This window comes from Eubalaena glacialis, chromosome 10, assembly GCF_028564815.1.
Source record: "Eubalaena glacialis isolate mEubGla1 chromosome 10, mEubGla1.1.hap2.+ XY, whole genome shotgun sequence".
Classification (NCBI taxonomy): Eukaryota; Metazoa; Chordata; class Mammalia; order Artiodactyla; family Balaenidae; genus Eubalaena; species Eubalaena glacialis.
Window position 1 is genome coordinate 42,113,895 of NC_083725.1, and position 72,089 is coordinate 42,185,983.

The following is a 72,089-nucleotide window of genomic DNA, read 5'->3' on the forward strand; positions in this document are numbered from 1 at the left end:
ATCTGAATAGACATTTAGACATTTTTCCAAAGAAGATATACAAATGGCAAACAGGCATAGGAAAAGATGCTCAACATCACTCATTATTAGGAAATGCAAATCAAAACCAAAATGAAATATTAGCTCACATCTGTTAGAATGGCTATCATCAAAAAAAACAAGATATAACAGACGCTGGTGAGGATGTAGAGAAAAAGGAACACTTGTGCACTGTTGGTGGGATTGTAGACTGGTACAACCACTATGGAAAACAGTATGGAGGTTCCTCAAAAAATTAAAAATAGAACTATCATATGACTGAGGAATTTCACTTCTGGGAATGTAACCAAAGGAAACAAAAACACTATGTTGAAGAGATATCTGCATCCCCATGTTCATTAGCAGCATTATTTACAGTAGCCAAGACATGGAAATAACCTAAGTGACCACTAATGGGTGAATGGATAAAAAAGTTGTGGTGCACATATATACAATGGAATATTATTCAGCCATAAAAAGGAAATCCTGCCATTTTTAACAGCATAGCTGGACTTTGAGGACATTATGCTAAGTGAAATAAGTGGATAGAGAAAGACAAATAGTGAATATCTCACTTATATGTAGAATCTAAAAAACAAACAAAAATCTAAACTCATAGAGAGCAGATTTGTTTCCCAGAAGTGGGGTGTAGGGGGAGGGGGCAAATGGATAAAGGGGGTCAAAATGTACAAACCTCCAGTTATAAGATAAATATATACTGGGGATATAACATAAAACATGATGACTAACAGTTAACACTGCTGTATGATATGTAAGAGAGTTGAGAGAGTAAATCCTAAGAATTCTCATTACAAGGAAAAAAATTTTTTCTTTTGTATCTATATGAGATGGTGGATGTTAACTTATTGTGGTAATCATTTCACAGTGTATGTAAGTCAAATCATTGTGCTGTAAACCTTAAATTTATACAGTGGCAAATGTCAATTATATGTCAATAAAATTAAAAATGCATAAATCATAAATATACAGCACAATGAATTACCACAAAGTGAACAAACCTCTTTAACCCCCACCCAGGTCAAAGACTAACCAACACTTTAGAAGTCCCTCTCATGCCCCCTCCCAACCACACTTCTCTCCTTCTCCTCTGAGGTTAACAACTGCTTGACTTTTAAGGTCATAGATTAGTATTGCCTGTTTTAGAATTTCATGTGATGGAATCATGCTACTTTTGCATCTAGGTTTTTTCAGTCAACGTCTGGAGATTCATTCACATTATTGTAAGCAGTCACTAATTTATATTCATTGCTGTTTAGTATTCCATTGTGAGCATATCGATTTGTTCATCTCCTGCACATTTGGGTCTCCAGAATTTGGTTTACACAAATAACATGCATATGAACTAATTGTACATGGCCATTGATGCAAATCTGTAAGCATTTCTTTTGGGTATATACCTAGCACAGGAATTGCTGGGTCAGAGAACTTGTGAGTATAGCTGCAGTAGAAAATGCTAAACCATAAGAACCTGCTATATAAAAAATTAAATTAAATTAAAAAATTTTTTTAAAAGAACATAAAAAAAAAAAGCTAAACAGTTTGTCAAAGTGATTCAATCAGTTTGCACCCCCATGGTAGCCTGAGAGTTCTAGTTGTCTCATATCCTAATCTGCACTTGATTTATCTGTCCTGAATTCTAGTCATTCTGGCAGATGTGTGATGGTATCCCACTGTGGTGTACTTTACATTTCTCTGATAACTCTTGATACAAGGTTACACACTTTTTCATTTGTTTGTTGGCCATTTGGCTATACTCTTGGGAAGTGCCTGTTTGAATCTCTTGCCCATTTTTCTGATAGGTTTTCTGTCTTTTTGTTGATTTGTAATTTTCCATATATCCTTGATGTAAGTTTTCATCAGTAATATGTGTACAAATATATCTCTCCAAATCCATAGCTTACATTTAATAAATATAGGAAAATTAAATTTTTGTTCTATGCAAGGAACTAAGTGTAATTTTTATAGCATATGGTATATTTTCATTAAATATGTTTCTGGCAAAAGAAATGTTTATTATCCCTGCAAGTATTCTGTGTAAGAGTGCAGTGACTGACAATTTCCTAAGAAGTAATGCATAATAAAAAGAAACATTTGATAAGTATGAACATTTTATATCTACTCTGCTGTTGTGTGATTGCAGATTCACAGATTCATTAGTGAGTTTGTAATAAAGGGGAGAACACAATTTAATACATATCTCTGGATATAAATAGCTGATAACTAAGAAGAAAACTAGTTGGAGATCTGTAATTAAGTCCTAGAAAATTTCTACTGTGAATAGAAAGTACTCAGCTTCCTGCCCTTTTCCTGCAGCAGCACCACTACACCTACCTTCCCCCTACACACATCCATCCATCCTAACCCTCTTCCATTCCATTTCAGGAAGAGATAGATTTCTGCCCCAAAATATCTAGTTTTATCACCTCCCGACTACTCAAAAGCCTTGCTTAGTTTTATTAATAAAATACTATAATCATTATTTAATAATTTCTTAAGAACCAGTTAAAGTGCCACCTCTTTTTTTTTTTAATTTTTTTAAAGTGTGTTCATTGACTTCATAACCTTTTTTTTTTAATTTTTATTTATTTGTGGCTGCATTGGGTCTTCGTTTCTGCGCGAGGGCTTTCTTTTGTTGCGGCAAGTGGGGGCCACTCATCATCGCGGTGCGCGGACTTCTCACTATCGTGGCCTCTCTTGTTGTGGAGCACAGGCTCCAGACGCGCAGGCTCAGTAATTGTGGCTCACAGGCCCAGTTGCTCCGCGGCACGTGGGATCCTCCCAGACCAGGGCCCGAACCCATGTCCCCTGTATTGGCAGGCAGATTCTCAACCACTGCGCCACCAGGGAAGCCCGCCACCTCTTTTATGTATAACTTTTCCCATGCCCTCAAGCCTGCTCTTTTTCTTCTGTTCTGTGTTTTCTGCTATTGCTGCTGCTTCAAAGTGTTGACAGGAGGGCATGTAGCAAAAGGATTCTCAAAACATGTCCTGTCCTGCTGCTTTTGCTGTGGGATCAGGAAGGAAGTTTCTAGGAACTTCAAATGCTCTGCACCAAAGGATATTTAAAAAAAAAAAAAAAAAAAAATCAGCTGAGATGGAACACTTCCTAACTCATTCTGTGAAGCTAGCTAGCATTACCCTGATACCAAAGCCAGACAAACACACCACAAGATAACTACAAACCAATATCCCTTGTGAATATAAACGCAAAAATCCTCAACAAAATATTAGCAAACTGAATCCAACAACATATTAAAAAGATTATACACCCTGATCAAATGGGATTTATCCCAGGAATGCAGGGTGTTTCAACACAACAAAATCAATCAATGCAATATACCACATTAATAAACAAACGTGGAGGGGAATCATGTGATCATTTCAATGGAGAAAAAGTATTTGACAATAGCCAACATCTTTCATGATAACACTCAGAAAACTAGAAATGGAAGTGACTTCATCAACCTGACAAATGGCATTTATTAAAAAACAAAACAAAAACAGCTAACATACTCAATGGTAAAAGACTAAAAACTTTCCCACTAAGGAAGCCCACTTACATCACTGATGTTCAACATTGTGCTGAAAATTCTAGCCAAAGCAATTAGGTGAGAGAAAAATCTTCAAAACTGGAAAAGAAGTAAAACTATCTCTATTTGTAGATGGCATGATTCTAGACATAAAAATTCCCAATAAAACAGCAAGGAATATAGAGCTAATAAATTCACAAAGTTGCAGGGTACAAGATCAACACACAAAAATCAGTTGTGTCTCTATACACTAGCAATGAACAGTCCAAAAGGACATTAAGAAAACAACATTCAAAAGAATAAAACACCTAGGAGGAAATTTAACCAAGAAAGTGCAAGCCTTGTACACTGAAAACTACAAAACATTGCTGATATTAAATACTTAAATAATGGAAAAAATCCCCATGTTCATGGATGGGAAGATTTAATATTGTAAAGATGGCACTACTACCCAAGGCAATCCACAGATTCAATGCAGTCCCTATTGAAATTCCATCAGCTTTTTCCTCAAATTCATATGGAATTACAAGGGGCCCCCAAATAGCCGAAACAATCTTGAAAAATAAGAACTATGTTGGAGGATCACACTTCCCAATTTAAAAAGTTACTACAAGTCTACAGTAATTAAAACAGTGTGGTACTAGCACAGGATAGACATATAGACCAATGGAATTGAATTGAACATCAGGAATAAACCCATAATCTATGGCCAATTAAGATGTGTGTGTGTGCTGTACACTTGAGAGCAAGTGCCCATTTTAAATTTTATATTTTAAATAAAAAATATATTTACCATGTAATTTTTTTGTGATGAGAACGCCTGATTCTATTCTCGTAGCAAATTTACATTATTCAGCACAATATTATTAACTATAATAACTATAGTCATTATGCTGTACATTAGATCTCTATATTTATTCATCCAACATAACTGCAATTTTGTGCTCTTTGACCAATATCTTCCCATTTCCCCTACTTCCTTCTTCCCAACATCCACAGTTCTACTCTCTACTTCTAAATTTGACTTTTGTAGATTCCACGTACAAGTGAGATCATGCATTTATTTCTTTCTGTGTCTGGCTTATTTCACTTAGTCTAATGTCACCCAGGTTCATTCATGTTGTTGCAAATGGCAGGATCTCTTTCTTTTTCAAGGCTGAAATATGTATATTATGTATATAAAATCTCTCAATTTTTTAATCCATTCTTTGTTGAATGGACACTTAGGTTGTTTCCACATCTTGCCTGTTGTGAATAATGCCGCAATAAACATGAGAGAGCAGATATCTCTTCAAGGTACTGATTTCATTTTCTTTGTTTATATGCCCAGAAGAGGTATTGCAGGGTCATGATAGTTTTATTTGTAGTTTTTTGAGGAAACTCCATAGTGAGTATACAATTTACAATCCCGCCAAGTGTGTACAAGGTTCCCTTTTCTCCACTTTCTCACAAGCACTTATCTCATCTTTTTGATAGTAGCCATCCTAACAGGTGTTTGTTGCTATCTCATTGTGGCTTTGGTTTGCATTTCCCTGATGATTAGTCACATTAGAACCTTTTCGTTTACCTATTGGCCACTTGTATGTCTTCTTTGGAAAAATGTCTATTCAGTTCCTCTGTCCACTTTTTAAATTGAGTTGTTTTTCTGCTATTGAGTTGTACAAGTTGCTTACATATTTTGGACATTATCAGATATATGGTTTGCAAATATTTTTCCCTTTTAATTTTGTTGATTGTTTCCTTTGCTGTGCAGAAGCATTTTAGTTTGATGCAGTCCCACTTATTTATTTTTGCTTTTGTTGTCTCAATTTTAGATGTCATATACAAAAAATTATAGCCAAGACTAATGTCAAGGAGTTTTTTCCCTATTTTTTTTCCTTCAGAAGTTTTGTAGTTTCAGGTATTATGTTTAAGTCTTTGATCCATTTTGAGTTATTTTTGTGTATGGTGTATGATATGGGTCCAATTTTATTCTTTTGCATGTGGATATCGTTTTCCCTATACCTTTTATTGAAGAGACTATCCTTTTCCCATTGTGTATTCGTCACACCCTTGTCAAAAATTAGCTGACCATATATGCTTGGGTTTATTTCTAGGCCTTCTATTCTGTTCCATTGGTCTATGTGTCTGTTGTAATGCCAGTATCATACTCTTTTGATTACTATAGCTTTGAAATATAATTTGAAATCAGGAAATGTGATGCCCCCAACTCTATTCTTCTTTCTCAAGATGGCTCTAGCAAGTCAGAGGTTTGGGGGTTTTGTGTGTGTGTGTGTAGTTCCATACAAATTTTAGAATTTTTTTCTATTTCTGTGAAAAATGCCACTGGAATTTTGATAGGGATGCATTGAATCTATATATTGTTTTGGGTGGTATGGACATTTTAACAATATTAATTCTTCCAATTCATGTATACAAGGTATCTTTTCATTTATTTTTTTCTTTAAGTTTTTCCTTCAATGTTCAATTGATTTTTGACAAGGGTTCCAAGGCCATTCAATGGGGAAAGAATAGTCTCTTCAACAAATATCCTGTTGTCCCTGTTCAAAAATGCAAAAGAATGGAATTGGACCCTCACCTCACACCATATAGAAAAATTAATTCAAAATGGATCAACAATTTAAATATAAAAGCCAAACTATAAAATTCTTAAAACAGGGGTAAATCTTCATGACCCTGAATTTGGCAATGGATTCTTAAATATAACACCAAAATCATTAGCAACCAAAAAAAACTAGATAAATCAAACTTCATCAAAATTAAAAACCAAACTTTTTCACCCAGAATGCCTGCAGCATATAGCCGTGAGTTCGGGCAGTGGGAAGAATGATCTGGAAAAGATGAGCAGCATCCTGGAAGCTGTGCCGCAGGTTAAGTTTATTTGCCTGGATGTGGCCAATGGATACTCGGAACATTTTGTGGAATTCGTGAAGCTCGTCCGGGCCAGATTTCCAGAACACACCATTATGGTAGGTATGGTGGGACGACCTCCTCTGGATGGGGAAGCAGAGAAGACGTCTGTGGGGTGTCCGGGGAGCTGTGTTCTCTTCGGAGCTTTTGGTGCCTTCTTCTTAGCAGACTAGTTGAGAATCAGCAGGAAAAGGAGAGGCAGCAGCTATGAAGATCTGAAAACTGGCTCTGCTCTAAAAAATATATATATAAAATCCAGATCAGTGCCAAAAAAAAAAAAAAAAAAAAACCAAACTTTTGCATCAAGGACATTATCAAGAAAGTAAAAAGATAACCTATAGAATGCAAGAAAATATTTGCAATCATATTTCTAAAAAGGTTCTAGTATACAGCATATATAAAGAACTACTACAACTCAACAACAAAAAGACAAGCAACCCAATTGAAAAGTGGACAAAGAGCTGGAACAGACATTTCTCCGAAAATATACAAATGGTCAAAAAGCACATGAAAAGATGCTCAACATCATTAGCCATTAGGGAAATGCAAATGAAAATGATAATGAGAATCAATTTCATATCCACTAGGACATCTATAAAAAAGAGAGAGCAAGAAAAAAGAAAATACAAAGTGTTGCAGGGAATGTGGAGAAATGGGATCCCTTGTGGATTGCTGGTGGGAATGTAAAATGAATGGTGCAGCTGTTGTTGCAAACAGTCTGGCAGTTCCTAAATAACCCCATTCCAGGTATATAACCAAAAGAACTGAAAATAGGTACCCAAACAAATACTTGTAGAAGACCATTCATAGCAGCACTAATCACAGTAGCCAAAAGGTGGAAACTACACAAGTCCACCAATGGATGAATGGATAAATAAAACGGTATACACATTCAATGGAATATTACTCATCCATAAAAAGGAATGAAGTACTTATACATGCTACAATGTGATGAACCTCAAAAACACTATGCTAAGTGAAAAAAGCCAGACACAAAAAGCCACATATTGTTTGACTCCATTTATATAAAATATCCAAATTAAACAAACCCACAGACAAAAAGCAAATTGTTTGCCAGGGGCAATGGGGAAGAGGGCATGGGGACTGACTGCTTAAAGGGTACAGGATTCTCTTTTGGCTTTAGTCATCCACATAATCTACATCCCCTTCTCCATTTTTTGGCACAAATGATGTTTTTCAGTATTATTTATGGTGTTTGTTTATGAATTGAACTTCAAGTCCAACCAACTAGCCTTCCCAAACTCCTTTTATATAGAAATTCAATTCTGCCACTACATTATTCTGTATAACAGCTACAATCATATAACTCATCTACTGAAAAACCCAATAGTTCTTCTTTACCTTTAGAATGATGTCTAGACAGCAAAGCCCATAATCTGTAGTCCTTTTAAATCTGGTTCCCATCCTAACTTTCTAACCTTGTTTCCCTAAATACTTTCATTGACCCTACAACTACTCACTTTTTCCAAAAAGTACTTCATGCATTTTTCTCTTTCTCCATATTTTCCCCTCTGCCTGGAAAATACTTCCCAATACTTCTGTTCTCCAACTTTGTATACTCTAATCCTATTTAATCCTCAATAACCAATTGATTACTACCTTAGTTAAAATTCTTTTTAAAAATCCCCATAGCACTTTATCTGGACCTCTATTACAGCAATTATTTTCTACTTTGAATTAAAATATGTCTCTCAGAGCCTCAGTACCCCTATCTTATTCTTTTGCACCTCTGTGCCTTTACACATGCCAAATCTATCACCAGTCTCTATACCTGCCCCCATGCTTTTTCACCTTTTATATGTGTAAAGCATATCCTAATTATTCCAAATTACATTGTTCTATGAATTACTTTAGCAATCACAATAGCTTCAAAATGGATACGCTTCCTCAAAAGACAGTGAATTCTGGTGGAAACGGAGACTGTACATGCAATCATCTGAAATGTAATCATCTGAAATGTAATCATCTGAAATGTAATCATCTGAAATGCTATAGAGATTATATATACCAGATAAGGACAGAGAAAAATTTTTAGTTTCCTTGTAACTTTGAAACCAAGATTATGATTTCTATTTTCATAGAAAAATCATGGGGTATTTACCTACTGACATGGAAAAGTAAAGTTCTTCAAGGCATACTGTTGAGTGAAAAAGCAACCTAAAGAACATTCACATTTTCTTTTAATATTTATTTATTTATTTGGTTGCACTGGGTCTTAGTTGTGGCAGGCGGGCTGCTTAGTTGCGGCTTGCCAACTCCTTAGTTGTGGCATGCGAACTCTTAGTTGTGGCATGCATGTGGGATCTAGTTCCCTGACCAGGGATTGAACTCGGGCCCCCTGCATTGGGAGTGTGGAGTCTTAATCACTGCACCACCAGGGAAGTCCCAAGAACATTCATATTTTCTATGCACATGTATGTATACACAATCACACACATTAAATACATAGCAAATTTAATGATTAGCCCTGGGTGATTAAGCCCTGGGAAGGAGACTGAAAGTAGCAGTGGGGAGAAATTAAGGAGGACTTAAACAGTTTACTTTATATATCAATACTTTGAATCTTTTACAACAAGTATCTATTCAAGTTTTACCTGGCCTTTAAAAAACAAAGCACAACAAAAAAGACACTGAGTGGAACACAATGCTGTGACTCAGTTTATCCAGGTCTGACATCGAAGAAGATGCTTGCTACTTGGGGATGAGACCAATGACACTGTCATCAGCACTGCCCGCTAACAGAGAACACAGAAATTCTTATGTGCAGTCCCACATTAGACCCCACTATAACCTTATGAGGAATAAGTAAGGCAGAAATTGATCCCCAAAGAAAAGCCGAGGATCAAAGAGGGTTATAAAGGGCTTGCTAAAAGCCTTATTAAATGGTAGAACTGAGCTTAGAGACAAAGTCTTTGGATTTGAAATTCTGGGCTCTTTTCACAATACCACAATACACAGTCACTTGGCTTACAAGATAATTATCCACTACCTTTTATTGCCAGAGCTGCAAGGGATTAAAAGTGCCAAGGATTCACTGGTTAAAACCTGTCTGGACACCATTATACCAGAAATGTAACAGGACCTCGCATAATTATCAAATATTATCATGGTTTTTCTGCTTCCACTAAGCTAATCACGTATATCCCAACAGATCAACCAGGCAATACAATCTGTTTTGGGCTTGTGGGGCCCAATAAATAATACACCCCTCTTTTACCCAAGTGCAGAACCAATAAAGGGTAAAAGAAATGATCACACACATGGGACTTCCCTGGTGGCGCAGTGGTTAAGAATCCAACTGCCATTGCAGGGGACGCGGGGTTTTTTTGTTTTTTTTTTTTTTAAGTACAAATATTTACTAGTTTACATTTATTTTAAATATGCAAATAGAACAAGATTTGACAAAACACAGGTAATTTTCACTACTATTCTAACGTTCTCCATTTTTTTTCTTTTTTTCACACACACACACTGTATTTTATTTTTACAAGAGATAAATAGACTGACACCAAGCATTGTAAATGGATGACCACAACAAAAGGGGACGCGGGTTTGATCCTTGGTCTGGGAAGATCCCACATGCCGTGGAGCAACTAAGCCCGTGTGCCAAAACTACTGAGCCTACGCTCCAGAGCCCACGAGCCACAACTACTGAGCCTAGTGCCATATCTACTGAAGCCCACGTGCCTAGAGCCCGTACTCCACAACAAGAGAAGCCACCATAATGAGAAGCCCGCGCACCACAACGAAGAGTAGCCCCCGCTTGACGCAACTAGAGAAAGCCCGCGCACAGCAACGAAGACCCAACGCAACCAAAAATAAGTAAATATTTAGAAAAAAGAAATGATCACACATAGATTAAAATGGCATCTTTATTACTGATAAAGACTTTGAGGACAACACTTAGGTTTCCTAATACTGAATCCCAAAATGAAACTTTACTGCTCAGTTACTGGAAATACTGAAAAACCAAAGCAGGCCACTGTGATGCCAAAAATCACAAAATCTGCAGGCAGTCTGGCTGGCTCCCAAAGAGAAAAAAGAGGGAAGATGAGATTGAGCCACTAGGCATACGCAAGTTTCTCTCCAGAAGGCACCAAGAAGGTAATTGCAGGGGCAAAGAGAGCTCTTTCTATGCCAAAGGAAACCTCAAAGAAGAAGACTAAATGCTCTCCCTTAATACAGTTCTTTCTGGATTAATTTTTGTAAAGAATAAGACTTTATGGTTACCACACACCACTGGTTCTTAAAGGGTGGTTCATGGATCTCTGAGGGTTCCTGAAACTCTTTGGGGCTCTGGAAAATCAAAAACAATACTAAGATGTTATTTACCATTTTCACTGATGGTACAAATACAATGGTGGTAAAACTGTTGACCTTAGCATGAATCGAGGTAGTAGCAGCCATGTCTATTACTGCCACATATTCACAGTATAAAAAATTGCCAACTTGCATGTAAGAATATTTCCGATGAAGCAGTAAAATTATTTTTGTTAAGTATGACTCGAGCAGACATCATTTCAATACTGACAAATGGAAAAACACAAAGGCCTCATTCTACATACAAAAGTACAATTGTCTCAAGGAAAAACACTTGTGTGGTTGAATTGCAAGCTGAACTAGTTGCTTTTTTCATGGAATAGCATTTTTACTTAAAAGAATGACTGAAAAAATACTGACAGTCTTAAGTATTTGACAGTCATTCTCTTGAAGTGAATCTGAGAAAACAGCTGATAGTGTTGTAGCTAAATGATAAAAATCAAGATTTTAAGCAAAAATTAAAATTTTAGAAAATTTGTATCTACCTCTGTGAGCTTGAGAGCTTCCCAATACTTAGATTTGCCCTGATATTGGTGGTACTGGTGAGACTAATTCAAATGTGATTTGAATACTGAATAATGAAATGTGTCAACATTTGGGGATCTACATAATTCAGTAAACAAATATTTTCCAAATGATGAATACAAGATGGTACATGATGGAAAAAGATCCATTCAAAATGCAAGAGTCACCAATGGATCTTATATAAGAGAAAACAAAAAGACTACTGAACATTAAAAAGATTAGTGGTTGCCAGGGGTTAGCTCAGAGGGAGGGATGAATAGATGGAGCACAGAGATTTCAGGGCAGTTCCTATTGCTGAGCCTGACTGGGATCATAATAATGGAGGTATGCCGCTCCAGTATAGGAAGTGTATGATAGGAAACATTATAGGAAGTTTATCTTAGCGGGTCTTCGAAAGGGAGTACGCAGGCAAAAGAGCTTAAACAAAATTCAGGAGATACACCAAAAACCCGTCAGAGTTTCTAGAAAGAATTTATCAAACTTATAGGTGGTAAACTGATGCAGACCCTGAGGTCCCCGAAAATATGAGAATGGTAAACATGACCTTCACTGGGCAAATTACCCCAGATAGAAGAAAATTACAAAAGTTAGACGGTGCATTTGGAATGAACCCTTCTCAATTGGTAGATGTTGCTTTTAAAGCTTTCAACAACAGGAAACAGCGACAGAAGAGAATGCAAGACGGAATACAGCTTTTCTGATAGCAGCACTGGAGTCCCGGAAGGCAAGTAACCCGAAGAGAGGTAAGCCACCATTAGGGAGAGAACAATGCGCTTACTGTAAAGAGGAAGGGCATTGGAAAAAAGATTGCCCTGGGCTAAAGAATAAGAAAGAAGACAATAAAAGAGACGGGAGCCTCTCATATGGTAGAAAGTGAGGAGCACTCTGATGATGAAGAGGCCCGGGGCTCCCTTCGACTTGAGGCATCCAATTCCAATTTCCCCAGGAGCCCCAGGTAACTCTGACAGTGGGGAACAGGTTGATTGACTTTCTGATAGATACAGGTGCAACATATTCTGTGGTAAACACCAAGGTGGCACAGAAAACATCTCAATCCAACCCGGTCACGGGAGTTTCTGGAGAAGTACAAAATCGTTCTTTCTTACAATCTCTAAAATGGCAATTAGGGGACCTCACCCTGAAACACAGTTTCTTATATGTTCCAGCGTGTCCAATCCCTCTTCTGGGTTGAGATCTCCTTTGTATATTAAATGCTCAAATAACTTTTTCGCCAGGACAGCTTGACATCAGGGTCCCGCCAGAGCATGCTGTAAGCCTACAGATGGCACTCATGGACACCGCAGAAAAGGAGACACAGCCCTTTCCCCTCCGAGGTCTATGAAAAGGTAAGGCAGAAGTGTTGGGCTGATGGCACCCCAGGGAAAGCCAATACTAATCCCATTAAAAAGGGGACGCTGGGACACCTAATCTAGAACAATACCCTCTGAGGCAAGGGGCCCAAAAGGAATTCAGCCAATTCTTGAAAAGTTTTTGAAAACAGGACTGATTAAACCTTGCAGGTTCCCATATAACACCCCTATCCTCCTGGTCAAAAAGCCAAACTCAACAGAGTATCGCTTTGTCCAAGACTTGAGGGCCATTAATGAAATAGTCCAAGATTTGCACCCTGTGGTACCTAATCCATACACTCTGCTTACAACTATTCCAGTAGAATACAGCTGGCTCTCAGTTTTGGACTTGAAGGATGCTTTATCTGCATTCCTATTGCAGAAGAATCACAGCAGCTGTTTGCTTTTGAATGGCAGGACCCAGAAACACAGGTAGTCCAACAGTTATTATTGGACAGTCCTACCTCAAGGATTTAAGAATTCCCCTACCTTGTTTGGGGAAATGTTGGCTAGGGACCTTAGAAACTTAATATTGGATGAAAGAGTCTTACTCCAATATGTGGACAATTTGCTCATCGCAAGCCCTACATATGATAAGTGTCTACAAAATACCATAAGAACCCTGAACTATTTGGTCAATTGTGGATATAAGGTCTCCCAGAAAAAGGTCCAAGTATGTAAGCAACAAGTCACGTATCTGGGTTTTGTCATTTCCCAAGGAGAGTGGGGTCTTTTGTCTGATAGAAAACAGGCAATTGCAGGCTTTGGAACACCCAAGACTTGCAGACAACTGAGGGGGTTTCTGGGAATGGCAGGGTTCTGTCGGATCTGGATCCCAAACTATGGGCTCATAGTAAAGCCCCTCTATGAGGCTTTAAAGGGACATGATTTTGAGCCCCTTACTTGGACTATGGAATGCACAACAGCCTTTGAAACAATAAAAACAAAGTTAGTCTCAGCCCTGGCTTTAGGACTACCAGACTTACAAAAACCTTTCAAATTGTATGTCTATGAGAGACAAGGCTTAAGTCTTGGGGTGTAAATTCAAACTCTGGGAAATATCCCTCGACCCTTTGCCTACTTCTCAAAAATAACTAGAACAGACTGCTAAGGGATGGTCAACTTGCCTTCGAGCTGTAGCAGCTAATTGTGACATACTTCTGGAAGCTGGTAAGTTTATCTTGGGGCAACCCACCATGGTGTATGTTCCTCACCATGTCCTTTCTTTACTGGAACAAAAAGGGGGCTATTTGGCTAACTTCTGGGAGAATGGGAAAGTACCAAGCCATTCTCTTAGACAATCCCAATGCAAGACTCCAGGTCTCTTCAACCCTAAATCCAGCCACATCGCTTCCAATTGATGCTGCACAATCCCCAGAGCACAACTGCCTACATGTCATCGAGCTAGTGTACTCTAGCAGACCGGATTTAACGGACCAACCCTTGGCTGAGCCAGATATGGAACTGTTTACTGATGAAAGCAGCTTCATGGACCAAGGTAGGTGACGTGCTGGGTATGTGGTGGTAACCCTTAGATTGCTGAAGCAAAAGCTCTGCCCCCAGGGAGTTCAGCTCAGAAGGCAGAAATCATTGCTCTGACAAGAGCCTTACTACTCACTGAAGGCAAGTGAGTAAATATATACACAGACTCTCACTATGTATTCTCCATGGTGCATGCTCATAGGGCAATCTGGAAAGAAAGAGGACTCCTCACTTCAAACCATAAAGACATAAAACATGCTTCTGAAAACCTATCACTATTAGAAGCAGTCTATAAGCCCTCACAAGTGGTCGTAATGCACTGCCCAGGCCACCAAAAGGGCTAAACTCATATAATAAAGGGCAACCAGTTAGCTAACCGAGCTGCAAAGAAAGCAGCAAAGGAAGGGGATTATCAAGTCAGGATAGGGTCACTTCTCCCGCAGATTGACTTGTCAAAATACCAGCCAGTGTTTTCAGGAAAGGACAAAGAGAGGGCCAAAGAGTAGGGATTCCCTTCTTGATCACAACTCATCTGGCTGGAAATGTAGTGCACAAGGAGTTGTTTTGATTCCTGAGGCACTCTTGGACACTGTGCTGCAGCACATTCATAATAGTACCCATTACGGGAGAGATGCCACCTTATAATGGATTCAAAAATATATAATAGGTCCTAACTTACAAAGGGCCATCCAGTGAGTCACTCAAAATTGCATGCTTTGTGCTAAAAATAACCCAAAGACTGCTATCAGACTTCCCCAGATGGGGACTCAACACAGAGGATCCTACCTCACTGAGGACTGGCAAATAGACTTTACTCAAATGCCTCGAGCCACAGGAAATTTCAGACACCTGCTAGTATTTGTGGACACTTTCAGGATGGGTAGAGGCATATCCCACCAGGACAGAAAAAGCATCTGAAGTAGTTGAGTCCTCCTTAAGGAAATTATCTCCCGATTTGGACTGCCTAACTCCCTTCAAAGTGATAATGGGCCTGCTTTTGTCTCTAGCATAACCTAACAAGTGTCTAAAGCACTGCAAATTAATTGGAAGCTACATTCATCCTGGAGACCACAATCAATGGGAAAAGCTGAGAAAATGAATTATACATTAAAAAGGAGCATTGCTAAAATAAGTCGAGTCTAATTTAACTTGGGATAAGGCTTTGCCAGTTGCCCTGCTATGGATCAGAGTGGCTCCCAGAAGAGGCTTAAATTTAGCCCCTTTGAAATATTGTATGGTAGGCCATTCCAGGTGTCTGCCCAGGTGGGAGAATCTATTGATATAAATGCTCTGAAAGATCTAGCAGTTGCCAATTATGTTAAAACTCTGGGCACTATACTAACCTTTGTTCATGAGTTTGCTTCCAGCAGGTCTGGCTATCCAACTAAGGTAGCCTTATATCCTTTCTGGCCTAGAGACTGAGTTCTCCTTAAAACCTGTAGAGAGCAAGGGCCTGAACACCAGCTGACTGCAAGGTGTACAGGACCACATGTGACATTACTTACCACACACTCATCTGTCAAGTTAGCTGGAGTAAAGCCATGGATTCATCACACTTAGGTTAAAGCAGCACCACTGTCATCAGAAAATGACATAACTCCTGAGAGGCCTAGAGAGCAATGGGTTTGTGAACCCTTAGAAGGGTTAAGGTTGTTCTTCAAAAAGAATAAGTATTGAGGTGAAAATTTCATTGTAGAAGTAATTTCATCAGATTCAAATAGTTGTAGATAAAGAGAATTGTATTGGTTACTAAAAATTTTAAGGAGTATTCCCGACCCAAAGCTGATCAATTCCATTTCACGATCACTCCCTCATTGCCCCTGTTCAGCAGGAAGTAGCCAGAAAGTTCATTGCCTCCTTTCCCACAAGACTGTGGAATGGACATTGACAGTGGGTAATAGTAATACTGGCGGGGCAGGCATGAGCTGTAGCAGCCCTGTTCAGCCATTGGTTGGTGCCACAGTGGGCCTCTGCCCGAAGTGAGTGACCATCAATGAGCCACCGGTAGTGGTCCCACTCAGCCATTGATAGGCACCACAGTGGGCCCCTCCCCTAAGCAAGCAACTGTCAACGAGCAACCGCTAGTGGTCCTGCTCAGCCATTGGTCAATGCCACAGTGGGCCCTCCCCCTCCCCCTCTTCTGTATTAAAGGAGCCCTAATTCAGCCTGAGGTAAGATGGTTTTTTGAAGATGCTAGTCTGCCATCTTCTCAGTCTGCTAGCTTTCCGATCAAAATCGTTATTCCTTGTTCCAACAACTTGTCTCCTGATTTATTGGCCTGCCGTGTGGCGAGCAGAACGAGCTTGGGCCCAGTAACAATGGGAGTGAGGAGCTCCGCAACCAGGAATGCTCATGGAAGGAAGCCCAGAGCACCACAGAAACAAAGTGCCATTGTTGAGTGACGCGCAAAGGGTGAGGCCGCCATTGCAGCCTTTCTCCCCATGCACCAGCCCCTGCCTCCACAGGCACTAGGGAGGGCTCCTGCTGGAGTAGGCTCACACACCCCTGGCCATCACCTCCTCTACCCCCTCCCCACCTGGGCTGCCCACTTCCTCCGATTGCTGTCCCAGCACCCTCCCACCTGATGGACTTGCATGCTCTGGCAGCCTTGGGAGCAGATGCAGATGTGGGGTTGAAACCACAGCTGAGTCCCAGGGACTGTGTGACTAAGGAAGAAGAGCTGAAATCTCTCCTCGCAGATGAGCAAACTGAGGAGTTACACCTCCGCTGACGGCTTCATAAATTCAGTGCCTGCGGAACACCCGGACAACAAGTGCTCCTGCAGCTGAGATGGGTGTGGCTTTAGCAGCTGTGGGCTTTGTGGGTATGTACATGCAGGGGTTGGGCCAGTCCAGAGTCTGAGCTGCCTGCACAGCTCAGCTAAGAAACAGATCTGGGGACCTCTACTCCAACAACTAGGGAGCAGGCCCCGCCCCAGACAGGGCAGTGACAACCACAGAACAAAGGGAAGGCCTCACTCAATAACCAGTGCAGGCTCTGGTCACCACAACATCACTTACACCCCCTATCAAAGGGGTAATGGCCAGCATACACTGAGGAAGGAGGGTAAAAAAGTGAAGTGAAGTGAAGTGAAGTAAAAAGTAAAGTAAAATTAAATTAAATTAAATTTAAAAAAAAAAAACACCCACACAGGCTACACAGGGGCATTTGCACATAAAAATAGCCCTCCAAGACAGTCTGAGGGTCTGGCATTGGGAGGAAGAACCCCCAGAGCATTTAGCCTTGAAGGCCAGTGGGGCTTGAGTGCAGGAACCCCACAGGGCTGCGAGAAACAGAGACTCCACTCTCGGAGGGCCCACACAAGGTCTCACATGCACTGGGACCCAGCACAAAGCAGTCCTTCCATAGGAACCTGGGCTAGACCTACCAACAGGTCTTAGAGGGTCTCCTGGGGAGGTGGGGGTTGGTTGTAGCTCACTGTGGGGGCAAGAACACTGGTAGCAGAGGCCCCAGGGAATATTAATTGGCATGAGCTCTCCCAGAGGTCCCCATTTCAGCACCAAGACCCAGCCCCACCCAACAGCCTACAGGCTCCAGTGCTGGAACACCTCAAGCCAAACAACCAGCAAGACAGAAACACAGCCCCACCCATCAGCAGACAGGCTGCCTAAAGTTGTACTAAGCTCACAGCCACCCCAAAACACACTCCTTGACACGTCCCTGTCCACCAGAGGGACAAGACCCAGCTCCACCCACCAGAGGGCAGGCACCAGTCCCTCCCACCAGGAAGCCTGCACATGCCCCTGGACCAACCCCACCCACCAGGGGACAGACATCAGAAGCAAGAGGAACTACAATCCTGCAGCCTGCAGAAAGGAGACCACAAACACAGTAAGTTAGACAAAATGAGACAACAGAGAAGGAGCAAGATAAAAACTTACAAGAACAACTAAATGAAGAGGAGATAGGCAATCTACCTGAAAAAGAATTCAGAGTAATGATAGTAAAGATGATTCAAAATCTTGGGGGAAAAATGGAGGCATGGACCAAGAAGATATAAGAAATGTTTAACAAAGAGAAGATTTAAAGAACAAACAGAGATGAACAACACAATAATTGAAACAAAAATACATTAGAAGGAATCAATAGCAGAATAACTGAGGCAGAAGAATGAATAAGTGAGCTGGAAAACAGGGTGGTGGAAATCACTGCCACAGAACAGAATAAAGAAAAAAGAATGAAAAGAAATGAGGACAGTCTCAGAGACCTCTGGGACAGCATTAAACACACCAACATTCATATTATAGAGGTCCCAGAAGAAGAAGAGAAAGAGAAAGGGCCTGAGAAAAATATTTGAAGAGACTGTAGTCGAAAATTTCCCTAACATGGGAAAGAAAATAGCTACCCAAGTCCAGGAAGCACAGAGAGTCCCAGACAGATAAACCCAAGGAGGAACATGCTGAGACACATATCTCTGGCAACCTGCATCATTTCACTGAGCCTAAATTTCCACACTTACAAAAAAAGGGATAACGAGTCTCTTAAGGTATTAAAGATTAAATAAGGCAATAAATAAACCTAACAAAGATCTGACATTTCATCTATTTGTTCAACATAATGAATCCTATTATGACACTGATTATTATCATTAGAAGGGCAAAAAGGGACTTATCCAGCAAGAGGTTAAATCCTACTCTCTGATCTAGGTACACATGAGGATTTGGCAAGTGGATAACATATTAATTACATTACCATTTACTTATACTTTATGCAGTATTTTTACTGAATGCGAAAATACGTTTTTATACATTAAAACTGACTAGCTGAATAAAGCCAAACAAGATAAACTCTAAACACAACTCAAATAGAAAGTTAATTTTTATGCTGGATGGTAGCACATGAAATTTTCAAAAATATTAATACAGCTTAGTTGGACAATTTGCCTAAAAAGCACAAGCTAAGGAGTCAAGTAGACCCGTGATCAAACTTTACTTTGCAGTTGTTGAAAGGTGTATGGTCCGGCCCTCAAGGTGGCTGTTCTCTTGCTCTCTGTACATCCCCTGCTCAACCAGTGCCTGCTTCACCTACACCCTACTCACCTTACTGACCTTACCTATTTGCACTATGCCCCAGCTAATGATTGTTCTAACTTTAGATCAGAACATCTCCACTAAGAGAGCTTATCAAAGGGGCAGTGAGGGGCATGGCCCTCTGCTGGTTTCCCTGGTAACTGAAGAGCCAACCTGACATCAATTCCCCTTATAACTGGTACCTGATGCCATGTCCTGCCCCCTTCTACCCGACAGTGAAATGTCACTCCAGGGGGACCTTACTTCAGACATGTAAAATCCCCCTATCCATTAAACCAGCGATCCCCAACCTTTTTGGCACCAGGGACCCGTTTCGTGGAAGACAATTTTTCCATGGACCAGGGGGTGGGGGAAGGGACAGTTTCAGGATGATTCAAGCACATTACATTGTGTACTTTATTTCTAGTATTATATTGTAATATATAATGAAATAATTATACAACTCACCATAATGCAGAATCAGTGGGATCCCTGAGCTTGTTCTCACTTGCCACTCACTGATAGGGCTTTGATATGCTTCTGCAAGCAACTGATTTATTATGGTCTGGGTGCAAACCCCTCTGCTAATGATAATCTGTATCTGCAGCCACTCCCCAGTGCTAGCATCACCGCCTCGGCTCCACCTCAGATCATCAGGCATTAGATTCTCATGTGGAACGCACAACCTAGATCCCTCACATGCGCAGTTCACAGTAGGGGTCGTGCTCCTGAGAATCTAGTGCTGCCGCTGGTCTGACAGGAGGTGGAGCTCAGGCGGTAATGTGAGTGATGGGGAGTGGCTGTAAATACAGATGAAGCTTCAGTCACTCGCCCACCGCTCACCTCCTGCTGTGTGGCCCAGTTCCTAACGGACCACAGAGCAGTACCAGTCTGTGGCCTGGGGGTTGGGGACCCCTGCATTAAACTGTTGATGTCTCTGTCACTGACTTTGGGCTCTTTCTTCGGTCTTGGTCTCCAGGTGGGGCAACTACAGGGCTTGCAGGCCTGCAGGGTACAGCCAAACAAAAGGATTACAGCTAACGTGCTTTGAATTATTTAGCACCTTGTATTAGTTTGCTAGGGCTGCCATACAAAGTACCAAGTCTGGGTGGCTTAAACGACAAATTTATTTTTTCACAGTTCTGGTGGCTGCAAGTCCGAAATCAAGATGTTGGAAGATGTGGTTTCTTTTGAAGCTTTTTTACCTTGGCTTTTTTTTTTCCCAAGATTTTTTTTTTAATTAATCAATTATTTATTTTTATTTTTGGCTATGTTGGGTCTTCGTTGCTGCATGCAGGCTTTCTCTAGTTGCCGTGAATGGGGGCTACTCTTCAATGCAGTGCGTGGGCTTCTCATTGGGGTGGCTTCTCGTTGCAGAGCACGGACGGCTCCAGGTGCGCGGGCTTCAGTAGTTGTGGCTCGCAGGCTCAGTAGTTGTGGTGCACAGGCTTAGCTGCTCTGCAGCATGTGGGATCTTCCCAGACCAGGGATCGAACCCATATCCCCTGCATTGGCAGGCGGATTCTTAACCACTGCACCACCAGGGAAGTCCTTACCTTGGCTTGCTGATGACGGTCTTCCTCAGGTATCTTCACATGGTCCACTGCCTGGGTGTGTCTGTGCCCTAATCTCTTCTTATAAGGATACCAGTCATAAAGTACTGGATTAGTGCTCACATGGTCTCATTTTACCTTAATTAACCTCTTTAAATGCCCAATCTTGAAATACAGTCACATTTTGGGATACTCGGGATTAGGACTTTAACATACAAATTTGGGGGACACAATTCAGCTCACAACACATCACAATTATTAAAAGAATCTAGTAGCCTTGTGCCTGGTACACGGTGAATCCTCAATATATAAGTTTTATTAAAGACCAGTGTCAAAAATGATTTAATTCCCTCTATAATGGCAGGGAGAACCTTTCTCTCACTGACATAAGGTCTTGCACTGAGACATATGCATTTGGACTTAAATAAATGCATCAACACATCAGGATGGAAACAAAGGCAAGAGCCCGGCGGGTGGGCCCCAGACTCTCACAAGCACACCTGCTCCTGGCTTTGCCACACACACACCCATCAGCCAGGACCTCTCCTGCATCATGAAAAACTTGCTGCAGCTCCCTGACAGACACAGAGCCTCAGACTTCTTATAGGGCCAGGCCTGGGCCCATGGAAGTTTCGTGGAGCCTGCAGGGCAGCTCTCTGCCAAGCAGAGGACTCAGGCTTTCTGGGGACCCAGGCCCAGGCCAAAAGTGGTGAGCGTCCCACAAGTCACGGAAGAAAGGGGCCATGCTGCGGCCAGGGTGGCACAGGACCCACCCCCATGGCCCTTGGGATGCATGCCAGGGCCTTGTGGACACAGTTTTCTACAGAACTCCTGCCTATTTTTATTTAACCATCATTAAAGAGCACCTATGCTCTGTGGCAAAAAAAAAAAAAAAGGATAGAGAAATTTTCCTTCTTCCTACTATATTCTCTATTTAAAGGGATCTAAAGGAGTTTTGGGATAAGAAGAGTTTTTAATATTAGACCTCCTTTCCACCTGGCCTCAGAAGTCTGCCATAGACCCAGACCTGGGAAAGGTCAAATATGACTGGACCCAAAAAAAGATACTTACCATTGCCTATATTCCACCTCCTCATCCCACCAACACCTATTCAACAACAAAATGATTAAACTATTTTTTAAAATTCCAATGGAGATTTACATAATTCTATTTGTTAATAATTTTTGATATGGATTTTTAATTCAAATAATATCTGTAATATACAAAGCAACTAGACAGATATTACCATCTAAAGGAAATTCTCATAAATCCCATTACTATTAAAAAAAACACTTCTTGGTAATTTGTTTCATGAATTCAATTTTTTAATTTAGTAACTAGCATCTGAAGTGCTTACAATGTGACAGATACTATGCTTATGTACATTATCTCATCCTTATATAACCCTGTGAAGGCTTATGGAAATTACTTTTTAAATCAGAAGAAAAAAATTGATGATGTAGTCTTTTTAAAGACCTTTATTAAGATGTTTCTCACAAATTAGGGAAAAGCTTTTTTACCTGTAAGAGAAAAATCCTTATTTTACAACACAAATGAAAAAACACCAATGAGAATTTGGCAATATAACTGTGATAAACTCCAGAGCTCCTGGTTTCCATTTCTTTCAACTACACTCTAAAGTAGTACTCAAAGCTTTCAGAAAGAATACCAAACCTAGTCACTCCTAAAATGATACATAATAGCATTAAGATTGCTCCTTTAACTCCTCCTATGTTCATACATGTACATTAATATAGCTCAAACATAAATCTTACCTTTCATATAAACAGAGGTTAAGATTAAATATTATACATGATATTCTTTTGGAAACAAGATTACTAGTACCAAAGAAAGCAGAGTAGAACAAAAATGTTACTAATTAAAGAACCAATAATTCCTTTTTTACTTCAGATAGCTTCAAATGTTCAAACAATATTTTAAAGACTTTTATAATATAGGCAACATATAGTCTATTTTTCTTTTATGAGAGAAATGTACGAACAGTACCCTTAATTATACCCCTGCAAATAGGGCATTTTCTTAGAGAAGGGGCACATTCCTGGCATACTACCAGATGACCACAAGGAATGAATACAATAGAAACTTCTTTGTCCATACACACTTTACAAGTTCTTTCTTCTTGCAACCTTCTCAATTGTTCTTCCAGTGACAGACCTAGTAACAACAGAAACTTCCATTAAAAAAAATGAAAGGGTAATATTTCATGTTGGTCGTAAGTCTTAATTTTGTTTTACCTGAAACATCTTCCGTTGGAATATACTTCATATTCTTTTCCACTGAGGAAAGAAAAACATACAAAAAACATCACTCTAATAACTCATTAAAAAAAAAAATTTTTTTTCATAAAAAAATGAAATTTTGTCATGTGCAACATGGATGGACCTGGAGTGTATTGTGTTTAGTGAAGTAAGTCAGAGAAAGACATATACTCTATTTTATCACTTGTATGTGGAATCTAAAAAATAAAACTAGTGAATATAACAAAAAAGATAAAGACAAAGATATAAAGAACAAACTAGTGGTTACCAGTGGGGAGAGGGAAGTTGAGGGGAAGACAAGGATAGGGGGACTAAGGAGTACAAACTACTATGTATAAAATAAACAAGCTACAAGGATTTATGGTACAGCACAGGGAATACAGCCAATATTTTAGAATGACTACAGAGTATAATCTACAAAAATTTTGAATCACTGTGCTGTACACCTGGAACTAATATAATATTGTAAATCAACTACACCTCAATTAAAAAAAAATTTTTTTTAAGGCATCACTCTACCAAATACAAGACTGCTTCGTCTACTACCTATTATTTTTCACGTACTATATCCTGAACAACACAGATTCTAGCTATATATCATCAGAAATTATTTAGCCATGCTACTTGGGTAATAAAAGACTTCACTTTTTTAGAACAAGCTAAATGTACATAGTTTGCTAATTGGATTCGTTTTGTTTGTCAAACACAAAGATGAACATAATCCCAAGAATTTCTAAAATAACTTTACCAACAAACTCACCAAATAAGTTCTTATATAATGTAGAGTCAATTTCTTTAAGACAGTTCTTGAAGATGTTGGCAGCACCATTTCCTTTAACTAAAACGGTATCAATCAATTCTCTTGCTTGCAAAGGTATCTGTGTTTTTTGTTTAATAATATCATGTTCCTGTTTATTAATTACATTGGCCTTTAAAAGATTATCCAGGATAGGAAGCACACACGTCAACTGTTGAAAGAGAGCCATTCTATTCCTCCGAATCAAAGACAAATCATCTTCATGTTAAAAAGAAAGAAAGAAAGAAAGAAATCCATTAGATTATAAACTGTTCCAACTACACTCATATACTAACAACCAACCCTATGAACAATTCAGACACTAAATAAATAGGAGCTGGAAAAAGAAGGACAAAATTACTCCTCTGCAGTTTAATGTCTGTCACTTGGAAAACTTTCAGAAGATTTAGCTAAGGCATATTATATATAAGTACACACATGGTCTCTGTTTTTTGTAACTTATTAAAGTCTATATATTTACCTGTCTTAGAGCCCTACTTTATCCTGTTGAAAGTAAGCAGAGAATTTTAGAGGGCAGTATAAATTTGCCACCTCTGTACTTTGCCCCCATGGAATTAATACTGACTTCTCTTTGCATTATATCACTTTACTTTTATAAGCATTTTCATATGAATTGTCTCCTTTGATAAAAAGATCCTATCAATTAAACAAGGCAGGTATGACTGCTTCTCATTTTCAGATAGGGAGAGAAAGACTCACAATATCATTAACTGTGACCTATCCAAGGTCACAGAAAGAATCAGTTATAGAATCAGGTCTCCCAGATTAGTGTCTTCAACTCCATGTTTAAGAAGCAGTAAAAGCAGTGTTGAAGAGTTTGAGCTGTAGAGTTAGGACAGACCTAGAGCCCCACACTGGCTTAGCCATTTACTAGCTATGTGCCCTAACCTCCATACACCTCAGTTTGCTCATCTGTAAAATGCAGATCAAAGAGTTGTAAGGATTAAATGAGATACATGTGAAGTATTTATCACAATATCTGGCACATAATCAGCTACCAATATGGTCTTACAAAGGTCTAGGTTTATAGCAATTAAAAAAGACTGCATATGAATCAAGCCTAATCTTTTTTAAAAAGCACAAAATCCATTGTTAAATTTCCTACATTTATGGAATATGGGCATAAATTCCTAAAGTATTTTTCAAAAAGTTCCTCTTCTGATGCCTGCAATCACCATAATATTTAATTACCTGTTTTCAACCTTAAAAAAAAAAAAAAAAGTACATTTCTATATTTACAAGTTTAATGAGAAATAAAAAAGAAGTCTATTGTAAAGTTGTGGGGGAAAAAAAGACCATTTCCTTCCCCTTTTACTTCTTTCTAGAAGTCAAATGCTCTATTCATCTCAAAATTATGAAATTCCCTTCTCTGACCACAACTTAGATCCTTCTACCTTAATAATTCACCTCACTACTAACATTTGTTCTTCAATCTCCATGTCATTCCCAACTACTAACACAAGAGTTGTCTCCTGGCTTTGCTTACTTCCCATTCTAGTCTAGATGTAGTCAGGTGTCTCAATGATCTTCTCTTATTAGCATCCTAAATTCTTCCTCCCTATTCCTTTTCTGACTTGTTTGCTTATTAAGAAACAATTTCTAATCCGTACTTCAAGGGACTTCGCTGGCAGTCCAGTGGTTAAGATTCTGCACTTCCACTGCAGGGGGAGTGGTTCGATCCCTGGTCAGGAAACTAAGATCCCACATGCCACTCGGCCAAAAACAAAACAAAGCAAACGACGACAAAAAATCCATAATTCAAGACTATTCATTGAACTTTACAAAGAACAAGAAAGTCACAAAACTATGGTGACCAGTTTTATTACAGTGATTTCATTTAACCCGTGTTTTATTACTGGTTAACAGTCTTTAAATCTTTTCACTCTCCTCAGGCCCTTTATTTCACGAAGCCCTTCCCATTTCCCAAATAAATCTACTTAAAAATTTTTGTTGATGTCCTAGGCATTGTGCTAAACTGTTTTACTTGTAACATCTCATTTAATTCCTACAGCTGCCCCATGCAATTTGTACTGTTATCATCCCCATTTTACAGAGGAGAAAAACTGAGGTCTGGTTAAATTAATTGCCAACCTGGTAACTGACAGTGCCAGGGTTTAAACACAAACCTGTCTCAACTAGAAATCAGACTTCAAACACCGTGCTACATGGCCAAACAATGAGGTTCTCAAACTATTCCTATCATTACTTAAAAGCTTAAACCAAGAAAGTGTCTTCCAACCCAAATGCCCCAATTTACACTATAAATGCAACCTTCACCTCTGCTGGCCCTTTAACCCTATCTTCTGCAAACTAGTTTCCACAGCTAGTCTATAAGCTCCTTGAAAGTAAGCACCATGAATAGCACAGTATTTGGCACAGGTGCTCATCCTCAACATTTATTAAAGGAATGATTACTCAAAAGATTTGTTTTGGGAGTGTGAGGCTTAACATAATCTGGATGAATACCAAAATCAGTTCTCTACTATCTTTGGACTGGGCAGGTGCTTCTCATCAAAGCCTAGGATTTCATCATGGGTTCTATTTTTTGTATAAGGATCACTAAGCAAGGATTAGACAGTCAAATACCACGTTAATATGATTTGAAGGAACTTAAAAAAAAAAAAAAAGTAGAAATAAGACAGGCACCCAACTATAAAATCCTGCTTTTTCAAAATAGTTTGTATTTGTTAATGTATGAGGAAGAAATGCAATATAGCTCAAGAAAGGAATTATGCTAAAATCCTCTGATTAGCATAAATCGCAATCTTCTTGGAAAATAAACATTCAAAAAAAAAAACTGTAGTCAGTGCTTCTTGACTAGGATGATACATTGCCCACAGTGGAGAAGGTGATGTGAGGTTGGAAATGACTGGTGGCTGCCACCAGCAGTTAGTGGACAAAGGGGGATGCTCACTGTCCTGCAACATGTGAGACAGTCCTATGAGCCCTCAATGGAAGTAATGCAGGTGACTAACATTCCCAAATACCTGATGCTGTTTCTTCAGTTTGTCTTTCCTTCTCTTCTTCTCTATTTTCATCTTCAGCATTAAGAAGTGCTGACACAATATCATTAACTGTTCTGTAATTCTCTCCAGTTGTTAGGATTTTACTCTGAATTGTCTGCTTTACCAGGCTTCTACTAAAGCCCATTTCCAAGGCAGCTTTAACCACAGGTGTATTCATCATGACTGCATCATCTGAAGAACTTTCTCCAGGTCCAAAATGAACAACTAGTTTAAAAGACATGTATTTGTATAAATTCCATAAATATAAAAATACAGAGAACAATAATGACTATGATACAGTCTTTACTGCGGATTATATCCTGGTAAGGGAGATGAGCTATATGCACCAATTACCTATAACTCCAACAAACATTTGAACCTGATAAGCATCAAATAAGAGTGTAGTAATAGGCTGTATTTTTAAAAAATACCACTTCCCACATCCTAGACCTACTTAATTAGAGACTCTCAGGGATGGGGCATAGGAATATTCTAAATATTCCTCAAATGATTCTGATGTACAGTCAATTTTGGAAACTGAGATGCTACACAAATTTAAAAGTGAAAAATTATCTCAACTCAGCTAGAAAAGTGGGGGAAATCAACAAAAACTTCATGGAAAAGATGGCATTAGAGTTTGAACTTACAGGATGGACAAGACCTAGAGAGGTGGACAGATGAAACAGAGAATAAAATAAACAAAGATGGGAAGAACAGTAAAGTGGAAGACTAAATTCACACAAAATACATCTAAAAATGGGTAACAAATGTGATTAAAGAAGTAATATGATTTCAGATAGTGACAGATGTTCTGAAGAGAATAAAGCAGAATAACGTGATTAAAACAAACTAGGAAGCAGAAGGACAATTAGGATAGGATGATCAGAGAAGCATTTTCTGAGAACAGGGTCAATGCTAGCCAATATAGCACTTCAGTGAAAATTACAAAATGACATCATTCTTCAAGACACTTTACTGCCATCTGCTGGAAAACTGTTTTATAATAAAAATAAATATACAATGTGTATGTGCTCCCTTGCTCAAACATATGTGGAAACACTGTCTGAAAAGAGAACACGCCAGAACAAACACCTGAAAGATAAGGAGCTATGGGAATATCTGAAAGAAGTCTTTCAGGCAAAGAGAACAGCAAGTATAAAAGCCTCAAGTCAAGAGAAAAGCTTGACATATTCAAGAAACAGAAAGGTGGTGCAAAGTCAGAGACGAGGGTGATACCTAGATCATGTAGAGCCTTTTGAGGAGTTTATATTTTATTCTAAGTTTGCTACAATATTCTAGGAGGGTTTGAAGTAGGGTACTGATAAAACCTGATTTGTTTTTTCAAAAGATGATTCTGACAGCTCTGTGATAAACTTTAATGAGGTAAAATGGATAAACTTTAATGAGGTAAAATGACTTTATGGCATTCATGGCAGCTTGAATCAGGTTAATAGTGGTGGAGATGGAAAGAAGTGGTAAGATTTGGGACATATTATAAAGGCAGAGATGAAATGACTTCTAATAGATTAAATATACAAACTAAAAGGAGGAATCAGGGATGATGTCTAACTTAAGTCAACTTTTGACCTTAGGAAGTGAGTGCCATTAACTGAGTTGGGAAGACCAGAGAAAGAGCAAATTTGAGGGATGAAGGACGGGGAGAAAATGTTTGCTTTGGTTATATTAACTCTGAGACACCCAGTATAACCACGTAGAAATTTAAACAGGTAGTTGAACATGCTAGTCTGCAGCTCAGGAAATGAAGAAATACATTTGGGTTGAATGTTGAGAGGTACTCCATCATTTAGAGGTTTGAAAAAGGAGTAACCACCAAAGGAAATTGTTCATGATCAACCAGGGAAATAGGGGAAAACCAAGAATGTGGTGTCCAGGAAGCCAAGTGAGGAACATACCTTAAGAAGGATGCAGGAAACTAATGATAGCAAGATTGCCGGTTAAGATGCCCCCAACTTGTATCCCCACTCAACAACATTTTGGAATCCATCCAAGGACAGAAGTGCCTTTGTGGGAGGCTTTGGGATTTAGGTATAAGATTATGAAACGCCAGTGTATTCCAAGACCAAAGAGAGCCATTTTGATAAGACTGGTCTGTACCAGGCACCTGAATCCCTGACCATGGTCCCAGCTACAAACCCAAAAACAGCTCCGTATCCATCAAGACTGAAAGGAGAAGGTCTTTACCTGCCAAAACCAGTCAATAAAGACTGCAAGCAGTGTTTACTCCCTCAAATGCACAGACACCAAGGCAAGGCTACATAAAAATATCATACAAATCAGGCACATATGACACCATCACAAGAAACCAATAAAGATCCAGAACTGACCCCAAAGAAATGACGATCTATGATTTGCCTGACAAGGAACTCAATAGAGTCACCTTAAAAAAACTCAACAAAATTCAAGAGAACAAAGATAAACAACTAAATGAAATGAAGATAACAATGCATGAACAAAATCAGAAGTTTTATCAACAAATAGAAACCACAAAAAAGAATCAAACAGAAAACCTGGAGCTGAAGAATACAAGGACAGAACTGAAAAAAATCAATAGAGAACTTCAACAACAGACTTGCTCATGCAGAAGAAAGAATCAGAGAACTCAAATGGAGATCATTTGAAATTAGCCAGTTACAGGAACAAAAAGAAAAGAGAATGAAAGAGTGAAGGAAGCCTACATGAATTATAGAACACCATCAAACGAATGAACAGTCAAATCACGGGAATCCCAGAAGACAGAAAAAAGGGAAGAAAGCTTAAAGAAATAATAGCTGAAAACTTCAGCTCCCAAATCTTGGGAGAGATATGGATAACCACAAACAGTAAGCTCAAAGAACCTCAAGCAAGATCAGCCCAAAGATTACTCCAAGACACATTATAGTCAAAATATTAAAAGCAAAAAGACAAAGAAAGCATTTTGAAAGCAGCAAGAAAAAAATGACTCCTCACATACAAAGGAACCCCCTAAGGCTATCAGCACATTTCTCTGCAGAAACCTTAAAGGCCAGGAGACAATGACTTAATATATCAAAGTGTTAAAAGAAAAAAAAAAAAATGCCAACCAAGAACACTGGCAAAACTGTCCTTCAGAAATGAAGGAGAGATAAAAACATTCCAGACAAACAAAAGTTGAGGGAGTTCATCAACACTAAACCTGCCTTACAAGAAATGCTAAAGTGATTTCTTCAAGTTAAAATGAAGAGACGCTAAGTAACAACATGAAATAAAACTTACTGGTAAAGGTAAATATGTAGTCAAATTCATAACACCCTATACTGTATCTCTAGCATAAGTTAAAAAACAACAATATATTTTGCACAGCAAAAGAAACCATAAACAAAATGAAAAGACAACCCACAGAATGGGAGAAAATATTTGCAAATGATGCGACCGACAAGAGCTTAATCCCCAAAATATACAAACAGCACATGCAGCTCTATGTCAAAAAAACAAACAACTCAATCAAAAAATGTGCAGAAGATCTAAATAGACATTTCTCCAAAGAAGACATACAGATGGCCAAAAAGCACATAAAAAGATGCTCATCATCACTAATTATCAGAGAAATGTAAATAAAAACTACAGTGAGGTATCACCTCACACCAGTCAGAATGGCCATTATCAAAGTCTACAAACAATAAACGCTGGAGAGGGTGTAGAGAAAAGGGGACCCTCCTACACTGTTTGTGGGAATGTACATTGGTATAACCACTGTGGAGAACAGTATGGAGGTTCCTTAAAAAACTAGAAAACAGAACTACCATATGATCCAGCAATCCCACTCCTGGGCATATATCTGGAGAAAAGCATAATTTGAAAAGAAACATGCACCCCAATGTTCACTGCAGCACTGTTTACAATAGCCAAGACATGGAAGCAACCCAAACGTCCACTGATAGAGGAATGGATAAAGAAGATGTGGTACATATATACAATGAAATATTAGCCATAAAAAAGAACGAAATAATGCCATTTGCAGCAACATGGATAGACCTAGAGATTATCATACTAAGAGAAGTCAGAGAAAGACAAATATCATATGATATCACTCATATATGGAATCTAATTTTTTTAAAAATGATTTAATGAACTTATTTACAAAACGGAAACAGACTCACAGATTTCAGAAACAAACATGGTTACCAAAAGGGAAATGTGGGGGGCAGGGAGGGGTAAATCAGGAACTTGGGATTAACATACGCACATTACTATATATAAAATAGATAACCAACAAGGACTTACAGAGGGAACTCTACTCAATATTCTACAATAAACTATATGGGAAAAGAATCTGAAAAAGAATGAATATATGTATATGTATAACTAAATCACTATGCTGTACACCTGAAACTAACACAACATTGTAAACCAACTATACTCCAATAAAAGTTAAAAGAAAAAAGAAATATTTATAAAAAAAAACATAAAAATACAAAATACAAAACAATAATATTATTAACTATAATAACTTGTTACTGGATGCAGAATATAAAAAGATAAAAAGTATGACATCAATAGTATAAAACATGGGGTGAGGAGAAGTAAAACTGTAGAGTTTTTGTAAATGATTGAAGGTAAGTTGTTATCAGCTTAAAATAGACTATTGTATCTAAGATATTTTACATAAGCTTCATGGTAAACACAAAGAAAAAACCTATAGTGCATACAGAAAATACAATAGAGAAATTAAAGCACACTACTACAGAAAATAAATCAGAAAGGAAGAGAGCAAAAGAGGAAGAAATGAACGAAGGAACTAAAAAAACAGTCAGAAAACAATTAATAAAATCATAATAAAAAGTCCTTATATATCAATAATTACAATACCAATAATTATTTTAAATGTAAATGGACTAAATTCTCCAATCAAAAGACACAGAATGGCTGAATGGATTAAAAAACCCCCACAAGATCCAACAGTATGCTGCCTACAAAAGAATCACTTTAGCTTTAAGGACACAGAAAGGTTGAAAATGAAAAGATATAAAAGGTGTTCTATGCAAATGGTAATCAAAAGCAATGAGGAGTGGTTATACTTACATAAAATAAAATAGACTTTCAGTCAAAATCAGTGACAAGAGACAAAGAAGATCACTGTATGTAGTGATGAAGGGGTCAACTCATTAAGAGTACATAAAACAACTGTAAATTTATATGCAACAAACATTGAAGCATCTAAATATTTAAAGCAAATATTAACATAACTAAAGAAAGAAATAGAGAGCAATACAATAGTAGGGGACTTCAATATCCCACTTTCAACACTGGCTAGATCATCCAGACAGAAAGTTAATAAGGAAAAAGGAGACCTGAATAACAGTATACACTAAATACCAGATGTGGCTAAAATTAAATTATAACCAGAAGATATATTTCCTATCCTTGCACTAAACTACTACGTACCTGGCAAATACCTAATATCTAGCCCAATTTTCAAATCATGTGAACTGGGCCTTTCCAAACATGCTAGCTTATACAAACATCTCCTCTTTGGAGGGCTTATTATTTGCTCTTCTCATTTGGTATTCCTTGAAGTTGTTTTTCTTTTGCACTTGTCTTGTCTCTCCAGTGAGAATGTCAGCACTTTAGGAACAAAAATTAGAATACTTCCAAGAATCCTCTAAAAATGTCATGAATCTTAGTAGATACATAATATTTATTAACTTTCTAGCACTTTTTTCTATGACCTCAGAAATCCTTTGTTTACATACTTTCATTCTTAATATTCTTACAAAAAAATCCTATTCTATATTTGGAATATTTTCATACATACTTGGTGGATCAGCATTTTCATCTCCGGGAGTATCTGAAGTTGACAATAGCTATGAAACAGGAGAAAAAAATAATAGGTAAAATCAGAAATCTCAAACAACCTGAACATAGCAACATTAAGATAAGTTTATCTTAAGCACTGTACACACACTTTTGAAAACATACTTCAATTTGCTATGTTTTACTTTAATCATCATAAAACATTTCCTTAAACATCACCCAATTCCAAATTAGAATTCAAGTATTTCTCTAGTTTCAAGAAAACAGGAAAAAGTATTAATGGTTTCTCATTCCACTTAAAAAGTCATATTTCAGCTGAATCACTCTCAGAGATTCCAAACTGCTAACAAGTTATTTTGTTTGTTTTTCTCAAAAAGATGGAGGAGACACTAAAGACTCTTCTCCAACCCCACCACAAATTTGTACAGTGGCAGGTTGAGTGATTTTTCAAAAAAAAGGAAATAACATTCTTTTTTTAAAAGCCCCTGAACAAACATGTCCATTAAGATGGACACAAAACATGTAACTATAATTAATGAGAAAACAGATGTAATTGTCACTTCTAATCATATTTTGTAATTATTATTTAGGAGAATTCAATGTTGCCAATTATAAAAACATATTTACCTGTTCAAGAAGATGAGGATACCTAGCTTGAATCTCATCAACAAACTCCTGCCCTTTCATGCGTATCAAGAACTCACACCTAAAACATAAGAGGAAAATTTTTAAAATTCTTTTATACCAAAAATATAATCTGATTATTCTAGAAAAGTGGCTTTCAAATTCTTTGATTGTACCCCATAGTACAAACATTTTACATCACAACCTAGTACACATACACATCTAACAGGAACAAAAATTCTCATACAATATTACAAATTCTTACTATGCACTGATGCACTGTGATATTTTGTTTGATTACATTAATATAATCACAACAATAAAAAGGTCTGGACCTCAAAGGAGCACAAGCTAAGGCTTGAAAAATGCTATTCTAGACAATTTACTTTGGGTACTTAACATAGTTTCAGAAACTGTAATTTGCTATTCCTAAAATGTGATCTTTCACAAAATATCTGCTAATCTTTCTCCATTGTCCACTCTACCACTATACTTAAAGCACAAACCCTCCCTCCAAAAAATAGAGAATCAAGTATTTTCATCTATACATAATGTGACAGTGTTTCCCAAATACTTGCTTTCAAACTACTAGAATTTCTCAACGGTGTTCCAGGAAGTTCATATAACATGTTTCTGTTTCTTCCCTTTTGTTTTTTCAACAAACGGTGCTAGACAACTCGATATAATATGCAAAAAACAAGCCTTGATCTATGTCCATAGTATACACAAAAACAAACTAAAAATGAATCACATGCCTAAATACAAAACCTGTCAATGTAACTTCTAGAAGAAAACACAGGAGAAAATCTTTTTTTTTTAATTTTTTAAATTTTTATTTTATTTATTTATTTTTGGCTGTGCTGGGTCTTCGTTGCTGCACACGGGCTTTCTCTAGTTGCAGCGAGCAGGGGCTACTCTTCATTGCGGTGCACGAGCTTCTCATTGCGGTGGCTTCTCTTGTTGCGGAGCACGGGCTCTAGGCACGGGGCTTTAGTAGTTGTGGCTCACGGGCTCTAGAGCACAGGCTCAGTAGTTGTGGCGCACGGGCTTAGCTGCTCGTGCATGTGGGATCTTCCCGGACCAGGGATTGAACCTATGTCCCCTGCACTGGCAGGCAGATTCTTATCCACTGCACCACCAGGGAAACCCTAGGAGAAAATCTTTTTGTCCTTAGCTTAGGTAAAGATTTCTTAGCTAAGAGACCAACAGCACAATCCATAAAAGATAAAATTGATAAACTGACATCATCAAAATTAAAAACTTCTCATCAAATACACTAATAAAAAAAAGGAAAGACAAGCCATAGACTGAAACGCTGCAAAACACATCTAATACAGGACTTGTATCCAGAATATATTGAGAAGTCTCGCAACTTAGTAATCAAAAAAAAAAATTTTAAACAGACACTTCATCAAAGAAAATACAGTTCCGAGGATGAAGAACCCACAGATACAGAGGGCTGACTGTACTATGTCATATGAGGGACTTGAGCATCCATGAATTTTGGTTTCTTGAGGGGAATCCCTGGGAGTGTCCTGGAACCAATCCCCCACTGACACTGAGGGACAACTGTATACAGATGGCAAATAAGAAGCTCACCATCATTAATCATTAAGGAAATGCTAATTAAAATCACAGTGAAATACCACTTCACATCTATTAGAATGGTTAAAATCAAAAAGACTGACAATACCATGTGTCATTAAGAATGTGGAACTCTTAGAGGTATCATACATTCCTGGTGGGAATTTAAAATGGTACAGCCACTTCAGAAAACGATTTGGCAGTTTCTTCTGAAGCCACAATAGTAAACAAAACTTGCCATCCAACCCACTAATCCCACTCCTAAGTATAACATTTACCTAAGCAAAACAAAAACATATGTTCACAAAGGTTTATTAATGTTTAGAGTGGCTTTATTCATTATTGCTCCAAACTGTAAACAACCCAAATGTCCTTCAACTGGTAAATGGGTAGATTTAGTAGAGATCATGTAAGCATGCTCAAGACTCACGTTCATCATGCAGAGAACACAGCTTGTCAATGTTCATGATCTTAATACAGTTCTAAATTATTTTTATTCTGGGACTAACTTATATTCATAACGACTAAAGACAGGAAGTATAATGAACATTGGCTGCCCCGTATTTCCCCCTTCTCCAATAAATTCTATGAGGACAGAGACTTTTGTCTGTCTTATTCACTGATATATTCCCAGCATCTGAAATAGTTATCAGGGGGATATAGGGAAATAGGTGAAAGGGATTAACAGGTACAAACCTGAGTTATAAAATAAATAAGCCATGGGGATGTAATATACAGCATAAAGAATATGATCATAACATTGCAATAACTCTGTATGGGGACAGATGGTTACTAGGCTTATCATGGTAACAATTTCATAATGTATGCAAATATCAAATCACCATGTAGTACACCTGAAACTAACATAATATTGTATGTCACATATTTCAATTAAAAAAAAAGATATTAGAAGGGAAAAAAAGATCCTCATGATGATGTTTGATTTCCCATCATTACTTCCAACTACTTATTCCTAGGACTCTTGCCTTCAGACAATGCTGTTACTGTCATGAATTATCATGCTCAATCGAAATGAATCCCAGTATTCTTCCTGGTGTGCTGCAAAATCTGCATTTGTCTGCCTATTAATTTCATTTTCAACCTCATATGTAATGGTACCACAATTTTTGCCTTTCACTTTAATTTGGTTCTTCTTTCTTTTGCTTTGGCTTGATTTTTTATTTGATTCCACACTGTCGTGTAAATACCAATACTGATGAAAAAAGGAAATTCCTTTTGTATATAGAAATATAAACCCTATTATCTCTTCTTTTGAATGATTATTACTAAAAATGTTAAGACGGAAAAAATAAAATAAAACAGTATCCAGTAGGCATACAAATATTTAATAAATGAATAAATAAACTGTGTTAAAATACAGTGATAATGATTATCCACTTTGGTTTTTCATTTTCTGAGATTAAAGATTATCCACAATTGAAATTTGTTGCTTACAAAAAGCACCGCTGGCCTTTTCCCTTACTTAACCATCGAAAACAAAACATAAATTACAGAAGTAAACCAAGATTTTGTTTGGTTTTGTTTTATAAAGGACAAAATGTAGCAACTGAAACACTGTAATTGGAAAACTGTTTGTCTTTTTAATACAGCATTAAATTTCAAATTATACGTACATACTCGCATAGAGCCAAGCACAATCAAATCATTTAAAATTCTGAAAATCAGGAATTCCCTGGTGGTCCAATGGTTAGGACTCGGCCCTTTCACTGCTGTGGCCTGGGTTCCAACCCTGGTCGGGGAACTAAGATCCCGCAAGCCGTGTGGTGTATTTTATAAAATAAAATACAATTCTGACAATGGAACATGCTTTTTTCCTACAAAAATAATTTAAAGTAAACAAAATATGTATCACTTTTGAGAATTAAAAAGTCACAATTTATCTTGATACATTATGAATATTAAAGAGGTTCAAGAGATTCCTCATTATTGTGAAAGGCACTCACCAGTCAAAACATTACCTACATGATATGATTCCACTTTTATATAAAGTACCTAGAATAGTTGAATTCATAGAGACAGAAAGCAGAATGGTGGTTGCTAGGGGCTGCAGGGAGGGAGGGATGAGGAATTAATGAAATGAGTACAAGATTCAGTCTGGGAAGATTTAAAAAAAAAGTCTGGAAATAGATGGTGGTAATGAATGAGGAATAATGTGAATGTACTTAATGTCACAGAACTGTATACTTAAAATGGTTAAAATGGCAAATTTTATGTTAGGTACATTTTACAATTTTTTTAAAAGACCATATTATCTATTTCAACTCCCTCATTTTACAGATGAGGAAAGGCTCAAAGGTGTCACATGACTTGTCCAAGTTCACACAGCTACTCAGTAACAAAGACAGAATTAATTTCTAATTCTATTTCCATCAACAGCACTGCCTCTAAATTCTTTCTAGGCTATAGTAAAAAACAGGACATAGTGGTAGAAACAGAGTGACTAAAGGGAGATATTTGACATATCTTGACAAGATAAAATTGTACAGAGAAAAAATAATTTACAATTATAATCAGACTTAATACTGATTGTACAATCAGCTTTTATTATATGCATTTTTGTATTTGTCCTATTCCTAGATCCATTTCATGTCCCTTCTTATTTTCCTTTTTCCTTCTTATCTTTTTCTTACTTATCTCCTTTTTGTTCTATTTTACATATTTTTATAATACTTAAGTTTTCTTTAAAGCAAAATGGAAAACATAAATGAAACGTATGGCCATAATTGTAAGTGAGTCATCAAGAATAAGTTAAATTACATCCTGAATACACGGCTTACAAAAGAAGAAATCATGCAACATTCTACAACATTTTGTACCAAAACAATTGTTACAATTTGGTGTTTTTAAAAGGCTAATTCCCTAATGGTATAAAGAAGCTTTGTTATATTGAAATGTAAACTTAATCATGCAAGCATGCCTACTTCTTTTAAGCACAGAATTTGTGTAGAAATACCTTTCAAAACAATTACCTTGGAAACCACTTGGCGTGTTCAACCCATGGGTCATCTCCAGTTTCCCAACACCTTAAGCCACCATCACAACAAAAGCATTTGACATCATCACTGCGACCTAAAGAAAACACAATAATAAAACTGAATACATACGTGTCCTAATATATAAATCAAAATGAACTAGATAAAATGTATAGCTATACATTTTCTTACCCACATAATAGAAACCAGCACTTGCAAGCTGCTCAGGCTGAACTGGTACAGTTGAAGGCCAGTACATAAATGTTCTCAGTCGAGCTGCATGTGTCTGCATGCTCAAATTTGAAATGTTAAACCTCAGCGTTTCCAGAGAATTTTCCAAAAATGGACAGTTGGGGAAATGTCTCCGGTGTTCTGACATAGCATCATCCTTTGGTTCCCAGTTACTTAGAGTCCCACCACAGGCAAAGCAGGCTACTCTATCTCCAGGTCCTATATAATAAAAGCCAGCTCTTGCCAATTCTGATGGTGACAAAAAGCTTAATGGCCACATCTGGTAAGTAAGAAATCTCGCTTCTTCAGTACTCATGGCATAACTGTAGGGGTTAGTCCTCATTGGGGAAAAGTCTTCAACTGCTCTAGAATTAACAGGGTTTGGTGAAAGGTTGGAATAAGAACCACTGAATGAGCTACTATGTTCCAAAGTAGGTAATAATGAATGTGTAAAACTGTTTCTCACTGGAGAAGAAACATTCTTAGAGGTGGATTCCAGACTAGTAACAGAAACTAGATTCTGAATAAAGCTACAGCTAGGATATAGTTGTTTATGCTTTTCAATAGGATTGTCTCCTTGTTTCCAGTTATCCAGCATCAGGCCACAACAAAAGCATTTGACCTTGTCATTCACACCAGTGTAATAAAAACCAGCACGAGCAAGACTCCTTTCTGAGACAGGAACACCAACGGGGAAAGCTGAATATGTAGACATTCTGTAGAGTTCACATGAAAAGTCATATTTCATTTTTTGTTTGTTGACGATTGTCCAATTTGACAAGATCGTGCTATCTTCCATCGTACTCTTAAATTTTTGATACGAGAGATCTGGGAAAAGTCTTTGGGAGGTAGTTTTGTGCATGAGTCATTTTACTTTTTGACTGCTAAAATCCTTCACATGGCAATTCTCTTCCTTTCACATTAGATTTTTGCCATAAAGAAGAATCAAATGATAGGCCCCTACTTATGTAAAATTCACTACACTTTCTTTACTGGATTTATACCTGAGTTGATACTCAGGTAGGATGAATATCTCTCCTAAATTACCAAGATACTATTTAATACTCTCTGGGATTTTATTAACTCAAATGCTATTTGCTCGTTATTTGGTGTAATACTGACCTAATAGCCTGAAAGAAGTTGACACACTTCCAAAAATATGCTAAGACTCCTTGACTTTTCAAGGAGGTTTATATTCCAAAAATTCTAAACAAGGATAGAATACCTAAATTATGCCTTTAATTTGCTTTCAGTTACAAGCTACAAAGCCGGGATATCAAGCCAATTAATGACTATGCTACAAGAGGAAAAAACTATATGCAGGCTTCTTTCCCTATGAGCACTTTAACATATTTTTTTTAAATCTTCTTTTATTCTAGTAAACAAGAAGAATTAAAGTCTTCATATGGTCACATTATCTAAAGGCCAATTTCACAAAGTTTATCATCATAGTATTTACTTAAGAAGGTTAAACTAGCTTCAGCTAACAACTTTTGGAGATGTCAACACCTACAAGCGTTGTTGAACCTAAACCTGTTATACTGTGTATAATGTCAAATGAAATGAATTTTGCTTAAAACTCACAAACTGCTAACTTTTCTGCCTTTGTTAAATATTGTCTGTATTTGTTTCCATTTCCTGCAGCATCATGATTATGTTGTCTTTCTTCCTAACTTTGTATACTACTTTAGTATACTTGATCAAATGAAGGTATTTTCTCCATAAACTAGTCAACCATAAAATTTCCACAGCTGAAACTTCTTACAAAAATATTAAATAACGAATCATGCATCTATAATATCATTCATTTTGTAATTAAAGGTAAATCAATTTATCAAGATACAGCTTGTCCTTTCTAGTGTTATCACAAATGCCTAAGGTACTGTATTACCAACAAAATTACTGCTCATGCATAATAAACCAGTAATTAACTCTACTAGCCTTTTTTCTGAAAACCCTTCATATTTTAAAAGTATAATTCATACACAAAATTACACTCCACAGAATTCAAACTATACCCCTTTATAAAGTTTCTGAGTCTCCATAATGGGATTTATTACTGCAGGGGGAAAAATGAGGGGGAAAAAGTAGACTCTTCAGGGCTGTAAATCTGAAAAGAAAAAACAAACGCTATTTTAGAAAACTGTATTTTCACGATGAATACAATTTATATTCTTTTCAATTTATTCAGTAAATTCTAAAAGTGATTTACACTTTAGATAATACATCTTCATTCCAGCTATTTGTCAACAAAACTAATTAGAAAAGCTTTTAATCAAAATAAATGCAATATACTCCCCGTAGCACTAAGAATACTTTTTTTAATGCACAACTTTGAAGACAGATGGACAAAGAAACATATTTTGGCTTTGGTCTCCTCCCCTCTTCTGGTGACAACTTTTAATAGTTTAAGGATAATATCTCTGGCAGTTTGCTAGAGGCAAAGGGGGACTAGTGGTGAAAAAGAGACTGCACCCATCAGCAACAGTGCAGCAGTTATTTAGATGGCATAATAGACTGTAACGTTATTTTTTAATGTCAAGTCTCTCCAGGACTAGGCAAACTGACCAGTGAGAGTAAATGCATCAGGAACCCACCAATAAAACCCTACAACTCTACAATGCCCTCACAATTCCAAAGCAACAACCACAGAAAGCAACTTGAAAACAACATACAGTACAATGGCTTGTGAAACACTGGCCTTGGGAATGTGACGACTTGCATGAATGCTTTCGTTACACCAGAACTTGGTGTCCTACCTTTACAGATTTTTACCTACAAGCACCGTACGGTGGATTTGCCCTCTTTAGGCAAACTGTGGCTTTGGGGGTTGAAGGCGGGAGGCGGACTGCAAGGGAAAATAAGAGAAACTATGGAATTTACCCATTAATTTCCCGCAACTATTTCTCACAATACACAACAGACCACTAAAGTGGCAGAGCGCGGTTGGAACTATCTGATATAGGAAATCTCGCCGCCACACAACTGTCTCCGTTCGAACATACTAAACAAAGGAACACCGAGGGTTAAGTTTAAAACCCTGCAAAAACTTGACCAACATCTTGGTCAGAGTCCAAGGGCCGGAGAAGTGGGCGGCGCCCAGAGATGACTTGCAAACAGGTCAATTGAAAAAAAATTATTTTCGACCGCAAGTCTTGGAGCTGGAGCTTCCGAATTAAACAGCCTCGGCGAGAGTGAAGAGTAGAGAGCAGAAAGCTCACTGCGACCCCCAGCCTCGGCCCCCGGCCCTGTCTTCCCTCACCCAGCTTCAGCCTCAAGGAAGCGGGCCCCCGCGGCCCGCGCGCCCCTACCCGCCTCGCGCGGCCGGGGCCCGGAAGGAGCTGCACTCACCGCTGGGCCGGTGGAGCAAACGCGGAAACGGCGCGGCAGTCTGGATCCTCCACAGCCCCGAGAGCTGCTACGCCGACAAAATACGGAGCCGGGCGGCTCGGCTCCTGTGCTCCCAAAGCCCCCCGCCCGCGCAGGGCCCACGCCGACGCACAGTGACGACAGCGCGCCGGCCGGGATCGCGTCACGCCGCGCGAGGGCGCCGGGGAGTCTGCAGGCGGAGAGCGGCCCGAAGCGCGCGCTAGGCCGTGCGCAGTCGGTCAGCCCGCGGGGGCGGCGGGGCCGGGCGTCCCCTCGGCGTTCCAACCTTTAATTTCGCCGCGTGAGCACTTTTGACATTTCCTTCCCTCGCCGTCCCTGACATTCTCCTGAGAGGGACGTGGCGAAGCGTGAGCCGTAGATTTTGAATCGCGGGAAGCCCTGCGGAAACGCCCCAGCGCGGGCGGTGAGCGTCTCCCCCGCGTCACCCGGTTGGGGTCTAGCCCCAGCCGGATTCCTCTAGTGGGGCCTCCCCTCGGCGTGGGTGACCGCGTCCGGGGGTGGAGTCAACCCGGCGGCGTTTCGGCTTCGATTAAGTGAACAGTTGTAACCGTTTTCCTCAGCAGCTCTGTGATGTCAACCTTCAACAGCTGGCCGTGAAAATGGAAAAAAGACGAGTGTTGGAAAGCAGAACAGCATCAGAGGATTAATTTTGAAGCTTTGATTTTATAGTCTTTTGGGGAGTATATCTATTTTATAATCAACCACTGTATCTTTTATTTTTAAACTTTTGTTTTTCTGTTCTGGAGGCGAATGCACTGACGAAAGTGTCCTAATTTCAGAAGCTCATCACTGGCAACGGGAACGGTGCTTCAGGCCAGGCTTCACTCCCCGTTTTTTTTCCTGAATGTGACTAGGATGGAGTGTATACATTCATATACGTGTGTATATAAAAATCATACGTGAACCACAGAGGAGCCCTGTATCAATGACATGTTTAAATAGTTAACTGATAGAAAAATTGTAAATACAAAATCTTGGTTTTCCTAGTCAGGGACGTTTTTCTCCCCCCTCTCTAGCAGTGCGGTGAACACAGTAAATATTTGCTGCATTGCAGCGAGAGAATTTTTTTAGTTTATGTTCTGTGAAGACACTCTTTGTCAATGAAATCAGATGTTTTCTTCTTTCAGGGGAACTCCAGGGGGCAAATATTTCAAAAACTTCCAAATAACAAGCCACTTAATTAGGCAGCCGGGGGAATTCCAAGACCCTGAACCATTTCCCATTTCCTGTCCCTGTCATTTCTGCTTGCCAATCAGTCACAGAATAGGAGGGCTTCTGTTCCAGTGTTAATAGTAAAAAGAAAGTATTTGTAACAGTTTGTGATACAGAGAAAAGAAATGCCATGGCTCCCAATGACTAAAAACTTCCAAATATGCACATGAGTTTTGATAGTAGTTCAGTATGTAGTTCAAGTTACAATTTCTGGGAAAGTTACAGGACTTTCTTTTTATGTGTGGGAAAATATATATTAGCAAGAATTGTTCATTCTGGATTCAAGATTATTCAAGATTATTTCTCTTTTTCAGTTCTTGTCCTGACCAAAAAAGTATAGGGGAAAATTCATATTTCAAAAACTCAAAGTCCGGGGCTTCCCTGGTGGCGCAGTGGTTGAGAATCTGCCTGCCAATGCAGGGGACACGGGTTCGAGCCCTGGTCTGGGAAGATCCCACATGCCGCGGAGCAGCTAGGCCCGTGAGCCACAATTACTGAGCCTGCGCGTCTGGAGCCTGTGCCCCGCAAGAGGAGAGGCCGCGATAGTGAGAGGCCCGCGCACCGCGATGAAGAGTGGCCCCTGCTTGCCACAACTAGAGAAAGCCCTCGCACAGAAACGAAGACTCAACACAGCCAAAAATAAATAAAATAAATAAATGAATTTAAAAAAAAAACAAAAAAACTCAAAGTCCTTATATATTTTCCCCAAGAAACCACGTAATAACATTCAGGTGTAATAAATACTACTTTATAACTTTTAATCCTATATAACCTTGTAGTTGAGTGTTAAATTTATTCAGTTACCCACTTATTCAGTTAATCTTTTTCATATTTCCAGTGTAGAATTGCTGGTGATTTTTAAAAATAAGTTGTGTTTTTCTGCTGAGGTTGCTATACTAATATTTTTCACATTTATGTAGAAAAATATTTACAGGATCCAAGACAATTTGAGGAGGAATATAAGACTGAAGGGGCTTGTCCACTAGATAATGAGTTATATAGTAAAGTCATAGTAATTCAGATAGTATTGTATTAGCACAAGGATGGACAAATAAAGGAACAAGATAAATAGCCCAGAAAAGATATATATGTATATGTGAATTTGATACATGACATTGGTATTACATATCAATGAGAAAAGGATTAACTGGTCAATAAGTAATACTGAATGAATGGTTATTCTAATGAAAAATAAAATTAGATAATCACCTAACTGTTAAAAAAAATTCCTGATGGATAAAAACCCTAAAATTGAACAGCTATGATTGTGAATCCAGGGTTTTAAACATATTTTTTGAGTTATAATCCATTGCAGTTATTGTCAGTAGGCCAATGGGAGCTTATTCACGTTGGCTCATGAGTCCTTTTGACATGGCCATAGTAGTCTTTGATTGCTTTGGAGGCTGGCTTTGTACATTTCTTACCCAATACCTATAATTAGCCATTTATTCAAAGTGCTCTGGTTCCTTTAGTGGGAAATGGTATTTAAAGACCATAATCTGAATGTTTGTGGTACTAATTGTTATTGAGTTGTATTGTTTTTATAACCTGTTCTGTGGACACAGTTGGGTAAATATGGCCTTCTGGTTTTTTTAATAAAAAGCATCATGAACTCTAACTTCCAATTCAAATTCAGGAATTCAAGGTTTTATTTATCCTCATTGATTGTACAACTCCCTTTCTTCACACTGAAAAATCCTTATTGTCACCTGTACTCCCTTCCTGCCCTGTAGGCAATGATTTAAACATTTTGTTAATGTTTTTTTAATTCTAAAAATATAGTTTATGTACATTTATCCATATCTCCCTTTTTCTTAGATAACTGGTAGCATACTTTTTTCCACCTTTTTTTTACTTACTAATAAATTATGGAGATCACTCAATACTAGTATATATAGAGAGCGATTCCTCATTTCTGCACAGTACTCCATTGTGTAGATGTAGCACAATATATTCAACTAGTCCCTGTTGATGGAAAAATCAGTTGATCTAAGAAAGAAATGGAAATTTTACTTGAGCCAAATTTTTAAAATATTTATTTATTTATTTTTGGCTGCATTTGGGTCTTCGTTGCTGCGTGCAGGCTTTCTCTGGTTGTGGTGAGTGGGGGGGACTACCCTTCGTTGCAGTGCGCGGGCTTCTCATTGCGGTGGCTTCTCGTTGCGGAGCACGGGCTCTGGGCATGCGAGCTTCAGTAGTTGTGGCACGTGGACACTAGAGCGCAGGCTCAGTAGTTGTGGCACACGGGCTTAGTTGCTCCGTGGCATGTGGGATCTTCCCGGACCAGGGCTTGAACCCATGTCCCCTGCTTTGGAAGCTGGATTCTTAACCACTGTGCCACCAGGGAAGCCCACTTGTGCCAAATTGAGCGTTATAACCCAGGAACAGTCTCTCAGAAAGCTCCAAGAACTGTTCTGCCTTTTACAGGTCAAAGCACAGTTATATGTTTTTGAGACAGAGGGCTGTATGTTAAATGATGTATTATTGACAGTTAATATAATCTAGCGTGTAGTGGGTCATGGGTCATTGTGGCGCCATACAAGATTAAGAAGGAATGTTATCTTGTAAGGAGTTGGCTTGGTGCTAGGAGAATGTTGCTCTTTATTGTTGAGCAGGTATTCCTGCCAATGGAGAGGTTTGGTCGATGCATAATGCAGATACACAATGCACAGTAGAGTGGGAAGAGGGGACAAAAGAGCAGAGAAAATTTTTTATGTTTAAATTTTTCTTGTCTTGCCATAAAATGTAATTTTATTTCATATACCATAATGTATTCAACTACTTCCCTATTGATGGACATCTGGGTGGTTTCCAATCTTTTGCTATTACAAATAATGCTGTAATGAATAGTTATGGATATCTTGTTTTAGGATATGTTCCAGAAGTTGGATTCTTAGGTCAAATAGCAAATTCATACGTAATTTTGCTAAGTATGATCAAATACCCCTCCTCCTCCATGGAACTGTTGGCATTTTGCAACCCAGTCAGCAATGTATGTAAATTCCTTTTTTCTACACAGCTTCATCAGGGGAATATGTTGTCAAACTTTTGGATTTTTGCCAGTTTGTTAAATAGAATCTCAGTGTGGTTTTAATTTCATTGCTGTGTTATGAATAAGATCGATAATCTTTTTAGTGTATCAATTGCATATGTAATGGTTTATCTTTTTAAAAGTATAAAGGAATGTTAGGATTGATTATGTGGTATTATTAAAGAAAAATTATTCTGACACTTGTTAAAACATTAACAAGTAAGGAACTACAAGTAAGGAAGACTTTATTCAAGACTATTGCAGTAAGAGCATTGAAATGGGCGAGAGAGATCAGGCTCAACTCTGAATACAGCAAAGATAGCTGAGGATTTGTAGCCAAACAATGGAATGAAGGGGTCAGTGGAAGAAAAATTACTTAGTGGAGACATCAAGGGCAGGTGGATTCTTGCTGAAGATTGGCCAAGGGCTGATACATCAAAAGTGGAAGATAAAGAATTTAGTCAGATATCAAGGGTGGGAGCATTCTCACTAACCTGAGTTAGCAGGATTCTTGCTAAGACTGGGCTAGACAGGCCAAAGATGGGGTGTGGGGTGACAAATGGAGAAGGCACTGACTTAAATCTACATAACAAACTTTACCCTGGTTTACCGTGCTTTTCCTGGTAACTTCCGCATAACTGGCTTCCTCACACCCTTCTTTCTCTCTTTTGTCTTGAGCTGAAAATGGTATTTAAGCCTGTGGCTTAGTCCACCTCAGGGAGTTACTCATTTTTCCCTGGGTATCTCCCATGTATACATGAGGTATATACGTGAAACTTCTGTTTGTTTCTCTTGTTAATCAGTCTTTTATTACAGGGGTGTCAGCCAAGAACTCAGAAAGGTAGAAGGAAAATTATTTTTTTCTCCCCTACATTAGTATATACCGTAGGAAAGGAAAAATCTCTTCCTATGCCCAACTTAGGTTCTCCAGCTGGGGTCCTGTAAACTAGACTGGCCAAAAATAGATTAGCAAGAGAAAAACAAGCTAATTAACATGTACATGTACGAATAAGAACCCTCAGTGATGAGTAACCTTAAAGAGAGGGTTAGAACTTGGGTTTTAATACCAACAAAGGAAAAGAGGTTTGGAGCTTCTGGGTGAGCGAGGCAAGTTATAGGAAGGTGACCAAGAAAAGCATGGTAAACGAGCTGTTTCGTAAGGTTTGTTATGCAGATTTGAGTCCTTGCCTTCTCCTTTGATAAGAGTTTTAATAGTACTTCTCTTTCAGATACTGAAGAGGGAGACACCTCTACAAATGAAAATTTACTTCAGAGCTTTTCATGATAGATCTCAATACCCTTTAGCTCAAAATAATCCATTTGCCAAAAGTACATTTTGGTGTGGCATACTCTGTTACCCCTCAGTACATGAATGAAATGTATACTTTCCTGAATTTTTGAAGTATTTTATTTAAAAAATTCAATAAACAAAACCCAACACATTAAGAACTTGGAAATTTTGGCCACATCACAATTTTCTTCCCCAACGTCTAGTTACTTAAAACATTCCAAGCATTACCTTTCTATCTGTTGAAAAAAAATCACTATATGTCTGTCTTAATCATGACAGCTTTAAAATTTTGTTGTCTGTAGCAAAAGTCAAAATTTTTAAATATCAGAAATATTTAAAAGCTTAATTAGTGAACTTTATTTAATATAAAGTAGAATCTCAGCAGCTCTAATTGCAAAAATTCAATGAGTTAAAAGTTAGGATGATAAAGGTTTACATAAATGGATTAAAAATGGCCTCTGCATATTGGCCCTATATCGTTTACTTCATAGCAGATTGGGACCACTAGCTCAAAAGCTTGCCTCTGCCAAACTCAAATTTTTACACATCTAATTGCTTTAACTATATCCTAAATAACCATATTGTAAGCCATTTAGAGCCTGCCTGTTTTGCATGCCCAGCATCCACAAGACAAACCTCAGCCTAAGAACCCAAGTCACTGCTACCCTTCCGAGATCCATGACTAAGCTGTCTGCAACATCACCTAGCTATGCAAGCCTCCTCTCTGGTTCCCCTCTTGCCTGGGAGTTCCCTTGTCCTCTTTCCCTTTTGGTGGTGGCCCCCCCACCTGACTCTGGAAGGTCGCCTGCTGTGAGGGATTTCCCCTTGTCTGAACCTGCCAAGCACACCAAAATAAAGCTTGTTGTGTGCTACTGCCACCTGGTGGTCTTTTCTGTAATTAAAGTCCCGAAATCCTCGAACTCCTAACAAAAGGAAAAGCCTTAACGATTGGAGAAAAAATAGAGTCACAAGAAGTCATGTTGGCAAACACAAGGCATAGAGGACCTTGTTCTTTCTATGCATATTTCCTGTCAAGGGAGGAGAAGATAAAAGACTTCTAAGATCCAAAAAGCTGATGCAGATCTAGGGAAAGTTTTTCCTGTGGTTTTCCTGAAAATAATCATGTGAGAGAAACTGAGAAGTTGAATATGTAGTAGATTATTTGAAAGCCTTAGTAAAGTGCGATAAATAAATAAAACTTTAGGTGACTTCTTAGAAATTTGAGCTCTCTTCACAACATAGGTAAACTATGTTAGTGAAAACATACCCTTTTATAGATGACAGTGCAAAATCATTCTAATCTTTGAAATATGTGCAATATGTCACAAAAACTTGGGCATTACAGTGAAACAGATTTTGCTTTAATCTCTGCTGTTTCTCCTTGAGTTACATGCCTTTGAACAAATTATTTAACTCTTTCATTCATTTAAGAATCATGGAGGTGAGTGGCCAAGATAACAGAGTAGGAAGACCCTGAGCTCATCTTGTCCCACGGGCAAACCAAAATTACAACTATTCACAGAGCAACTATTGATAAGAAAGACTGGAATCTAGAAGAAAAGATTGTATACAACTAAAGCTATAAAGAAGGAACCACAATGAGATGGGTAGGATGGGAGGAGACACAGTATAGTCATGACCCATACCCCCTGGTGGGTGATCCACAAATGGGAGGATGATTACAATTACAGAGGTTCTCCCCAAGGAACAAGGGGTCTGAACCCCACATAGGGCTCCCCATCCCAGGAGTCCTATACCTGGAAGATGAACCTCCAGAATATTTGGCTTTGAAGGCTAGTGGGGCTTACTTTGGGGAGAGCCAGAGGGTTGTGGGAAATAGAGACTCCACACTCAAAAGGCACATACAAAATCTTACATGTTCCAGGACCCAGGGCAGAAGCAGTAATTTGAAAGGAGCCTGGGTCAGAGCCACCTGATGATCTTGGAGAGCCTCCTGGAGAGGCAGGAGGCAAATGGAGCTCACCCTTGAGACATAGACAACCACTTTTGGCAGCTCATTCTACCCCTAGGACACTGGTGCTGGCAAGTGCCATTTTGGAATCCTCGCTCTAGCTTCTTAGCATCAGGACTAACAAGGCAGGCTGCCTTAAGACCCACTGAGCCCACAGACATGCTGGGATATGGTCATATCCAACAGAGGGTCCAGGACCTGGCTCCACACACCAGTGAGCCAGCACTAGCCCCAAGAACCCCAGGACCCTGCAGCTGGAGACCTTGGGACACACCTCCACCCACCAGTGGGCCTGTACTAGCCTTAGGACCAGCCTCACCCACCAGTGGGCAGGCACCAGTCCCAGGATCTCCAAGCCTGCCCACCAGGGAGCTGGCACTAGCCTTGGAACCAGCCACCCACCAGCGAGCAGACACCAGCCCCAGGACCCCCTGGGACCCGGCTCCACCCATCAGTGGGTCAATACACCAACTTCAGAACCCCAGTGCCCTGCAGCCAGAGATGCCAGGGCCAAGCTCCATCTACCAGGCCAGAACCAGCCCCAGAAACCCCTTGGCTTGGCCTTACCCATGAGTAGGTGGGCACAAGCCCCAGGACCACTGCAGCCCCACAGCCTGCCGTAGCAGGACCCAGCCCATCCACCAACAAGCCAACACCAGCTCTGAGACACATTGGGCCAATTAGCCAGCTGCCCCAGGATCTGGCCCCATCCACCAGTGGGCTGACACAAGCCTTCAGGGCACCCCAGACCCCACAGGCAGCACCCACCCACCAGCAGACCAAATAAGCTCCAGAACCCTTAGGGCCCTACAGCCAATAATCCCAGGACACTGCTCTGCCTGCCAGTGGGCTGGCACTAGTCCAAGGAACACAACAACATGCATACTGTCTTGTCAGCATCCAGCCAACCCACCAGCAGACCTGCCCCAGCCCCAGGACCCCATGTGCCCTGGCCCTGCCCACCATTAGGTCAACACCAATTCTGGGAACCTTGGGCCTATCAGCCAGTGGGCCCAGGATCTGGCCCCCCCTACCAGGGGGCTGACACTAGTTTCAGGACCCCAGGGTTTTGCACCCAGAGAACCCAGGACATGGCTCTGACTAAGAGTGACCAGCACAAGCCCCAGGACATCCTGAGCCCAGGCTCTGCCCACCAGCAGGCCAACACCAGCTCCAAGAGACTTTGAACCCCTCAGCCAGCCACCCTGGGATCCAGTCCCACTCACAGGTGGGCCAGCAGCCCACAGAGCTCGCAGCAAGCCACGTCAGGAGCTGGCCTCACCCACCAGCAGGCTGACACTAGATCTAGGAACCCTGGCCCTGTAACCTGGTTCTACCCACCAGTGAGCCTGTACTAGCCCTGGGAACCCCATGAGGCTCTGCAGCCAGCCGCCCCATGACCCAGCCCCACCAACCAGTGGCCAGCAGTCTACACACTGGGAAGAACTTGGCAACCAACCAAACTGGGGGCCAGCCACACCTACTAGACCACACAAAGTAGTCAGACCACCACAACAGAGGACGAATGCAGCCCACATTGAGGGCACCCCTAGAGCCTATATCTCTCGTGACCAGAGGGGAGTGTGCTGCTGGGATGTGTAAGATGGCTCCTACAAAAGGCCACTTCTCCAAGGTTAGGAAACATAACCAACCTATCAGATACACAGAAATAAAAATAGCAAATTAGGCAAAATGAGGTGACAGAGGAACATAAAGATGATCAAAGAACTCAGGAGAAGATAGAATGGACAGAGTGAGATGTTAGACGTTTTTAACAAAGAGTTAGTTAGAAAATATAAAGAAGAACCAGAGATGAATACAAAAACTGAAATGAAAAATATAGTAGAAGGAATCAAGAGTAGATTAGATGCAATAGAGGAACAAATCAGTGAGCTGGAAGACAGAATAATGGACATCACTGATGCTGAAAAGAAAAAAGAAAACAATAAAAAGAAATGAGGACAGTTTAAGAGATCTCTGAGATGACATCAAGTGCACTAATATTCACATTACAGAGGTCCCAGAAGGAAAAGAGAGAGAAAGGGGCAGAAAACATATTAGAAGACATAATAGCTGAAAAATTCCCCAACCTGGGAAAGGAAACAGGCACACAGATCCAAGAAGCACAGACAGTCACAAACAGGATTAACCCAAAGAGGACCACACCAAGACATAATTAAAATGTCAAAAATTAAAGAGAGAATATTAAAAGTAGCAAGGGAAAAGCAACAAATACAAAGGAACTCCCCTAAGGCTGTCAGCTGACTTTTCAGCAGAAACCCTGCAGGCCAGAATGGAGTGGCATGATTTATTTATTTATTCATTCATTTATTTACTTGGTTGTGCTGCACAGCTTGTGGGATCTTAGTTGCCCAACCAGGGATCAAACCCATGCCCCCTGCATTGGAAGCATGGATTCTTAACCACTGGACCATCAGGGAAGTCCCTGGCATGATATATTTAAAGTGATGAAAGGGAGAAACCTACAACCAAGAATACTCTACCCCTCAAGGCTCTCATTCAGATTTGATGGCGATATCTAAATCTTTACAGATAAGCAAAAGCTAAGAGTTCAGTACCACCAAACCAGCTGTACGAGAAATGTTAAAAGGACTTCTCTAAGTGAAAAAGAAAAGGCCACAACTAGAAACATGAAAATTATGAAAGAAAAAAATCTCATTGGTAAAGGCAAATATACAGTAAAGGTAGGAAATCAACCATGTATAAAGCTAGCAGGAAGGCTAAAGGACAAAAGTAGTAAAGTCATCTATATCTGTAATAAGTGGTTAAGGGATACACAAAATAAAAATATATAAAATATGATGTCAAAAAGAGTAAATGGGGGAAAGAGGAGTAAAAATGCAGGGTTATTAAAATGCATTTGAAATTGAGATCACAATATAATCATATATATGATTATATATATATATACATATGTGTAGATAGATGATAGATAGATAGATAGATAGATAGATAGATTGCTACATATAAACCTCATGGTAAACACAAACCAAAAATCTATAATAGATACACACACACAAAAGAAAGGAATTCAAACAAACATAGCACTAAAGATAGTCATCAAATCACAAAGAAAGAGAACAAAAGAAGAAGAAAGAACAACAACAAAAACCACAAAACAACCCCCCAAAATTAACAAAATGACAAGAAGTACATACCTATCAATAATTACTTTAAATGTAAATGGACTAAATACTTCAATCAAAAGACATAGAGTGGCTGAATAGACACAAAAACAAAACCTATATTTATGTGGTCTACAAGAGACACATTTCAGATTTAAAGGCACACACAGACTGAAAATGAGAGGATGGAAAAAGGTATTCCATGCAAATGGAAATGAAAAGAAAGCTGGGGTAGCAGTATTTATGTCAGACAAAATGGACTTTAAAATAAAGAGTGTAACAAGAGACAAAGAAGGACATTACATAATGTTCAAGGGACCAATACAAGAGGATATAACAATTGTAAATATATATGTATCCAACATAGGAACACCTAAATACATAAATATTAACAGACATAAAGAGAGAAACTGACAGTAACACAATATTAGTAAGGGACTTTAACACCCCATTTACATCAATCAACAGATCATCCAGACACATCAATAAGGAAACACTGGCCTTAAATGACACATTAGACCAAATTGACTTAATAGATAGATATAGAACATTCTACCCAACAATGGCAGAATATACATTCTTTTCAAGTACAGATGGGACATTCTCCAGGATAGATCACATGCCAGGCCACAAAACAAGTCTCAATAAATTTTAAAAAACTGAAATTATATCAAGCATCTTTTCCAACCACAATGCTATAAGACTAGGAATCAACTACAAGACAAAAAACTGCAAAAAAACACAAATATATGGAGATAAAACAGCATGCTACTAAACAAAAAAAGGATAAGAGAAAAAAAAATTTTAAATACCAGGAGACAAATGAAAAAAACATGATGATCCAAAATCTATGGCATGTAGGAGAAGCATTTCTTTTTTTTTTTTTTTGAAGTATCTTGTTAATTTCTTTCTTTTTTTATGAGCTTATTTTATTTTATTTATTTATTTATTATTTTTGGCTGTGTTGGGTCTTCGTTTCTGTGCAAGGGCTTTCTCTAGTTGCGGCAAGCGGGGGCCACTCTTCATCGCGGTGCATGGGCCTCTCACTATCGCGGCCTCTCTTGTTGCGGAGCACAGGCTCCAGACGCGCAGGCTCAGTAGTTGTGGCTCACGGGCCTAGTTGCTCCGTGGCATGTGGGATCTTCCCAGACCAGGGCTCGAACCCGTGCCCCCTGCATTGACAGGCGGATTCTCAACCGCTGCACCACCAGGGAAGCCCGGAAAAACATTTCTAAGAGGGAAGTTTACAGCAATAAAAGCCTACCTCAGGAAACAAGAAAAATCTCAAATAAACTACCTAACCTTACACCTAAAAGAACTAGAAAAAGAAGAACAAACAAAATCCAAAGTTAATATAAGGAAAGAAATCATAAAGATCAGAGCATAAATAAAGTAAATAGAGATGGAAAAAACAGTAGAAAAGGGGCTTCCCTGGTGGCACAGTGGTTGAGAATCTGCCTGCCAATGCAGGGGACACGGGTTCGAGCCCTGGTCTGGGAAGATCCCACATGCCGCGGAGCAACTAGGCCCGTGAGCCACAATTACTGAGCCTGCGCGTCTGGAGCCTGTGCTCCACAACAAGAGAGGCCGCGATAGTGAGAGGCCCGTGCACCGCGATGAAGAGTGGCCCCCACTTGCCGCAACTAGAGAAAGCCCTCGCACAGAAACGAAGACCCAACACAGCCATAAGTAAATAAATAAATAAATAAATAAATAAAACAATAGAACAGATCAGTAAAACTAAGAGTTGGTTCCTTGAAAAGATAAACAAAATTGATAAACTGTTAGCCAGACTTGCAAGAAACAAAGAGAGGACCCAAATCAATAAAATCAGAGACAAAAGAGAAGTCACAAATGATACCACAGAAATCACAAAAGATTGTAAGAGATTACTATGAAGAATTATACACCAATAAAATGGACAACCTAGAAGAAATGGACAAATTCCTAGAAACGCACAATCTCCCAAGACTGAATCAGGAAAAAGTAGAAAATAAGGACAGACCAATTACTAGTAATGAAATTGAATCAGTAATTAAAGAAAAAAAATGCTCCCAACAAACAAAAGTCCAGGACCAGGTGACTTCATACGTGAATTCTACCAAACGTTTGAAGAAGAATTAACACCTATCCTTCTCAAACTATTCCAAAAACTTGCAGAGGCAGAGACACTTCCCAACTAATTTATGAGGCCAGCATCACCCTGATATCAAAACAGACAAAGATATTACAAAAAAAGAAAATTACAGGCCAATATCACTGATGAACATAGGTGCAAAAATCCTCAACAAAATACTAGCAAACCAAATCTAACAATACATTAAAAGGAAAATTATCAAGTGGGATTTATACCACAGATGCAAGGATGATTCAATATCCACAAATCAATCAATGTGAGAGATCACATTAACAAACTGAAGAATAAAAAATCATATGATCATCTCAATAGATGCAGAAAAAGCTTTTGACAAAGTTCAACATCCATTTACAATAAAAACTCTCCAGAAAGTGGGTATAGATGGAACATACCTCAACATAATAAAGGCCATATATAACAAACTGACGGCTAACATCATACTCAATGGTGAAAAGCTGAAAGCATTTCCTCTAAGAACAGGAACATGACAAGGATGCCCACTCTCACCACTTTTATTCAACATAGTATTATCAATAGAAGTCCTAGCCACAGCAATCAGAGAAGAAAAATAAATAAAAGGAGTCCAATTCGAAAGGAAGAAGTGAAACTGTCACTGTTTGCAGACGATATGATACTATACATAGAAAATTCTAAAGACACCCCCCAAAAACTACTTGAGCTCATCAACAATTTGGTGAAATTGTAGGATACAAAATTAACAAATAGAAATCTGTTGCATTTCTTTACACTAACAATGAACAAGAGAAATTAAGAAAACAATCCCATTTACCATCACATTAAAAAGAATAAAATACCTAGGAATAAGTCTAACTAATCTAAGGAAATAAAAGACCTGTGCTTGGAAAACTATAAGACACTGATGAGAGAAATTGAAAATGACACCAAATGGAAAGATATACTATGTTCATGGATTGGAAGAATTAATATTGTTAAAATGCCCGTACTATTCAAGGCAATCTACAGATTCAGTGCAATCACTGTCAAAATACCAATGGCATTTTCACAGAACTAAAACAAATGAATCTAAAATTTGTATGAAAACACAAAAGACTTCGAATAGCTAAAACAATCTTAAGAAAGAAGAACAAAGCTACAGGTATCAAGCTCCCTGATTTCAAACTACACTACAAAGCTACAGTCATCAAAACAGTATGGCACTAGCACAAAAACAGACACATAGATCAATGCAACAAAATAGAGAGCTCAGAAATGAACCCAAACTTATATGGGCAATTAATGTATGACAAAGGAGGCAAGAATATACAATGGGGAAAAGACAGCCTCTTCAATACATTTGTGAAAACTGGACTGCTACATGCAAAAGAATCAAACTGGACTACTCTCTCACTCTATGCACAAAAATAAATTCAAAATGGACTAAAGACTTAAATGTAAGACTTGAAATCGTAAAACTTCTAGAAGAAAACATAGGCAGTACACACTTTGACAACAGTCTTTGTAATATTTTTTGGATCTGTCTCCTCGGGCAAAAGAAACAAAGGCAAAAATAAACAAATGGCACTACATCAAATTTAAAAGCCTTTGCACGGCAAAGGAAACAATCAAGAAAACAAAAAGGCCACTTACTGAATGGGAGAAAATATTTGCAAATGATATACAGATAAGGAGTTACTATGCAAAATATGCAAATAACTCATACAACTAAACATCAAAAAAAACACAAAAAACCCACAAACAATCCATTTAAAAATGGGCAGAGGATCTGAATAAACATTTTTCCAAGGAAGATATACAGATGGCCAACAAGCATATGAAAAAATGTTCAACATTGCCAATTATTAGTGAAATGCAAATCAAAACAACAATGAAATATCACCTCACACCTGTCAAAATGGCTATCATCAAAATAACCACAAATAAATGTTGGTGAGAATTTGGAGAAAAAGGAATCCTGTACACTGTTGGTGGCAATGTAAATTGGTACAGCTACTATAGAAAACAGTATGGAAATTCCTCAAAAAATTACGACTAGAACTACCATATGATCCAGCAACAGCACTTCTGGACATTTATCCAAAGAAAACAAAAACACTAGAATATATATGCACTCCTATGTTCATTGCAGCATTACTTACAGTAGTCGAGATATGGAAGCAACCTAAGTGTCCATCAAGAGATGACTGGATAAAGAAGATGTGCTATATATACATAAAATGGAATATTACTAAGCCATAAAAAAGAAGGAAATCTTGTTATTTGTGACAACATGGATGGACCTAGAGGGTATTATGCTAAGTGAAAAAATTTAGACAGACAAAGACAAATACCATATGATTTCACTTATATGTGTAATCTAAAAACACAAAACAAATGAACAAACATAACAAAACATAAACAGAGTTATAGTACAGAGAACAAGGAGGTATATGACAGAGGGGAGGAGGGAAGTTGAGAAACACAAATTTCTAGTTGCAAAATAAATGAGTCATGGGTATTAAATGTATTATACCTAAGTACTAGGGATGTAACATACAACATGATAAATATAATCAACACTGTTGTATGTTATATATGAAAGTTAGAGTAAATTCCTGGAGTTCTCATCACAGGAAGAAAAATTTTTTTCTATTTCTTTAATTTTGCACCTATGGGAGATGATGGATGTTTATTAAACTTGTCATAGTCACTTCATGATGTATGTAAAGCAAATCATTATGCTGGATATCTTAAACTTATATAGTACTGTATGTCAATTATATCTCAATAAACCTGGGAAAAAAAAGAATCGTGGAGTACATACCATGTGCACAAATTCTAAGGACAGTGCAAATAAAAAACAGTCCCTTCCCAAGAGCTCACAAACTAGCAAAAGAGACCAATAAATGAACCCTGTACAATGTGATAAGCACTAGCATAAAGTCAAGTACAGGGGCAATAAACGATCATGAAGGAAAATCAACTATACTTCAATAAAATTAAAAATTTAAAAATATGGAGCATGAAGAAAACTTTTAACTCAGCCCAGAGGAAAGGGGGTGGATGGTGCATGGAGAGAGTAGCTTTCTAGAGAAGATATTTTATAGTTACATATTACCTTTTAATAATTTCTGATGAGTCTCTAATGCCTTGAAATGATAAAATTAAGAGCAATTATATTATCTAGATCAGTACTGTCCAACAGAAATGTAATGTGATATACATAATTAATATAAAATTTTCTAGTAACCATATTAAGAAAGTAAAAAGAAACAAGTGAAATTTATTTTAATAATATATTTATATAACCCAACATATCTAAATATCTAAAATACTATCATTTCAACATGTAATCAATATAAATTATTGAGATATTTTATATTCTTCTAGGTTTTCTAAATTTATTTTGCATTTTATACTTACCACACATCTCAATTCAAACTAAGCCACATTTCAAGTGCTCAATGGCCTGACATGGGACTAACATATCAGCTAACACAGATCTATTTTGAACTAATGGTTCCCGATATCTTAAAGTATGAAGACCTCTCAAAATACTTTGAGGATATCCACATTATAGTTTGACACTTTTAATATCCATCAATTGATAAATCATATTGGAAAAGCTCTTTTGAGCAAATTTAACAATGCTTTTCCATGTATGTTGATTTTGTATAACAGTGTCTACATGTGTTTGAAAAATGGTACCCTAAGATATGGTATTATATATCATCCCATATCATAGTATGATATCACATAATACGCTTAAGCTAATTTGAATTGGATTTTGGCCTGACAAAACCTATAGATCACTATTTTTAGGCATCACCTAAGTTCTATTGTATCCACCCCTATTACAGTAACATCAATAAAGCTGACAGATGAGCACTTTTTGAGAGGTTCCTTATAGATATGATTCAAATACCCTGGTAGCAAGATGATTGTTAAAGAATTCCTACGGTCTCTTCCAGTTGATGGTAGTATTTAATATGGGTTCTCCTCCCAACTCTCTTACTTACCAGCTGTGAGACCTTAGGCAATATACTAAACCTTTCTAAGCCTTTGTTTTTTCATCTTTAAAAAACAAGAACGGTATCTACTTAATATTTGTTGAGCACTCTAGGCATCTTAAATGCATCTGCTCTTTAAATCCTCACCGCAACCCCATGAGATGTTGCTATATTATCCCCATTCCACACAGATGCACTCAGAGGCACAGAGACGTTAAATAATTTGTCCAAGATTACTCAGCTGAAATTTGAACCCAAAACCTGCAATTTTAATCCCCATGCTATATACTGTCTTTCTTAAGTTACAGTGATTCTCAAATGAGATAATACACACAGACACTTAGTACATGCAAGTTCAGTGTCAGTTTATTATTGTTATTATTAAGATTCTAATGCCCATATTTGTACCTTTTTAAAATGCTCTTCCCTAACTGGAAATGCCTTGCTTCATCATTCTGAAAATAATCCCAAGTCCCACCTCCTACATAAATCTTTTTTTAACTAAGTTGATCGCTCTTCGCTAAAAATTCCCTTTGATATCTAAAGAAGTGCAGAATTTGGCCCATGATTCTCCACCAATGATTATGCCTTATTACTTTAACAACAGTGGTAATTAAGAAGGAAGAAATTCCCTCTTACATCCCACCCCCACTCATAGAAAGTCATTTATTCACTCATTTTTTTCAGTAAGGGCCTATTCTATGTCAGGCTTTGAGATAGATGCTAGACACGTACTGGTGAACAAAACACATGGTTCCTTTTCTCATGGAAATTTTGACAGTAGAACATGACATTAAACAAATAAATGTATAAATACAAATTGTGATAAATGTCATGAAGAAAAAGAACAAATAGGCCATCAGAAAGACGGTCTAAGGGGTATAATTTAGATGGAGGAAGTCAGAGAAGGCCTCTCTGAAGAAGTAACATCTAAGCTAAGTAAGACCTGATGAGCAGAAATTTGTCAGGGAAAGAGTGAATGAAAGAACAGTCCAGTCAAAGACCCTGAAGCAAAAGAGCTTGCCATATTTATTTAGACACTGAAGAAAGCCAAGGTAGCTGAGATATAGTGAACAAGAGGAAAGTGGTAGAAAATGAGGTTGAAAACTATACAGGGCCATGTCAGAACCTGATAAAGAGCAAAATACCTATTATTGTATTTGCACGGTACAAACTCCAGAGATTGGACCTTGCCTATCTCTTCTTTACTAGAAGGGTAGGGGTCGACACAGTTTTTAAAAGAATGAGTAATCCTGACCTACTAATACTCTTTGTTTCAAGGGTACTAGTGTTGCTTCTAAAATAGTGAATCTCTTAAACATCCCATCTGATAGTTTTGACTGGAACTTACATGATAAACATCCACACTGTCTACTATGATGTGCAAGACGTCAAAAGGAGGTAAAGATGGTTGAATGACATTGCCTGTGACTGCAAAGGAATTTAATGGCTAATAGTATCAAGTAATATAAGGAAATGGATAAAAAGAATGGATGGAAGTTATAAGGAGCATAACCTAAGTATGAAATTAAGCCCATTGCAAAGTTCTGAATTATAACGCTTATTATATATTGTATATTGAGGTTTAAATTATCTACCCAATTCTGGGGACTGAAGGCCAGGTTGGATGGTGGGTGAAGTTGGAGAAATCAAATGAATGAATGCATGTCAAGCACCTAAAAACATGCCTAATGTCAAGCACCTAAAAACATGCCATCAGCAAGTGAAGCTACCATTATTAACTACAGTGACTTTTTTTTTCCAAAACAAAATTTCAATTTAACTAACACTTAGGCAAATAACAAAATATCTGGATAAATAGGTTGGTTATGTTAGCTATACATGTATTACCAAAATGAGAAATGAGCAAGAGTTTCACAGTGGAGATGACAAAGTTCAAATATTAAGTGTAGTATGAACTAAGAACCAGATAAGAAATAGCTGCTGCAAGAAGGGTATATACTATCTAAATATTTATCTTCAAGCTGAGTTACAAATCACCTAAGCAATAATACAATGGATTCAGCCTTGCACCCCAGCAGGACACTGTGGTTAGCATGAGGCTAGCCAACTGAATCTTCTAACCAAGAGGCAAAATCAGTTGCATCCTAAGTAGTCTCCCAGCATCAGAATGAAGAGATGGAATCTCCCCCTCTTGTTTGGTTCCTAATCTTTCTGTAGAACTCCAGCAGACATCTAGAACTGGTTTAGATGATTGGCCTTTGCTTGTCTCTCCAGACTATTCCCAACTATAGTGTCACTTCTGGTTTTAAAGCCCTAAAAACTCTACAGGAAGCAAAGGATAGAGAATTATGAATTGGACATGTTGAGTACCCAAAAGTAATGCAAAGAAGGAAATTTTTCTGCACTGGCAGTACAGAACAAATTGATTTATGAGAACAAGCTGTTTGTTCCAAACGCTGCTAACCAGTGTACTTTTCAAGTCCCAGAATTAATACCAAAGTGGAGAGAATAAAACTAGGGGCTTTTCCCAATGGGTAGGGCAGGCATGAGACTTCCTTGAATGAATCAACAGACAAATGAATAAAGAAATTTACTGGGAAGATTATTTGATTTTGACTCAGACATCCTATAAAATCCTATAGATTAAAGCCAGGTGTGGTTGACCCCTGTGCTCTACAAGTATAAATGAAGAAGCATCTTACAGAAAGGGATCTAAACTGTAGTTCAATATTCAAGAGGTCTTAGGGAGGGATGGAAGGAGGCTGGGAGTCAGTAAACTATCCGATTATCATAGAAATGAAGGTATTAAGAACAAGCGTAATTTTGATTGCTTTATTAAAATGTTCCTCACAGAATTCTTTACAAAAACATCACGTCCTGAAAAAGTCATTCAACAAACATCAAGACCTTCTATGTATAGGACATTGATGGAAAAAGCTAGAGAATCCATGTTCCTGATCCTTAATACAACTCCAAAATATTTAAAATTCTGAAAGTTCAGTTCAAAATCTTAAATTTTACTTCACTTACAATTTCAATAGTGCTGAAATTTTCATTTAGTATTGTGCTTATAGTGCTATCCCTGTTTTTTGTTCACAAAAACAAAAGCCTATCATTCCCTTGCTACATAAATTATGTATGTTCATGTTTTAGATAAATATTTATATAAAACAAAATTGTTGTAAATAAATAAGAAATCTTAAAGAAACCAAATCAGTATCAAAGTTAAAATTACAATACATGTAATCCACTAATTCTAAAGTTTAGACAAAGTTTTAGATCTTCTTCATGAAAGAAATGTACGAACTGTACCCTTGATTGTACCTCTACAAATAGGGCATTTTCTTAGAGAAGGGGCACAATCTTTGCAAACTACTAGATGACCGCAAGGAATAAACACTATGGACACTTCTTTGTCCATACACACTTTACATGTTCTTTCTTCTTGTAGTCTCCGCAATTGTTCTTCCATTGGTAAATCTAAGAAGAAAAAAAAAAATTTTAATAAAGGGCAATTTGCTGCTTCTCCTCCAATGAAAAGCCAAGAAAATAAAAAACAATGTTTTCTACTGATTTAAGTTATTAATGCTATTTTACCTGAAACATTTTCTGTGGGAATGTATTTTATGTCTTGTTGCACTAAGGGAGAAAAAGCAAAAGCATTACTATGACAAATAAGGTTAACAATATTTAGTCACAGAATATATATTTTAAACTAACAGTTTAGACTCTGGCCAAATACTATAGATAATTTTCATAATGTCAAGGCAATGAAAGCCTTCAATCTTTTTTTTGTACAATTAATAGTTTATAAATTAGGTTGAATTATTTTCAATAATCACAAATCATTAATAAAAGCGTATTTTCAATTGACCTAGGAAGTTCAAAAAGTAATTTTCCAGCACTCACCAAATAAATGCTGGTATAACATGGGGTCAATTTCTTGTAGAGAGTTTTTGAATATGGTGGCTGCAAAATTTCCTTTTACTAAGATAGTATCAATCAGTTCTCTTGCTTGTAAGGATGTCTGTGTTTTTTGTTTAATAACATCACGTTCTTGCTCGCTAATCACTCTGGCAGTTAGTAGACTATCCAGGATTGGAAGCGTACAAGTCAAATGTTGAAAAAGTGCCATTCTATTCTTCCGGATTAATGATAGGTCATCTTTATAGAAAAGAACACAAACACAATCACGTTCAAACTCTGCCCACAAACTTCCTTCCACATATACACATATAACTGAATGAAAACAACCATAATTCATAATCAGTTGGCACTGAAGTTGATTGCTAGCTTTGGGGGTACCTGATGCCCCGTGCTTGATAATAACTCTACTTATAATAAGAACTAACACTGAGCACTGTGGTAGGCACTTTCCATGTATTAACTCATTTCATCTTCACAACAGCCCTTTGAAGTAGGTACTAGTACCCTTATTTAGCAGATAAGAAAATAGAGGTACAGTGAGGCAAGTAAATTGCTAAAGGACACACAACTAGCAAAAGTCAAACTGAGGCAATTTGGTTTCATAATCTATGCTCTCTACCATTCTGCAATACTACCAATCCTTTAACCAAATAAAACTTAGAACCAAATAAAATTGAAATTTTTATCCAATCTAGTCAAAGTAGGGAAAGGCAAAATCAAGGGAATTAAAATGATAGAACATTTTTTTCTTAAATTATCAGTCACCCATAAAACTTCTTTAAAATTCCATTTTAAGATGAAATTATTAATTAATTATTATTTCCCAAAATTAGACATGATATTGCTATTACCTCAATGTTTTATAGTAAGGGGGGAAAGGCACTAACAGCATTTTGAAAAATAAATCCTACTTGTCAATACCTTCCTGTCCTATAGGATCTCTGTATTCTTCTTCCAGATCTAGATTTTGTATCTAGTGGTAAAATATTTTACATTTGAAACTCTGCAATTTTATTATCTCTTTGGAATATGACTTATGATTCCAAGTTTATTAATTAACTATCATATAGTTTTACCATGATCCATAAAGCTTTTCTATAAAATAAAAAGAGAAGTTGGGCTGTCTAAAGAAGAATTATTTGAGGGGAGATGATCGTTAGATTTTAGAAACTCTGACTTTGTCAAATAATAGGACATATAAATAGAACTGTTTAGTAAGGAATAAAAAACAGTGCTTAGTCAGAAAGTCCAGCCTCGAGATATACATTTTGAAGAGAACTGAAGCTCTGAGAATAAATGAGAAAAGGATCAGGACCTAGAACAGTGTCTGGCACAAAGTCAATGTTCCACAAATACCTGTTGAACAAATGAACCATCAGGCCTCGGCAATTTAAACAGCAGTAAGAACAAAGAAATAACAGCCAGAGGGATGGAAGAATTAGAACTTAACATATTGTTAAGTAATCTATGGTTAGGAAGTAGTGATATTTTAGAAAATTAAAATATAATTTATACTTGATGTTAAAGTACATTAATTTTTTAATTTTTAATTTTTCTAATTACATTTTACTTAAACTAATGTAAGAAGTTCTCTGAAACTCTTAAGATTTCTAAAATTGGATTGCTCGTAGCTGCAGAAAATAGTCTCACTTCAAAGTCATAGACTGTATTCTGGTTTATAAGAGGTGAAGACTTGAATAAACCTTTGAAGCATATCATTCTTTTATCCTGGAAAAAATATCCTAAGTTGCCTCTTTATTTACACATCTGTCAAGAAATCACTCACCTACTGTTCTGGGAAACTATAAAGTAATCAGTAACATAAACGTAAGTATTTTCATTGTCATTCAAAAAAATATTTCTTGAGCACAGACTATATACAGATACTGTGCTAGGTAGTATGGATATAACAGTGAGCTGAGAAGCTTAACGGGTATTTTTGACAATGCAAGCTATTGTATACTGTTGACTTGGAGTCATCTCTGGAAACTACTGATTTTTTTTTGGAAGAAAAATAAGTATTTTATAGCTGGATGGCTTTAGACTTCTAAGGGTCTATAAACAATTGTGGAAATGGGTGTTCTCTTCTTTGAGCAGTTGTTCACTGACGACCAGTGGTAAGACTGAGAGGACTACAGGAAGGACATGCAGCCCTATCTTCACTTCACGATGAAAAGGAGAACTTGGCTGGGCAAAGATGAACTTGGACTACGTTGCGGCTGTACTGGTGACATGGAGAACTGAATAATTCACACTTTGGTAAATAGAGGATGCTGTATTCCTATGATCTGATATGTTTGTCTGGGTTGGCCAGGGGTAGGTTTTTCCGGGAATGGAGTGGGCAATCTCACTGTCAACCATCCTGGGAAGAAAGAGGTCCCAGATGGCCTTGGACAAGGATATGGGGCAAACCTTTCTCATTCTGGGCTTTGTGGATATTTGGGGGCCTGAGCTTTGCTTGGGACTTTCCTAGTCATTTGTTAAAACTGGCCAGAGCTAGAGAGATGAATCAGGAGCTAGGCAAAGAGATTCATGAGGACGGGCTTAGGGGCACCAAGAGAGGCCACATACAGTTATAGCTGTCAACTGCCATCTGTGATGTAATGCCCTTCTGTTATCCCTAAATCTCCAGTAAGAGCTTGTTAAAAGTTGTAGTCTGTTTTCAGCTGTGTTGAAAGGACTCTTGGATCTGGTCCATGCTTCGGAAGGAGTGGCAAAGGAGAGATCAACATTTCTCTTTGTCTAGGCCAGAGTGATGATGGCAGTGGAGCAACCAGATGAGAATGAACATGCTCATCCAGAGGAGGGGATAAGCCTCAACACAGTAGAGGCAACAGGGAGCAGATAAGGCTAGCATGGAAGGGCATGGATAACTTGTCTTGGGAGAATGTGAAACAGTGTCTTAGAGCTCCCCTAAATAACAGAGGGGCACTCCAAAGGGGAACTCGGTTCTTGTGTGGGCAAATAGGAAACTTAATCATAATTTGTACATTAATTTATAGTCACAGGCTGAGACACACTGTTATGCTAATATTAAAATTAGTAATTGTCCCTGATCCCACCCCAATTTATAGCAAAGAGGAGTGAGCAACTAGTCTGGGATCAAAAATGTGCCATGAATAATTACATACACAGTCAATTACCCAGAATAAAAATAGAAATTAAGAAAAAGCAGGAAACAATGCTTTCACTCAATATATGTACTTATATTTTCAATTTACTAATAAGCAATTCAAATATATTTTAATGTGAAGAAAGTTTTCAGAATTCAAATGCAGAATATTGAACTTAAAATCCAACTGGATGGACTATATTTTCAATAACTTATGTACAGTGACATCCTTACGGAAATGGAGACTGTAAGTAAATATGTGTACCTGATTCTTTTTCCTCAGTTGCTCTTTCTTTCTCCTCTTCCCTTATTTCATCTTCTGCATTAAGTAAATCTAATACAAGATCACTGACAGTTTTGTAATTCTCTCCAGTTGTTAGGATTTTACTCTGAACTGTCTGCTTTACCAGCCTTCTACTAAAGCCCATTTCCAAAGCAGCTTTAACAACAGGTGTATTCATCATGACTGCATCTTCTGAATGGTTTTCTCCAGGTCCAAAATGAATAACTATACGGAATAAAGAATTTAAAACATATTGGGATAGTCTGTATATTTTCTAAATTGCGAGTTATTACAATATCAAAAACATAAGGCCCAGAAAATGTGTAGGTACTATTTTGTATTACCTTTCTTAAATTTAAAATAACGATATACATGTTCAGTCACTAAAATAGGAATATGGAATATTGTATTCAGATTCAAAATATGCATTATCTGGCATAAATATGAGTGGGAGAAAGAAACAGAATGTTGGGATCATCCCCACCAGCACTGAGATTCCTTTTTCCCCATGTTGAATGAACAAATGAGCTTTCTAAATCAAATATGTTTAACATAATTTTGAAAGAGGCCAATTGTAATCACTCATATCTATTACTGCAATGGCCTCCTAAAACATTGCTCCTGTCTAATTCATTCTCAACATTGTAACCAGAATGACTTTTTAAAGACACAAATCTGAACGTGTCACATTCCTTCTTAAATTCCAACAACAATTCCTTTGCTTTTAGGATAACATTCAACTGTGCCTTACAATATCTTATGCAATCTGGACCCTGTTTACCCCTTCAGCCTCATCTCTTGCCACTTACTCATTCGCCTTCTATCCCAGAAGCCACAAACTGACGGCTCTTGGGTCAAATTCCGCCTACAGTGCTGACCACTCTTAAGCTAGCCTGCTTCATTCATTTATCTGTTCGCAAATCCTACTTCTAGCCATACAGAATTTTGTTCAGTTCTTCAAGTGTGCCTGTTCTCTTTTGTCACTTAAGTCTTTCATGTGCTGTTCTCTCTGCCAAGAATATTCTTTTCCTCCCATTGTTAATTGGTTAACTACTATTCTTCCCTTTGATTCTGTGCTAAGACAAATACTTCCTCTGGAAAGCCTTTTCTGATCTTCCAAGTCTGGGCTAATTGTCCCGCATGTGCTCTCAGAGCACACTTTACTTTCCATACTGTTCTCCTATCTGTGTATTTGCCTGTATTCCTTAGACCACTAGCTCATGAGAGCAGGTGTTATGTTTATCCTGTTCTCTGTTCTTTCCCCAGAAAAGCAGAAGCACAACAAATATTTATTGAATTGAATTAACACTAGATAAGGGAGAAGAGCTTGTTCAAATATTGGCTCTATCACCTTTCAAGTTTAAGGTGGTGGACAAGTCACTTAACCTCTCTGAGCCTCTGAGTACCTATTGAAAAATGAGAATATTATTTTCTACTCTCTCCGTTTCATAGAAAGAATATGTATGCAATCTAATGTCATAGTGCACCCGTTCCCACACTGTTCTGAGAACAAGGGTTAGGCTGGATGTCTGAAGCTTGTTAAAACTATAGATGCTCAAGCCCTACCTTCACATACTTTGATTCAATTTAGTAGGGTTAAAGTGGAGACTAGAAATCTGTAATATTTTTTAGAGTTCCTCAGGCAATTATGATATGCACTAAAATTTGAAAAATATCAATAATGTATTTGAAAATTCATTGTAAATTATAAATCATAATATAAATGTACATTATTATAATTATCAACTTTCAATCTTAACAGTATCAAATGGTTCTAATATTTAAATGTACTAATTAGTATTAGTATACATACTTGGTGACTCTGCATTTTCATCTTCTGGATTGTCTGAAGTAGATAACAGCTACAAAAAAATGTATATAAATTAAAATGTAAATCTTATCTTGTTCATTGCAATAAAAATTAATCAAGAGACCTAATTTATTCAATTTATTGCAAACTGACTTGTTTACTGGCAACATAATTTTTTATGTCAAAAGCAGAATTTCATTTACATTCAACAGCAATTCTGTAGGCCATAAACCAATAGAGTTTCTTTGTGTGTGCGTGTGTATGTGTGTATTAACAAATAAAATCCATTTTCATTAAGGCAGGAAAAGGGCTACACCTTTTCAGTGACCTGTAAGACAATCACTGTTTGCCTATCATCCCAAAGATCTTCCATTTTCTGGGTGCTCCTTTGGGATAAGCTGGACCCTTTATTTCCATTGACTGTGGCTAGGAAGTGTTTGACCCTCAAACTATTCTCTAAGTTCTTACTTGCTTTTCTGGGAAGATTAGAAAGAGCAATACAATTATCTTCCTCAAATCCTTTTAAGAAAAATTTATATAGTAAAACTATTAAATGCTACTATCCAGTCAATTTTTTTCCTCAAATAATTTAATTTATTGCAACTTAGTTGGAGAAATACTCAGAAACATAACTTAAATATTATTTTTCAGAAGGTTTCTAATTCTGGATCTGCTGTTATCCAAAGAATAGCACTCCCTAAGATCATGCTGGGTGTTGAAAAAAGAAAATGTATTTTTAAATTGACTTGTCTTTTCACTAAAATACTACTCTCTGTAATTATCAGAAAATAATTTATCAGAAAATCAATTTAATGAATGATCTAAAAAACAAAAAAACTGTCCCTACCTGTTCAAGTAGATGAGGGTAACTGGCTTGAATTCGACTGATGAACTCTTGTCCTTTAATTCGTATCAAGTACTCACACCTAAAATGTAAGCGAAATTAAATCTGGGGGGTTATTTTAATCTGGTCATTTGTAGACTGCTAAATATTTCAAATGAACATAAACATAATTATAACCACTTGACTATTCATTTAGCATATAGGAAGTGATAAGAGATACTGCACTCAAAGGCAAGATGATGTAAGCAAGAGGAAGGCTGTAACTGGTAATCGGCCGAGGCTGATGTGGATAAGGGTTGTGAGGCTCTCAGTCTACTGAGATAAGTAAGGCTGTCTCCACTCCGAGGTCCTTGCTGCTCTCTTCAACTATTCTAAGATTCCTAAAAACATTCTGAACATTCATAACGAGCCAAGGAGACAGGTAGAAAGTTCCCTAATAAATGATACTGTTCATACATAAGCTTTGTATGTTTAAAACTGAAAATATACATAGAAAGAATGAGGAAGCTGAACACATTTTCTAAGAAGTCAGACATTCACAAGTTTGGTAGTTTCTAGATAATATACATCCATGGTCAACTTTCAGTACAAAATGAATTCATGACACTACCAAAGCAAATTTACTGTTCTTTTTATATATTCACAAAATTACCACAGTAGACACCTAGCAGCACTTTTTTAAAATGTCTATGTAAGGTGTTCTTTTTAATCTTCATAATTTTTGAACTCTGAAATATTTGGGGAGTGCAAAGTTGCTATAAACGAAGACATAGTATCATATAAAAAATTATATAATGCAAATGTTAGGATACTAAGTTTAGTAGTCAACACTAAAAATACTAAAAGTGTTGACCATGAAAAATATAATTATAGGCTACCTGATATTAGTAAAAAAGGGAGAGTGTAAACAAGTATAGAATAATCAAAAGTGTTGACAACAAAATGCTATGTAGTGATCAAAACAGATAAGATGGGTCTATATTTACTCTGATGACCCTACTTAACATTGTAACCAGCCTGGTGCCTCTGATCTCCCTTACCCAGCTCCCTTTTTTCTTTTTATCCATAGCACTTATTATCTTCCAACATGTTATATAACTTATTTATTAAGTTTTTATTCATTGTCTGCCCTCTCCTGCTGTAAGTTTAGCATATGAGACCAGGAGTCTTGGTTTTGTTCAACTGAGTATATGAAGCATCTACAATAGTGCCTGATAATAGGTAATCAGTTAATATTATTGAGCGTTGAATAAATGGAAATCTGTTCAAAACATGTTGACTGAAAAAAGTTTCAAAACAGTAAATATATCTAATTCATGTAAAATTGTATACATTTATCTATATATGTACATATGCATAAAGAGATGTCTCTGGAGGGATGTTCACTAAAATGGTGACTGTGGTCATCTTTAGGTGGTGAGATTTCTGGACATTTAAATTTTTTTTGTCTCTGTACTTTCCTACAATGTGTAACTTTGGTTTTATAATGAGCATATGTTATTTTAATATACATGTATATATATTAATTACACACACAAAGAAACCCTAAATTATTTCCTCTTTATCTTAAATTTCCATCGAAACCTTTTAAGTAATTATTTTTCTAAGTAATCCCTCCTAAGTTTATTCATAAATGTATTTTTGAAACAAAGACAGAATAAAGTAACAGTTGATTATAAGGTAAACACATATAACTCCTCTCACAATAATCACACACACTTGCAAAGAAAATTTCAAAACAATTACCTTGGAAACCACTTGGCATGTTCCACCCATGGATCATCTCCAGATTCCCAACACCTCAGCCCACCATCACAGCAAAAGCATTTCACATCATCACTGTGACCTAAAATTAATTTTGGACCAAAACTTATGAATACATATAATTTGACCACTAAAATGTATGAGATAACACATGTTGAATATTTGTTTTTTATTATCAGATTTTCTTACCCATATAATAAAAACCTGCATTTGCAAGCTGCTCAGGATGAACTGGAACACTAGAGGGCCAGTTACAGAATGTTCTGAAGCGGGCTGCATATGTCTGCATGCTCAGATTAGAAACAGTGTATCTTGAAGTGCCTTGAAGCTGATTTCCTAAAAATGGGCAGCTGGGGAAATGTCTCAGGTGTTCTGACATAGCATCATCCTTCGGTTCCCAGTTGCTCAATTTTCCACCACAGGCAAAGCAGGCCACTCTATCTCCAGGTCCTATGTAGTAAAAGCCTGCTTTTGCCAGATCTGTTGGTGACAGAAAAGTCAATGGCCACATCTGGAAAGTAAGTAATCTGGCTTTTTCGGTATTCATTGCACAACGGTAGGGACTTATCCTCAAGGCAGAAAAATCTTGATTTGGTCCAGAGTTCAAAAGATTTGATGGAAAGCTTGAATAAGAGCCACTGAAATAGCCACTGTTTTCCAAACTTGGAAGTAATGAGTGCGTGGAATTTGTTACTGAAGAAGGAAAAGTAGGCTGAGAAGTGGCTCCTGAGATGTTAGCTGAATTCAGATTTTGAACAAAGCTACAGCTAGGATACAACTTTTTATGCTTTTCAATAGGATTGTCTCCTTGTTTCCAGTTATCCAGCATCAGACCGCAACAGAAGCATTTGACCTTGTCATTCACACCAGTATAATAAAAACCAGCACGAGCAAGACTCCTTTCTGAGACAGGAACACCGGCGGGGAAAGCCGAATAGGTAGACATTCGGTACAGCTCACATGAAAAATCATACTTCAATTCAAACATGTTGGCACTTTTCATCAAATTTGATAAGAATATGCTATTTTCTACTATGTTCATAATGAAATGGATGGGGAGGAAAAGGGACTAGCCTTTCTCTGGGGAGGTAGTTTTGTGCATGGGTTTTGATTTTTATTAATTTTAGTACTAGATTGAACACTAAGAACAGGAAATCTTTCATTCTTTTTTCTTCTATGCATTTAGGGTTACAGCATGGCAAGATTCTAAATCCTATATTGATACATTTTAAGGGCCAATTAAGTACCTGCACCTTTGTATACTCTTGCATACAATGTAAACATGATGCTACACAGTACCTTGTGATGAAAATTAAAACCCTTCATAAAAGTGTAGAGTGCTTTAGGTTATCAAGATGCCATTTAGTGTCAGGTATCTCCACAGGTAGGTCACCTTCTCCACTAGTATGCTTCAGTGACATCCAGTCAGCCTGAAGATAAAATGTCTCACATACCTAGTTTGTTTTGGTGGAAAGTTATGCTGTGTAAGTGTTCTATACACACAAAAATATTCAAACTATGTTTATTTTGCTTTTTTTAAATTGTGAAATTTGGTAGCCAGAAAAAAAAAAAAGCATAAGACCTACCTCAAAAGAGGGAAAGAATGGACTATCATATTTCAGTGATTCTAAGATGCATGTTTTAATATCTCTGCTATGGAGAGGTATCTTACAATTAATGAATGGCATGTCACATTTAAATTAACAGCATTTTTATTTCTTAGAGGTACATAAAATAATGGTGTCCTTTACAAATGATGACATCTTAGATTCAATGAAATACAGTCTATCCAAAATCTTGCTCAAATTAATTTTTCTTCCTACAACCATTTTATTAGGGAGAACAAAACAATTCAAAATTTTCTTCCAAATAAAGAGCTTAAGTAGTATCAGAATTGGTTCATACATCTCAAGACCTGGTTTCAAGATTTATTAAATAATAATTACTTCCCATAGATAGGTACCTGATTGCTTAGTCATAGCAATACCACTAGATCTTAGCAAATTAAACATTGCATTTCAAATAAATTATCAGAGATGAATATATTTGCTCACTTGGTCTTTTAGACTCAGTTTCATGCTGTTGAGAACCAATATCAAATCTCCTGATAATGGATTTACTTTTAAAAACAGTCAAAAGTCAGAGTGCTGAGTCTGC

General features: G+C 37.8%; 2 protein-coding genes across 3 annotated transcripts in view; both read right to left on the reverse strand.

Annotated features, from left to right (window-relative positions):
• Positions 1-22,218: 22,218 nt before the first annotated feature.
• On the reverse strand, positions 22,219-41,913 carry BIRC2 (baculoviral IAP repeat containing 2). 2 transcript variants are annotated; one of them, XM_061204013.1, is made up of 10 exons: positions 41,433-41,913; positions 40,841-40,929; positions 38,043-40,191; positions 37,848-37,947; positions 33,277-33,355; positions 32,651-32,699; positions 26,842-27,084; positions 23,798-24,052; positions 23,014-23,055; positions 22,219-22,933 (listed from the first exon to the last, which is right to left on the reverse strand). In XM_061204013.1, the coding sequence occupies exons 3-10, from the start codon at positions 38,941-38,943 to the stop codon at positions 22,740-22,742; spliced, it is 1,863 nt and encodes a 620-aa protein (XP_061059996.1). In that variant the 5' UTR covers positions 38,944-40,191; positions 40,841-40,929; positions 41,433-41,913; the 3' UTR covers positions 22,219-22,739. The 2 variants fall into 2 exon arrangements, with proteins under 2 accessions (XP_061059996.1, XP_061059995.1); XM_061204012.1 differs by lacking the exon at positions 40,841-40,929.
• Positions 41,914-61,027: 19,114 nt separating this feature from the next.
• BIRC3 (baculoviral IAP repeat containing 3) overlaps positions 61,028-72,089 on the reverse strand; it is a 16,718-nt gene continuing 5,656 nt past the window's right edge. Inside the window, exons 2-9 of the mRNA XM_061204014.1 lie at positions 70,122-72,089; positions 69,915-70,014; positions 68,172-68,250; positions 67,328-67,376; positions 65,497-65,739; positions 62,102-62,356; positions 61,790-61,831; positions 61,028-61,672 (exon numbers count right to left, since the gene is read on the reverse strand). The exon at positions 70,122-72,089 is cut by the window's right edge and continues 1,181 nt beyond it. Coding sequence (XP_061059997.1) covers positions 61,479-61,672; positions 61,790-61,831; positions 62,102-62,356; positions 65,497-65,739; positions 67,328-67,376; positions 68,172-68,250; positions 69,915-70,014; positions 70,122-70,974 — 1,815 coding nt within the window. The 5' untranslated portion in view covers positions 70,975-72,089 and the 3' untranslated portion in view covers positions 61,028-61,478. The remainder of the gene's footprint in view (positions 61,673-61,789; positions 61,832-62,101; positions 62,357-65,496; positions 65,740-67,327; positions 67,377-68,171; positions 68,251-69,914; positions 70,015-70,121) is intronic.

Excerpts from the sequence above, each read along its gene's own strand:
- BIRC2 (XM_061204012.1), bottom strand. The coding sequence starts at position 38,943 with ATGCACAAAACTACCTCCCAAAGACTTTTCCCAGATCTCTCGTATCAA. Across the intron at positions 33,356-37,847 it reads CACGCCAAGTGGTTTCCAAG|GTGTGAGTTCTTGATACGCA; the intron begins GTAATTGTTTTG and ends CTTATGTTTTAG. Across the intron at positions 23,056-23,797 it reads ATTATATAAGAACTTATTTG|TGGAAAAGAATATGAAGTAT; the intron begins GTGAGTTTGTTG and ends TTCTTTCCTCAG.